The sequence below is a fragment of the Tachysurus vachellii genome, chromosome 22, assembly GCF_030014155.1.
Source record: "Tachysurus vachellii isolate PV-2020 chromosome 22, HZAU_Pvac_v1, whole genome shotgun sequence".
Taxonomy (NCBI): domain Eukaryota; kingdom Metazoa; phylum Chordata; class Actinopteri; order Siluriformes; family Bagridae; genus Tachysurus; species Tachysurus vachellii.
This window is the reverse complement of record NC_083481.1, coordinates 6,254,538-6,326,626: the sequence shown is the minus strand read 5'-3', so window position 1 is coordinate 6,326,626 and position 72,089 is coordinate 6,254,538. Positions and strand designations below refer to the sequence as shown.

Genomic DNA, 72,089 nt, shown 5'->3' with positions numbered 1-72,089 from the left:
TTTCCTCCCCTGGCTATGCATGACTGTGAGATTGTCAGGATTTGAACTTGCTATCTCCCAGACGACTAGGTACAGCATGCTTTTAATTTAGATTTTTTTTTTTCTTTTCCAAGGTCTGAAATTGTGAAAGTTAGCAGGTTTTTGTTTTCGTCTATTTCAACGCTTGTGTGCAAGTGTGTTCTTGCCAAAGGAAATAGCCTAGATAAATTTAAAAATACTCTTTTTGTGTGAGCTTGAATAAATGAATGGCCTTGTCGTTTATGCCCCATGACATATAACCTGACGTTCCATAATGGAATTCTGCGGTTGCTGCTTGTGCCGTCTCCACTCAAAAGCAACATAAAACTCCTAACAGCCCCAAAAGTAAACTGTAGCAGTCCACAAAACTGCATATTGCACCCGATATTTTTGAAACTTCATTAATTTCACTGACAATCCTGGAGGTGAAATTGCATCAGTTTCCCTATAGGCATTAATTTGTATTCTTATTGCAGTGTGCCCAGCTGGCGAACAAACTCCATAGTTCAGCTGAAAGTAGCTCCAAGGACACATGCTTCTAAGGCGACTACAAGGCAATTATTCCCATTTCATATGTAAACATAATAAATAGCTGCATGAAGCACAAAGTGCTAAGTGCCCAGCTTCTTGAGTTGAAAGTTTACTTCACAGCGTGTGGAGAGCTAGTTCTTTCCAGAGACAACCAATTATTGTGCTACGCTAAGCGATTTCTCCCCCGTATCTTCAGAACACACACATAGAATAAATGTAGTCCTGATGAATTAACTCTTGGTCAATAAAAAAAGAAGAGATTAATTGCTGTAATGTTAAATTAGGCCTGTATGGTCTCTTTGAAAGCTCAGTTGAAAGATGATGGGAGGGGGGATTCAAAAAAGGCTTTATAAAAAAAATAATAATAATAATTCTCCATAATTGTCCATTTTTTATTCATAATATACGGCCTGTGCTGGGACTCAGGGATAAAAGAAAACGCAGATAAGGGCATAATAAATTAACTCATGTTTAAAGAAAAATCTCAGATTTAATAGGAGATGAAATGACTCAGTTTATTTTTTAACAGATGATGCACACTTTCTCAGCTGGATAAAATCCATTATTGTCATTCTAATGTTTTCACACTAAGATTGGTCTGTCTTTACACAGCTGGCTTGACCCTCTGTGAAAGTCAATGCACTTTTTGCATTAATATAGTGCCATCTCCATTCCCAACAATTATGTTACTAATGAGAATGTGGAGCCCTTTGAATGATGACATGCATGCCAGATAAGTGAAGGAGATTATATGTTGCCTAGTAACTTGCCCTGCATTTAACCCTTTCTTCTCTGGATGTCTTTTCTCAGTTGAGAGTGCAGCTAATGGTGGGGTCACGCATTTGGCATGGCGAATGATTTCGAGACTTTAGTTTCATTCAATTAAGTCTTTCAGGCACAAACCTCAGTGTGGAGGCTGTATTATTGATTTGTATGAAACATTGAGGGTGCGAGAGGTAATGGACCAGGGAAGCTTAAAGAATCAGTATTGAATTTTGCAGGGAAAAGAGAAAAAACGTGATTATTCTCAGTAATGGCACAAACAAGAGATCAGGTCATATATACCAAACAGAACAGAAAAGCTTTAGCTGTGCATTATTATACATTTTTTAATTCAACTTCCACTTTTGTCATATCTATAAGTACTTGTCAAATGGTATTCCCATTGTGTTAAGCACAAATAAGAGGAAAACAAATGAGTGGTGTGATGTGGCTGAACATCTGACTGTTACCAAGCACTGGACATTGTAGACTTCTTCCAAAAAACAACAAATAAACACCTCTTTATAAAAAACCTTCCCATATTAACAATTACGTACAGTTTTAAAAATATGTGCTAAATTTTCAACCAAACAATTTCCCATATTTGCTGTTACTATAGAAATGCTAAAGAACATATTAGTTTGTTAAAGCTGCTACAATAGAAAATTAATTGACACCATCTCAACAATCATAATCAAGAAATTAACATTCCAATCTGCCTGTATAATGGAGCACAAGTGTCTTATGAGACCCAGGTTTCATCACATAGAATCAAAATATATACTGAAAATTGTAATATGGCAAAGTGTATCAAGGGCCAAACGAATAAAACGATAGATCTAACAATTTTCCGGTGTTGTTACTTGTGATACAAATCTCCATTCCTTATTGCTGGTATTTGCATTAAAACAGTCAGTGCCAGCTGGCTGTGTGCAGGCTTCAGATGTTTTATATAATTATTACTCTGTAATAACGATTTCTGGAGCCTTGTTCATCCGGAGCTTGTTTACCAGACGGTCTTCAGTCTATCTGAGTGTGATGCTCTCACTTTCAAAGCTTTGCGTCATGCTCTGGCCTCAGAGCTTTAATGCATCTCTAGACAGTGCTGATCCATCCTACAGCATTAGCAGACGAGTAATAAGCCCTCTCCCTGGGAGAAGCCCCATGATATGGGAACCGATCGGAAAGGTGATGTGAACAAACAGCACGCTGCATGGAGGAAATGTCATCAGGAGAGATGGTGAGGTCTAAGAGAGAAGAGGGTAGTTTTTCTTTGAATACACCTAGCTGAATGTGGTAGAATGGGTAGAAATGGTGGAATTGGAAGCAATCGAGTAAACCGTCTAACTGGATAAATTTGACTTTATTATTTCATTTTGGATTTGAAGGCATAAAAAAGTTCAAAAAAAGTTTATGTAAATAATGATGAAGCTTTATCTAAGTCTATTGCTGTATTCTCCGCTCAAAGATTATGATCATAATGTCATGTCAACATGTTCTACTTGCATACTTGTGTGGTAGCTAAGCACATTGTTCTTGACATTGCTTTTAGTGCCAGGAACTCCAATAAACGGTTCACTACAGCCAATTTACTTACTGTTTACTTTATGGCTCATTTAACTCACAGCAAACGCCAAAGCCTCCCAGGAGGATTTCTTCTCCACTTTTCAAAAGGCAGAAGTATCGTATAGCATTGCCAAGCTGCAAGGACGCCTCTATTGCACCCTGCTCTGCTGCACAGGAGCTGTAATTTTCTGTGGTCAATAATGAGTCATCCTGATATAAAGCCTGATGCGGATAATTCGCAGCAAGGAGCGATGACACTTTCTCCATCTGAAATTACTTTGGAATGCATCCATGGCCTCTGGCCTTAGGGACAGCACTTTTAAACTTGTTTTGTTTTGTGGTTCTTGACGGTAGAACTTTGCCATTCTGTGTCTTTTGGCAGGCAGTAGCAGTTTGTTTTGGGCTAAACAAGGCTTGTTGTAAAAGAATGCGAGATCAGTAAGTCTTGGAATTCAGATTCCTGAGCCCTCTGTAGTGGAAGACTATCACGGGTGGCCTCGGGTGATTCTAGGATTCCAGCGGGTACAAGGAAAGTAGTGCTTTTAGTACTTGGATATTATAGGAGCCTCTAGGACAAAAGATCAGTGACAGGAATTTGCATGTCACCCATTCGTTGGTTGTAGTAACCCATCCTTTTGCCCAGAGGACACAAAAAGGAGAAAGATTGAGCAATGCTGACAGAGAGGTCAGCAGGATTCTTGGCAACTTTCCCAAAGCCTGAGGGGAAAGAGGTGAGGGAGAACCCTGAATGTTGCCACATGTCTGTTTACATAGCAAATGACACTAATGAATTTGAAAGCAGATTTAGAAAGATCACAGGGGACACGACATAGGTGGAGTCCTAGAATGCCTTGATTTTCTAATGTCCTAGTGCTTTATCAGTGCAACCCTTGGTCAAAGGTCTCTAACCCTTCTATTGTAGTTGGGTCAAAATTATTCACTCACTCAATCATTTACAGTAACCACTTAATCCTGGTCAGGGTTACAATGGATCTGTATCTCTGCTGGAAACAGTGTGTGCGAGGTGGGAATACACTCTGTATGGGATGGCAGTTTTTTATGGGACACGATGCACACACTAATTCACACCTAGTGACACCGGACCTTTAGAGTCAACAATCCACAATCTTGGGAGGTAGAAGGATGGTGAGAACAAGGAAATTCAGCAAAGACAATATCCTGAGCTCAGGATCAAACCGGGGATCCTGAGGCTTTAAGCTGACAACAATTCTGAAATGATCCAACTAGTAGTCAACTTCAGTAAGCGCTTTATCCAGGTCAGAGTTGCAGAGAATCCAATGTGTATCCCAGAATGGTGGGAATATATCGTGGTTGAGATCCCAGTCCATCACAGTCAACCATGCACACACACTTTTTCATTTATACATGGGGCAAATTAGAGTTGCCAATATGTCTTCTGGTAGGTTTTATGTTGTGGAAGAAAACCAGAGAACCTAGAGGAAATCCATGCATACTGACAAGGACGTTAAAATACAATCCAGACAGTAACTCAAACTCAAAGCCTGATCCCTAGAGCTGTATGATTGCAATACTACTGCCCTGTTTAAAAGGTAATACAAAACTAATTTCCATCATGTCCCCAGCTTAATGCTCAGTTCAATTTCATGTAAGACAAGTGTAAAATAAGTGTTGTGACTGAGTGAAATTAAATCCAAACAAAAGGTGATTTTAGTTACATGAGCAGAGCTTATCCTTCACCTGGCCAGTCCAGATGTTCACTAAGAGACTCATTGTGGTGATGGAGGACAAAATAGTCCTGTCTGATCTGCACCTGAGGATGTCTATTCTTTTAGTGTGTGCTCAGAGAGTAATGTGATGATAGATACAGAGTAGATGAGTAGTGTGTGTTTGTGTGTTTGTGTGTGTGAGAGGTAGCATGTGTTACAGAAGTAATCAGGCAGATTAGTGGCCATTGTTTGCCTGCTGTTTACCCACCTGCTTCCTTTGATGCTTTTCAATATCCAACTCAGTTGGTGCTGCCTGAAAGTGTCCACTCTTTTGACTTTTGCAACTTCTCAAAGTACTGATCTAAATTTGCAACTTACAACATAATAGCACTGTCCTAATCTCCGTCACAGGTTCTCGAAATACATCCCATAACCCTTGGCATGTCTGAAACCTTTTTTCACTCCAAAGTTGGCCAAATGGCCAAAGTTTTACAATCTTAAAGGTTGCATTCGCAACTAATTGGCTATATGTGCTTCTGTGCAATCTGACAAACTTTTAGGCAATCTGGAGTAAGACATATAATGGTTTTCTTTTGAAACAGTTAATAGTGGGTTTGCCATTTCCAGTGTCACTTTTTTATAAATAGTATGTGGATGAGGCTGTGACATCTTTCAAAGTCAACTCATCTTTTTATCATTTAAATGTCTGAAAACTTTTGTTTAACCCTTCAAAGGGTTAGAAGTATTAACCCATCTAAAGCAAGGCTCCTTGGATGAAATGCATCTTTTTTTTACATTTATATTAATGTCTTTCTAATCATTTAAAATTGGTTAATATAATAATTTACTTTCAGTCTATATTTTTGTTAACACGGTTGAAGTTGATTAAAAGATTAATGAAAATAAATAAAAAAGGAACAGGAGTACATTTTCTTCTACCCATGAGCCTTGGGTTGTGCAGATGATGTAACTTTCCATTGAACCTAGGAATATGCCACATATTTTATAGAGGTTAATGTGTGCAACAGGGTTGAGTGAATGGTATGGGAAACTAAAACGTACATTTTTTTTCCTAACCTATAATGGATGACTCATGGAGAAGGATGTTTCAAGCATGAAATGTTGAATGGATTCACACAATGATGCAAAAATTATACAATATTAGTATTTTAGTGATTATGTTTCAAGGTAAAATGTAGTTATTGTGGACTGAATTATCCACAAAATGTGGTTTTCTAATCACTGGAGAGCACTTTTACTTATTTTTATGGAACATGTACCTAGGTTGTTGTGTAGGACACTTACTTCAAGGATGGGTTACTACAACCAACGAATGGGTGACACGTAAATTCCTGTCACTGATCTTTTGTCCTAGAGGCTCCTATAATATCAAAGTACTAAAAGCACTACTTTCCTTGTACGCGCTTGAATCCTAGAATCACCCGAGGCCACCCGTGATAGTCTTCCACTACAGAGGGCTCAGGAGTCTGAATTCCGAAATGTTTAAAATGTTTTTTTGACATAACTAATTGTGAATGTAATATCAGTGGAACAGAAATATCTCGTGAAGTATTGAAACTTTTTTCAAATGAAATAAAAATTTTATTTGTCACACGCACAACCATATACATCACAACATGTAGTAAAATGTTTTATTGACTGTCTGCATCATCAAAATAGAATCAATAAGAAATGACTGAATGAAATCCAAACGAATAAAGAAAAGAATAAAAACATACTAAGAACAGAGTTTCAAATATATTGGACAATAGATCACTATTAATGAATGAATTTAGAAAAATATGGAGTTGTTTAAGACAGTAAAAATATGGTGCATGTTTAATGTCATTTATTTAACGTTTAAGAAAGCAGTTTTGTTTTCGTGTATGTGGGTGTGGGGTAATTAGCGCGTCTTGCTTTATCATTACCCCTAGCCACCGTACATATGTTTTAGCATATCAGCAAGGTCTGCCGTGTATTATTCCTCACATATTATATTCTCATTGCTGGCACAATCTTCAGGGGTCCAAGGTTCAATTCTAAACTTCAGTTCTGTTCACTGTTACTGTGAGTTTCCATGGGGGTTTACGCTGGGTTCTCTTGTTTTGCCCTAAATTTAAAAACTATTCCAAAAACGGTAGATTGGTTATGCTAAATTGAACCTAGACATGGCAGTGGGCTACAGTGGACTAGCATCCCGTTCATACTATTCATAGCATCCAGTTCCTGCCTTTTACCAAGTATATCTGGAATAAGGTTTCAGATCCACACTAATGGTGACCAGGATAAAGTCACTAATGACCCTGAAGGTGATAGGATACCATTTAATACTATCTTGATTTGAAAATGTATAAAGTATAACTTTTAATGCTGATTTCTGCTCTTTCTGTTCTTGCATGCTTAACATTACTAATGAATGAATGAATGTTTTACCAGTTTGATTCTTGCCTTAACCTCTAGTGTAATGAATGTAAGCTTGCATATAACTCATTCATTCATTCATTTTCTACCGCTTATCCGAACTACCCCGGGTCACGGGGAGCCTGTTCCTATCTCAGGCGTCATCAGGCATCAAGGCAGGATACACCCTGGATGGAGTGCAAACCCATCGCAGGGCACACACACACTATCATTCACTCAGGCAATCACACACTACGGACAATTTTCCAGAGATACCAATCAACCTACCATGCATGTCTTTGGACCAAACACACAAGGCGGAGGCGGGAATCGAACCCCCAACCCTGGAGGTGTGAGGCGAACGTGCTAAACACTAAGCCACCGTGCCCCCCGCATATAACTCAATTTAGATTTAATAATTGACTTAAATTATAACACTCACATATAATATGTGATAATAAATATCCATAATTAATATGGTCTCCTACTGTTTAATGTCTCTCACTGCCTATAGAATACTTTTAATTTGGCATAATGCTGAGTGCTCTAGGATCTGAATTGCTTCAGAAATGCTGCATGTGATCGGCAACACACAGAGATACAGAGCAGTATGTTAATAACCGTGTTGTGTATGACTTCCTGATGCAACGCCATGAAAGCATGGAAAAGAAAACCACCTACCTCAACATACTGTGATTAATATGTTGTTTACAAATCACACATCAGGTTATAGAATTGAATATTCAGTGGTTCAGTGTGTTAGTGTTTCTTTTATATTCCTAAACAGCTACTATTATAAAACTTTATTTAAGACGTGTATTATGGGATGGTGTGAGTTGAAAATGGATGTACTGATGTGACCACAACATTATTATATATAAGTGCAGCATCTCTGAAATGACCTTTAATATCTTTGACACTACTTTGTACTACTTTTCTACTTTTAAAGAAGAAAATTAAATTAAAACATGTTTTCAAGTATTTTTGTTCTTTAAACTAGCTTATATTCACTTTATTATTATTTCTTTTCTTATATATTTCTTTTCTTATTTGTTTGTTTATTTATTTATTTTTAATGAGAAATACACTATTAATGATACACTATTAATGGTACACTATTAACACTATTAATGTGCAATAAAAAACAATGAAGGTCAGATATAATAGAATATGTTACATAGTTTACATAAAAACATGAAGCAGTTTCATTGCAAATACTAAATTTAAACAACTTTTTAAGTACTAGATTAAAAATTTAAATGTATAATTAGTGCAACGCAATTATATTATGCCAAGGGTTTGATATTTGGTTCAGGAAAGAGGTCAGAAATTGATATTATTTAGGGCTTTGAAAATACATGAAATATAAGGACCACAAAAGGATGTACATAAAACAAATTGTGTTCATGTTCATGTGAGAACTAACTTACTTAAGTCCTTAGTTTTATGTTCTATGTAGCTCTGTCTTTATTCTATGTAGCACCATGGTCCTGGAGAAACGTTGTCTCATTTCGCTATGTACTGCATATATACTGTATAGTTCAAATGACAATAAAAGCTTTTTGGCTTGACTTGATGTGAAACCAATGTATGAATTTGAAATTCTTTGAGATTTTCTTTCAGTGTATCATACCAGTTTTTATGGGCTTGATACTGTATCTGCTGTTATAGAGTCTTACAATCTAAACAGGAAAATAAATAAAAGTAACTGCAATTAGACGCATTAGACTGTGCTGAAGTCATATTTCTTGGAAAAACAAGAGTTTTGCCATTTTGTTGTGCTTGTATATTCATGTGACATTTACACATTCGTGCTTTTCTGTCTGCTGAGATATTTGTGATTGCTGATTCATCACATCTACCACAGCACTACTGAGGCAAAGGATTCAATTCCAAATTCTACAGAAGAGGAATTTCACAAACCGGTTGAACAAGACATGAATCAGAACTGAAACAAGAACTAAATCTACATTCATAAAGCATACCACAAACAACATTTGGTGCAAAAGAGAAGTGTGTAATCCTTGCATACACAATATAAAACGCTTCTCAAACTGTCTCCAAATGTTATTTGGAGTATATAATGTTCATACACTACACACACTGTGGTTACAAAATAACCACAACCACTGAACATTTTTAAGCACATCACAGGATTCATGAAGAAGAAACTGCTACCTAAATGCATTTAAAATCTACCTACTTTTGAAGTTTTTATTTTGCATTTCCTGCTTATTTCAGTTCTTTAGGTTTTAGTTCTTTTAGGTTTATAAACTCTTTATATAAATAAGTTTTGTCTTATAATACGATTTATTTAATGCCATCTACCTGGTGGTCCAGGGTCAGGATCCCATGCTCTCATCTCTGGAGTTTTAATTCCCAGGCAGAGCGCTAACCCAGCCACTGAAGATCTGACTCCCAGTGCTGGTCCCAAGCCCAGATAAAAATGGGAGGGTTGCATCAGGAAGGGCATTCCACGTAAAACCAGTGCCAAATCAAATATGCGGACCAAATAATCCACTGTGGTGACCCTGCAGGTGATAGGATACCATTTAATACTATCTTGATTTGAAAATGTATAAAGTATAACTTTTAATGCTGATTTCTGCTCTTTCTGTTCCTGCATGCTTAACATACGGCCATGAATAAATACATTTTAAATCTTTGGAAGTCTTTGGATTGTGTAATTCATTATATCAGAATGTAGAAAAGTTGAAAATCATTAACAGAAACTTTTATTAATAGTATGGTGCATATGTTTATATATATTATATATATATATATATATATATATATATATATATATATATATATATATATATATATAAATATATATATGAATATATATATATATTCATTCATTCATTCATTTTCTACCGCTTATCCGAACTACCTCGAACTACCGAACTATCTCAGGCGTCATCGGGCATCAAGGCAGGATACACCCTGGACGGAGTGCCAACCCATCGCAGGGCACATACACACACACTCTCATTCACTCACACACTCACACACTACGGACAATTTTCCAGAGATGCCAATCAACCTACCATGCATGTCTTTGGACCGGGGGAGGAAACCGGAGTACCCGGAGGAAACCCCCGAGGCACGGGGAGAACATGCAAACTCCACACACACAAGGCGGAGGCGGGAATCGAACCCCCAACCCTGGAGGTGTGAGGCGAACGTGCTAACCACTAAGCCACCGTGCCCCCTATATATACATATATATACACACACATATACATATATATATATATACATACACACACATATACATATATATATATATATATATATATATATATATATATATATATATATATATATATATATATATATATATATATATATTTTGTATGTTGCACATAGAAAAAAAAATAGGCTTTGACTACAACCTTGATTAGAAATGCAAAAACACAAACATTAAAAATGCATGACCTTCTCAACTCAAGCTGCACACACTGACTTGGAGCTTTCTGTAGCTCAATAAATGAAAGGAAGGAAGTTTGCATCATTTCATTGTAATGCGATTTTAAAAGCAAATAATCACTGAACTTGCAGGGCTTATCCATTAAAAATAAAATCTATAATTTAAAAAGAGAAATGATGAATAAAAAGCTTGACATGGATAAATCCAGCTTTATTTCAGGAAACACACAGAAAGTGTTATGAAATGGAAAGATCCCAATGCAGAGGATCTGGCAGGAAAAAAAAGGTACACAAATCTGTAATATGTGTTGATAAGATCAGTGATTATCAGTGCTAATTCTACAGTGCCTGTGAGATTATTGAACAACTTGAGCAGTCCAGAAGGTCAAACTAAATGCATAGTGTACTGTTATTGATTACTAAACTTCTATCTCATTGATTGCTTTTTGGGAGCTAACGTACAGTGAACAAATAGCAAAAAATAATCCTAAAGTAACATTATTTAAACTCATCGATATACTATTGCAAATAAAAGTCTTGCAAATGAAAAAAATATATCATACTTCTTCCTTATTTTGTTTACAATGATAAGGGTGACCTCTGTGTCCTGAATCTAATAAAAGTTGGACAGCTGGAAGCAAGTTCCTACAGTGCAAGTCTTGTGTTTGTATTCTTACATAACTCTGTGTGTGTGTGTGTGTGTGTGTGTATGTGCATGTGTGAGTCCTCCCACAGTGCAGAAATAATATCTACATTTAATTCCATATGGACTGCTGAAGATAGAAAAGCTGAGCAGATGATCATGGGCTCTTATAGTTATTCTGTCTGTTTGAGTTTTTGAGTCAATAATCCAGCTACAATATTATATGGCTCGCAGTTAAATATATATATTTCTATAATAATGTGCAAGACAAAGGACACATTGACTAAGAGAAAGGCCACTGCCTCCACCAAACGTTACACACACACACACACACACAAACGTCAGATATAGTGTGCTGTAAATAGGATCGATTGTTTTTTCTTTTTTTTAAGTTATTTATCTGATGCATGCATATAGGTTATTTTGAAAGACACTTTGTTTACCTGTGCGTATAAAAAACTTACATTACTTACATACTTGTAAAATATCTTATCGGTGAGAACCAAATAGCGGCTCAAACAGCTTCATTTTCTTTGTGCTTTACCGTCATTCTTCAACTTGACAGCAGATCTTCTTTATTCCCAATCTGGACACTTATAAACTATGCAGTCTCTTGAGCAGAATCCCAAGGAGCTTGCAATGCCATTGCTTTTTCGCCCATTTCCATCATTATTAATACCTTAAGTGCAAAAACAAATAGGATTTGAAGCCCCGTGAACATGAAGGCTCTTGGGGACATTGCTTTGTCCTTTTAAATTAAACACACTTCAGTGGATTTCTTCCAACGTGTAACAGTGCTGAGCTGCATGTCGTATACCTCCCGTCTCATGAATCAATGTTTAGTAATCCAAATCAACCATAGCAGTGTTAGCTCAATGGCTGGCGTTCTGTACTCATTGACTGGAAGCTTCTGTTTTCAAATCCCAGAGATATTTAGATTGTAGACTGCATAAATTATCCGTGTCTGTTAAATATTTCCCAAAAACAGCAAAACCTCACTCACTCTCACTCACTCATTTTCTACCGCTTATCCAAACTACCTCGGGTCACGCGTCATCGGGCATCAAGGCAGGATACACAGAGTGGCAGGATGGACAGAGTGCCAACCCATCCCAGGGCACACACACACTCTCATTCACTCACACAATCACACACTATGGACAATTTTCCAGAGATGCCAATCAACCTACCATGCATGTCTTTGGACCGGGGGAGGAAACCGGAGTACCCGGAGGAAACCCCCGAGGCACGGGGAGAACATGCAAACTCCACACACACAAGGCGGAGGCGGGAATCAAACCCCCAACCCTGGAGGTGTGAGGCGTACGTGCTAACCACTAAGCCGCCGTGCCCCCCAACAGCAAAACCTGAGTTGTTTTTTCCACTTTTTTTTTTTTTTTTTGCAGTTGTTGAAATGTTTTTTATTAAACGGTAGATTTATTAAATCATTTTTTGTCTTTTTATAGTTACATTAAAAAGTCCTGTTATTGTATATTTTATAACAGCTATAAACAGACAGTCCCTTACTATCCTTTCTTTTTTTTTCTCTCACTTTACATTTGAAGATAATACAACAAAATCACAGTTGATAAAAAGGTTGTCTTGTCTATTACAGTTTTGCAGATTTCATCAGGACTTCCAAAAAACTCTTGCAGATTTGCACAACAATGAGCATCTGTCCATTCGTCGTTTGTTCAACCTCTGTTACTCTCAGGACCTTATTTGGAGTAGAAGCACTTACAGTATACCGCCTCATGGCTGTATTCTTGAAATATGATTGGTTAGAAAGTGTGCATTGTTTTTGTATAACAGCACGGCTCACGAAACAGCAGGGTTATATTAATCCACTCGTTTTAATTTGTTATTGTTTTTATAGAATCAGCTTGTACATGGGATTTGTATGTAATGGATTTTTTGTTTAAATGTGTATTAAAATTTATGGAAGGAATCTCAATCTTTGTAACATGTGATGATTTGTAGTTTTCCACCAGCAAGAAGAGTCTTCAGGATTATATGGTTTCTGGTTATCCAATAAAATGATAAGCAGTGAGAGAGAGAGAGAGAGAGAGAGAGAGAGAGAGAGAGAGAGAGAGAGAGAGAGAGAGAGAGAGAGAGAGAGAATGACTGTTAATTGCCGCTAATGCTTAAGGTTTAATAGAAACTAACTAGTCTTGCAGACATTCTACAACCTTAAATCTTAACTATAAATTGTATAAACATGCCATTTATTATAGAATAACACATCTAGTTCATGCTCTTATACAAAAATAACTTACTTTGGAATGTTAAAGGCACTCTGCTGCACCTTGTGCCATATCACACCACCCCATCCCGGAGTATTTTCACAGGATGTTGTAGCCTAGTGTTTAGGGTTTTGGACTATTGATTGATTGAAAGGTTGCAAGTTTGAATTCTCAGGTTCACCAAGCTGCCACTGCTGGGCCCCTTAGCAAGGCCCTTAACCCTCAATTGCTTAGTTGTATAAAATTTTAGTTGCTCTGCATAAGGATGTATGACAAATGCTGTAAACATAACCTAGGATTTGTCAGGTGTTGTTCCTTCTTTAATCCATTAGTCAGGTTTATCTGTCAGTCCTTTTTTGCCCGTACTTATGGTCATTTGTGGGATGCTTACGTCTGCAGCACTTATACTGTATTACTGACAAATATTTACCTGCGTGTAAACTGCATTGGAATTGAATTGGAAGGGCTTGCCATATGAGTATAAAAGTATAAAATTGCTGAGTGGAAGATCACTGAATTATTGATCGCTGCTGCCCATTAGATTACATCAGCTAGGTTACAGAGAGCAAGCATGTTCCAAGTGACAGGTCCAATCAAAGTGAGTCTTGGCATACCATGTTTGATTTTTTCACCCGAGTTCTTTTTCATGACTTTTGCGCTTCAGGAATCAATCAACTGTTTACATTTTGAGATTATATTCTGTAACTAGGATCTTAGGCACAGGTGACGAAGGTTGACCTTATTAAAGCATATCCTTATTGATCTATCATCACCAGGGCTTTCTTTAAGATGGCCAGTTTCATACCCAGTAATATCGATCGCAAAGATAGGAGTCTTGAGAATCGACCTGCATGTTGGAGAGTGAGAGTGAGTGTTTTATCTGTAGAAACAGGGTTTCAGATACTTGAGTTGATTGACGTGTTTGTGTTGTATGGCACTTCTACACTAACCAATTTTACCACTTTTTGGGCTACGCTGATGTACTGCAGTTTCTTCTATTTCAGAGTGTAGATGATCGTGATTGTATCTTTCAGCTACAGATACAAAACTTTTTTTTATTATTTTTAATATATAAATCTATCATAAATAATCACACTAAAACTGGGGATCTCAGATAGTGTCTCTCAAAGCATTTAGGGACACTGGCAGATTCGGGTATTTATTTATTTTATTTATAAAAATTTTTCAGAATTTTATTATTTAAAAAAATAAACTAAAGTTAATAAGGATAGATATTGGACACAATTAACGTCACAATTATAAGTGCTAGAATTTCAAGCCTTATATAACATAAAAGGTTCTCACACATACACAAGGTGCACAAATATTTCTCACGTCATGTGTGATGTACATTTGTTTTGGAAAAATGCATAGTAGCTACTGCATATACCCACTTTATCATTTCTTTATCATTAGTGCTTTGTTTATTTAAGTGTAAAAGTAACTACTATGTTTATTTTTGTAAATTATACAGTATATACAGTTTTCTATAAATATTAAGCCTTTTCATAAAATCTCTATGGGTTAATGGGGTACTAAAAAATGAACACATCAGCAAAATTATTCTGTGGCTGTTGCAGAACATTTATAATTCTATACAAACGTCATATTTTCAAACCTGTACTGTCCCAGAAATATACAGTATATCATACTGAACATAAATCATATAAAACAGATCCGTTTTCTTGATTATTTTCTTTCTTTTATAAGTCCTAGAGCATCAGATTGCATTCTATTGTAAGATTTTACTTTTAAGCTGAGCACTGCATACTAAATACCCTTCCATCCAGCTCCACATTTATACAGCATGTGCACATGTTTTCAAAGGTTTGGTCCTTCAGTCAGTTTTGTTTTCTATGCATATGGTACCTTTTATCAATATCATTAATAATCATAATGTTAGTGTCAGTGCTGAACTTGGATTGGTTTTGGACTTTTGGAATCAGTTGGTTTCGATTTCTTTTCATTATTTGATCGTATTGATTTTACGTCGAGCAGAGGATGGCCACAAACACGTTCCTGATCAAACTTTGGCTTTAATCATAAACCAGTGTTTATGCTTCTAATTGCTCCTGACAGTAACTGACAGACAGACAGACAGACAGACAGACAGAAAGAGAGTCAGACAGTTAAAACTCATATTAATGTGGTTTGAGAGAGCGTTTGTGTGGCTGTATATGTAAAAACTGCAAAAATAAACACCAGACATTATTATAATCGCAATAACCAAAAAGATAGATAGATAGATAGATAGATAGATAGATAGATAGATAGATAGATAGATAGATAGATAGATAGACAAACAGACAGTTAACTCTTTTCAGTATGAAAAACTCAGAAACTATGCACTATATGATAGATAGATAGATAGATAGATAGATAGATAGATAGATAGATAGATAGATAGATAGATAGATAGATAGGAAGGCAGGCAGACAGATAGACAGATAGACAGATAGAAAGACAGATAGACAGACAGACAGACAGACAGATAGATAGATAGATAGATAGATAGATAGATAGATAGATAGATAGATGGGCAGGCAGGCAGACAGATAGACAGATAGAAAGACAGATAGACAGGCAGACAGACAGACAGACAGACAGACAGATAGATAGATAGATAGATAGATAGATAGATAGATAGATAGATGGGCAGGCAGGCAGACAGATAGACAGATAGAAAGACAGATAGACAGACAAACAGACAGACAGACAGACAGACAGATAGATAGATAGATAGATAGATAGATAGATAGATAGATAGATAGATAGATAGATAGATAGATAGATAGATGGGCAGGCAGGCAGACAGATAGACAGATAGACAGATAGAAAGACAGATAGACAGACAGGCAGACAGACAGACAGATAGATAGACAGATAGATAGATAGATCAGTTGTCTGTGTGGTTTGAAAGAACTTGTATGACTGTTTATGTGGAAAACACACAGAAGCCCCAGTGTTTGAAGGGGAGGAGTGAAAGCGAGTTCTCCTCCTCCTCGTCCTCCTCCTCCTCCTCTTCCTCCTCTTCCTCCTCCTCCTCTTTTCTCTCTCAGAGGTGGGGACTTAAAGAGTACTCGTATATCCAAACCTGGCTGCTTTTACTTCCCATTACACAGCTCGTCTGCGGAGGAGCTGTAGAGAAGCTGAGGAATACTAATAGACTTTGGTGGAGGGAGAAGCTGCAGTGCTTGTAGAGAGCCGCTCTGCCCCGCGGACACGTCTCCGTCATGTGATTGTCCTTTTTCTGTCACACTTTAGCTTAGCTTTTTCTTTCTTTCTTTTTTTTTTTTCACTTCTAGTTTTTTTCTGCTTCGTACAGAGACAGGGTGAACGCTGTGCTTTTGAAACGGTGGATTCGGTTTGAGAGATTTTAACGAGGGAGGAAAGGAGTTTGTTACAGAAGAAACACGTCGTGTTGGTGAAAGCTGACACAAACCTGACCAGCACGACGTTACTGGGACATTTTATTTTCTGTGTGTGTGTGTGTGTGTGTGTGTATGTGTGTGTGTTTCTCAGCGAAGACACACCGAAAGCATTTGGCTCAACTCATTACGGTTAGTCTTTCATGTTTTTTTTTTGGTCTATTTTTTTTCCCTATTTATGTCTGAATGATTGCGAGGGAATGTTTAGGCTTTGACGCTCTCTGTCTCTTGGATCGACTAGTCAAGGCTTTGACGACCCGCTTGTGGCAGTGAAAGTGCTCGACTTACGGCTTGGTTTTAGGACGAAAAACCTCTGAGATGACACGAGATTGGTTTCCGCCTTATGTACAAGCGTTATAGACGGTATTTAATACGTGACAGGGCTGGATAACGCTATTAAACGACGCTTCTGTTATGTCGACTCTACGGAAAGAAAAATAATGACTAGAAACGCTGTTCTAGCTCAAACGAGGTAAGAGATTTATTAACCGGTTATTAATTCATGCGTTCCTTTTTTCTCTTCCCTGCACGTTATTTATTTCTTATACGCGAGCTTGTGAATGTTTTTTTTTTTTTTTTTTTTTAATTTGTGAATATTTTTGTGTGGCTTTTACATTATGTATAGAACGTTAGCTCGCTGCTTTGAAGCTAGCTAGCTGTAGCTAGTCTCACTTCATCCTCCTGTTAGTAGGAACAGGTGTTAGCTTGTTAGCATCATCGATGTCCTGTCACATCACAAGCTAAAAATGTTACGTCTCCTCGTCAGTACTTTTAAAAATATCATATTGTCTTTATAATACACGTTCTCTTCGGCTAGGTGTTAATAATGCTACTTAGCCTGCCAGCTAGGTGGTTATTCCTGTGGGGTATTTATTTTTTTTGGCACCGCTTGATGAAATTAGCTTGCTAAAACCTTCTGTTAGAATTGAACTAAGGAAACGTTAAGTTAGTTAATGAGCTAAACTAGACTAGTTTTAGATTCGTATCGAAAATAAATGAGAATAAATGCATTACAGAATGAGTTGAAATAACTGTGTATGTCTAGGACGTTTGTGTTACTGCAAAAAAAAAAAAAACAAAACAAACAAAAAACGTATAATTTTCGGGTTGTTGTTTTTATTTAACGTTGTTCTGACTAGCTGTGGGAGTTAGCAAGGTGAGTTATTCAGGTTAGCAAGGTGGCTAACAGCGTAACGTTTAAAATAAATATGTAAAAGAATTAGAAATGGTAGCTTTCTGAGGCAATTTTTCGCTTTATCAAACACGGTTTTATCTTTTGAGGATCAAGGAAACGAGTCCTTTAGTCGACTTTTCGTTGACGTAGGTGGGTGTAAACAGAGGGTGCAGCAGCAGCAGCGCCCTTTACCGTTTTGGGCTTTGACATTTAGAGACATTGCGGTCAGATCAGTGGCCTTGTGAGAGATCTGTGGGACTGTGTGGTAGAGAGAAACTAATTGAAAATGTTTCGAGATGAAGATCAAGCTTAAATACAGCTCAGGTAATCGCTGATCTTTGTTTTGGGCGAGTGGGTGTGTATAAATGTGTGTATATGTTTTGTGTGTGTGTGTAAAACTACAGGCGAGTTTCTGATACCTCTGTGCATTCGTGGGTTGTTTTATTTTGTAATCAATCGCTCTTTTTTTACGTTTTCTGTGTCTATTAGAGATGTTTGTAACCTTTTTTGTCGGCTCCAGGAGGCGTTATTTGTCCTGCGATCTCCTGCAGTCTGTGTGAACGGCGCCGTTTACTGAGCTGCTCAAAGCACTGGGGCTCAGAGCTGCTTAGTTTGTTAGTTAGGTTAAAGAAAGAAAACAACAAAACAATGCACTTTACATCTCGTGTTCTGGATAAACAATCGATCATTGCGTTGACACGTTTTCAGTGAGCTGTGCTTGTGCTCAAAAAGTGATCACATTGATTGTAGTAATGTGTGTAGTTATGGCGTATTGCTCAGCCCTAGTGTGTGTGAAGTTATACACACGTTTGTGTCTCATGTATGCAAATAGAAAGTTATACATTAACATAGTTAAGTCATTTATGTTTCTGCTGCTAAACAGATTGGAGATGGGAACCGGTTAGTCCGACAAACCGAACACTTCGTTATCCGTATAAACAGGATTAATCATGACCCATATTGACGTATTGATTCATCAGCGTGATCACCAGATAATTTAATACGTTGTCACCTTCTGTTCGCACTTCTCCATTCAAGAATGATCACATCACTGATACCCTGCTGTTGGGAAAATATGTATTCAAACAAACCTAATTTTGAAATTTTTTCAAAACACGATCATCTTTCAATTGTATGTTTGACAGGCTGCTACATTTTGAGTGCAGATACCTGTCTTTTGTCAGATCATCTCTTTCATGTATATTAATATATATATTATTGCAGTATTTAGTTTAATGTAATCAGATAGTAAGCTTGGAACATCAAAAAAAAAAAAAGCCCTCACAACTTCCTAATGTTTGTCTTTGTATCTGAAGTTTGTAGTTATTTTTTGTGTGTGTTTCAGGACTGAAACCAAAATCCTTTCTCAGCTGTCCATGTCTGTCTGTATAATTATGTGTGGTTTTATTTTAGACATCCTAGGATGTCATGCACAAATACATGCAGTTGATAATCTGCCTGCCCTTTTTTTTGTGGTTGTTTTTTTTGGTCCCTTTAGATTTCTCTAGAGCTTCAAGCAACACTGACTGTAGTGTGGGTTGATTTTCTTGCTTGACGTCTCTGCATATAGATGAGTCTGATACATGCAGCTAAATCCACAAACACAAAAACACAGTGTATATACGTGTGTGTATATGTGTATGCAGTGTTAGTTTGGAGCGCTATCTCTGCCTTGGCATGTAGGCTGAGCCATGTTCTGCCAACTCCCTTTTCGTCCTCTGGGGAAGAACTAGAGGAGGTGGGATAAAATTAGAAGACAGGCATACATTTCCGAATAGTTTCCCCCCCCCACAGCTCGTGTCTCGCATACTGTATGTGTTTCTCAGTGACATACAGTGCAGTGCGAAAGTTTGTGCCCGTATTCTTCACCACACGGTGCAGCCAGCTGTTGGGGATAGTAAATGAGTCTAATTTTCCTCTAGAGTCCTGAGTATAATTGCGATAGTAGGTATTGCTGCAGTCCCTGAGGCTCCTCGATCACCTTCGGTGTATTGTAGTGAAGCTGATAGCCAGCCATATTGATTGGGTTTGTCCTGAAAACAACTCTCTTGGCTCTGTAATTGCACTCGTTTGTGGTTTTCGCGTCTGTGATGCATATGGCTATGCATAACGTTTATGATCATATAAAAAGGCAGCCTTATTATGTAAAATAACACCGTACTTGTATTTCAGTAATAGGTTTTGTTTTTTAGTGCGTTTTAATTTTGGAAAAATACAAATCCGATAATTAATATTCAGGTAGAGTTCTGTATTAGGTGAACCATATGGGATCCAAACCAATATTTGTTCTTGTTTCCTGTTTTCTGCCTAATTAGACAGATCATCATATTTGTAAATAATGTTGTTGTGTTAATATTCGATTGCAAATCCAGTGGCTGTAATGACTGTGACCTGTAGACGTTACCAGCTGCTGCACATCGTCACTGGTAATGCTTTGCTTGGCTTGTAAACCAGCCATTTATTTTTGGCTTATTTTTTTGGGGGGGGGCTTTTTGCCTCTGGCTTTTACTTCAGTACGTGATCTGCATCTGAGTGTTCAGGTCAGATGATTGGCGTGACTAAAAAACAACATTAAACATCTTGGATGTGGAGAAAAACATCAACAAAAAATACCCTACTGTGTTCTAGGGAGGCTGCTTGGATCTGAAAAATTAAGATGTGCCAGAATTCATCATGCCGCTGCTGTTGACAGCCTCATCATCAATAAAAACACGAGTTCCACCTATGAGGTGTTGCTTCAGATCAGTATTTTTCCCCTTCTTTTTCTCCAGACTTTCATCATTGTGTCACTCTTATAGACAGATGAGAAAAAGATTCACCTGTACCAGTGTCAGACCTCTACAGGGTTTTTATGTACTTTGTATCCTGGAGAGCCTTCTTGTTTTCAGCCAGTTTTTCTTTGTGACTGAAAGTATTATTTAGTCATCCATCACAGCGATATTGTGCAGTTTACCAGCCTGCTTGTGGTTGGTCAGCTATCGGGTGCGTTCTTGTTTCATAACGGCAATGAAGAACACACCTCAGGTTTTAATTTTGTCTCTTACAAAAAAAACCAAAAATAAAAAAGGTGCTTGTGTTCCGAAGGGGGGAAAAAACATCACAAAAACAGCAAACGGTGTTCTGGGTATATTGGTTATATATTGCAACCCTCTGAAATCAAATGATCATCTTAAGTAGTGATTATATGACATCTGAAACGTACTTCTATTTTGAAGATAGAACTAAATGCCTTACACGTTAAACAGCAGTAACAACTTTTACCCAAAGCAGTCGAGAGTTAACTGTAGAGCGTTTGGTCATCGAAGCAAGGCAAAGTAACTTCCAGTATTAATTGTCCAGCAGCTTCTGGTCTCAACAAATGGCTAGAAAAAAGGTTGAACTACAGTATATGGTACTTCATAAAAAAAACTGTATATTCATTACGGAATAAATTATGGGAAACTAGGTGTTGTGATGCAGTAAATTATTGTATTCTTCTTGTATGATCATTTCCCTTACGGAGTATATGTCTTGCTTTTGTCAAATAACAGCAGTGTGCTTTCGTATTTCATTTATTGGCATAGAGTTTTTTTTTTATTTCATGTATTGGTCTTAGAGTATGACATCAGAGTGATGCAGAAAAGGACTTAACTCCTGGCCAATCAGATTCAAGAATTCAAGAGAGTTTTGTTATTTAAAAACTTGTTTGTTACGCTAACTGTCTGGAATGTGTCTTGTATAGTGTTTGGTATTGCAGCATTTTCCATAGCACTATCTATCACTGTCTGTTATTATTTTAAGTATGTATTTTATTTAAGTGCAATTTTGTATTTGAGACAAGAGTGCAAACTGTGACCCCTTTTTTTTTTTTTTTTTTCTTTTTTTTTTTTTCTTTAGAGTGCTAAAGTTAGCCATGTAACTTTGCCCCACTTGGGTTTAAAAATAGAAAAGTGGTGGGATGGGGAGGGCAGTAGCCACTACCAACTATTTCTTTCATCTGACACACGCATGCTACTGTTTGACAGATCTGGAGTGCATCTCTGATTGTCCTGTCTCTTCTCCATGTACACCTAGTGGCAAAGTCCTGTGAAATCCAACAGCCAGGAAGTTAAAACAGAGTCGTGTTTCATAACGTGACATGCAAGGCAGAGTCATGATTGGATTTGAAACCTAATCAAGAGACGGCATGGCTGGGCGAACCCGCACTCGCAGCATAAGAAGCTCTTTCTTCGAGCACACACAGCTCCTGTTTGTTTTCCCGCGAGCCGCTTCATCCTTTTTGAGGCTCAGTGCGCTGCAGCACAGCAGCGTGCAGTGGCTCACGGTTCAATCTGCAGACTAACCTAGATTTCTGTAGCGCTGCTCGTAAATAACCGGGGGTTCAGTTTCAGAGCGAGGAGGCGTCTCATCCTGTACACAGTTTCATCATGTAACACTGCACCATCTGCAGATTTTTTTTAGCAAGAATCATTTTACTACGAGAGAACGTAGAGCAAAGTACACTAAATACACAAACGCTTCAAGCTGCTGCTTTGTTGAAGGACATAAAGAAGGTAAAGTAAACAAATCTAGGAAAGGCATGCTGCTGTTTAATAATGATTCATTTGTTACTTATTAAACAGTCAGTATCACCTCCCTGATTTGTTTTGATATGTACAACAATTCTAACTGACTACTTTAAATGCTGGTCTCTAATGATAAATTATGCTTCTCAGTTCCTAAACTTTAGCAATTTGTACCCTAATTGGAGAAGCCGCAGTACCAGAAATGGCAAAAACATGTTTAATGCCTATCCCCGATGAGGAAAGCACACATTGAAGTGTAATTCTTTCAGCAAACAGTCCAGAACTCAAGACTTTAATCTACAAAGTCATGTTGACCCAGTTTCAAGTAAGACTTCTTATGATTGTTTTTTTTTTTCAGTATGTATAAGAACTTTTTGAAAGTCACAGGGGAAAAAAATACTTAGACGCACAAAATCACGAACACATCATACAGTCTGGCGAGTTTGCTTGCGTCTAAGCCGATACAGAAAAAAAACTTCCATAACACAAAAGATGATGGTGTTGATGTTGGGAAAAAACGGTCTCTACTAGAAATGGGTCAAAGCCTGCAAAGGCAATTACAGTGTTCTTCCTGTTCATATAACCAGCTTTCAGAGGTTTCCATTATTTTGGCTTAAGCTTTGAAATTTGCAGATTGTTCACCCCGTCAGTGAAAGCCTTGTAGACCAAGTCCTGAAATTATTCACACTCAGGGAGATGTTAGACTTAACTAAAAACAATCTCTTAATTTAGTTTCAAAGCCTAAAAAAATATTAGGACTTTTCACTCATCTGTGGCACTTAAGACTTGTGGGGGAAAATAAATCTTATCCTAATTGTTAGCACTTCTCACAGGCTTGACGTTGTCCACGTAATTGAACTAACAACAAAAACTTCTGAAGACTTTGTAACGATCCGCTTGTCTTTTGTCAAAACCTTGGCTTTGACACGAAAAACAGCTGCAAGTAGATGTACATCTTTTCACTTTGCCTTTCTCACAGCGCTGCGATAAACCCTCCTTTTTAAACACCCAGAATGTTGGGCTCAGCGCAGGAAAGACTCCTATCGTGCAATATTTTTTCCTTCAATTTAATGGCATTTTAGAAATTCTGGCTACTTTAGATACTCCGTCGAATTCATTGACTTCTAGTAGCAGGTGGCCCTCGGGGACTCGAACGCTTTGGTTGGAAACTGAATAAAGAAATGACTGTATGTTCACTGGAAAATTGTTGTGGACCATTTTAAATACGAGTATGAACCAATCCTGATCTGGCAACCTATTAATTTACATGGCCAAGGCTGAGTGATCAGATTATTTATTAGTTAAACTGCTGCAATTTAACTTCACCGCTATGTCAATTAACGTTTCCCACACCCAGGTTGTGTTCAGCAGCGCCATGAATAGAGCAGAAGGAAGTGAGTCGCTGTCTCTCTGTCTCCCTCCCCCATTCCTTTCCTCCTCATCTTTTCTTTAGCTCCCCAGCCCGGTGAGTTTGAGGAGCTCTTTGACCCTTCTGCAAATTACCCGGCTTTTCCTGAAGCGAGAGGGTGTTTGCTGTGATCTAGCTGGAGTGAGTAAGTAAGTAAGAGGGTAATTGTCAAGTCGCCTGTACCGAGCTCGGTGAACCGATAAACCCCGGAGCCAGCGCAGTCACAGCTCTCTAAACTAAGAGTCCCGAAAGAAAAGGACCACCTGCAATTTCTTAACAGATTAGGCTAGTGAACAGCAGGGAAAGTGAACGTGCTCATTCAGGGTGGGGGTATGTGTGTGTCGGGGGGGAGGTTTTCATTCAGATTCGGAGCTGCTTGTTTATCCCCACCTGTTCTCCAACAAAAGACTCAGTCATATGAATGGTGCCTGCTTTCACGCCAGACTCTTTCGAAATCATTTACCTTAGACCAAGGGATTTGCCAAGTGCTTAGGTTAATTGATAACACATTAACCCCAAGATTAGTGGGGGGGCATTTTTACCGCATGCAAATAGCAGAGTTACAAAGCACGGTTTGGGTATCAAACGAAGGATGTTTATTCCAAACATAACGCCACTATCGTTTTTTTTTTTAAACTGCCGACCGCAGGAACAAAAAGAAAGGAAACGCTTGCCGGGTTCTTATCTTCACAGATAAAACTAGGAGGTTAGGCTGTTTGTTCCTCTGCAAACTGCCTGACCTGATTGCTCCGATATCCTTTTCGAGCCCCATGTCCTTGACGCAGATCTGTTTGGAAAATAGACTCATTTAAAACCTAAATGCATTACCTGGAAATAGATTAATGATTACCACTGATATAATGTTGAGATCTGTTGGAAATATGTCTTTGTCATCTGTGCTGGCTTGGTGAGACGCTTTATCAATTAAACAAAGGAATCCAGATCGAGACCCTTGCGTTTAAAATTCACAGCTCCAGGTGAATTTTCTGGTGAATTCCAACACTACCAAGAATGTAGCTTCTCTACAGTGACACTAAGCAAAGATTTAAGAAATGATTCCCTCTCCTAATGGAAGCCATTTAAAACCCAAGCTTCTTTTAATACCGCATTTAATACCGCATGTTACCGTACAAGTCTCTTCCGTTTTGCTTGCGTTTCATTTCTTTCGGTCTGTGCGTTTGAGTCCAACTTGGTCGCTTTCACTAACGTGTATAAACTAAAGTGAGAAGTCAAACATACAAATAACTCTTTCTTTTCATGCCGATACAGCCAGCTGTTGTCTAGGGGAGTGGAAGAGGTGCTCATTAGATAAGCATCATCTACCATGGCAACCCTCAAAATGTTAAGCAACTCTGAGAGCCCACAGGCGTCAGGAAGTCCACCAGTAGAAAGAATCCAAGCTAGATGGAAGTAAACCACGAAATCTTCCACCTGGTTCTCGATTCTGGTAGCGCTTGCTCCTGTAAACATGGCCAGAGATGTGGACAACACCAAGCAGACCCGTGTTACTTCTCACAGTTAAACACCAGCGGCTGCTTTTCACACCGACCAGCGGCTTTGCTTCTGAATGGCCGACTTCGTTCCTGCTTTGTGGAGACGATTCACGCACGCTTGTTCACCAGCGGCTCACACTGACCTGACCCTGTACATGTTTTCTTTTGTAAGAGCCGCTGTTGAAGCATTTTACGAGCATATGCTCCGGATCGACACTCCTAAAGTGCCGACAGTAGGAGCTGCAGTATTTTGTGTGCCTGTATTTTGAGGTAGTGTTACCGTAGAGCACATTTAAACATATCGACATGACCTTTTCATTCTTCACTTGAAAGGGCGGCATGTTTATACTCCGGATCGTCGGAAGGCGGTCGGGGTAGATCGGCTTGAACGGAGCGCCCCGTGAAGGCGCTGTTGCTATAGACACGCCAACATTACCATATCACTTTGGATTCGAGAATTTCACGACGCCATGGTTTAAAATTTTAGCGACGTCGGCATCTTTTTCCACAGTCTAGTTTGTAGCTGTTCCGTAAATGCAACCATGACGCAGTTTCCTAACTAGAGTGTACTTATGCGTGCTGATGTGGATGCACGCCTCTGTGCAAGCTACAATTTGTCAGGTGTTTGCCGTGCTGGCAATATGTATTTTGCCTTCGCTTTTAAGTCTGCTTTGGAGATGTGGAGACCTGTACTTACAGTATATTACTATACATTTGGAGCAATGGCATCACCTGCTTGTTTTCCCACAAAGGAAGCCATCATTTTCCTCCAGGGTAGTCACAGGGTTATTTGTAATACTTTGGTTCTGTAATGTAATATTTTGTATCTGCTGATATTTACTCAAATTTTCATTTTATGTCAAGGACAGTTTAGATAACGGAATAATGGTAGTATCTTTTTTTTTTTTTTTTTTTTTTTTTTTTATTTCCTCCTCTGGTAAACAAAATTGTGGGTTCGCTGCCGCCTCCTCTTCTGCCTCCTCCTCCACCTTCTCCTCTTTCTCAGATCTTTTGATATATTTCTTTTCCCCCCAGAAGCAGAAACCTTAAACCTTTTCAGTTTTATTTCAGAACCACAAAAAAAAAACTCTCTCTCAAGATACTTAAGCACAAATCTATTGTATTTAGTCTCCAAACACTGTAGTAGTTTCTCTATCTCCACATGCTGGATCTTGTATCTTCAGGTCATGTTTTCCTCCGCTTCATGGTTAACAACAGGTTTCCTCTGTCGAAACAGGTGGCGTTATTATTCAAACATCTTAAACGGCATGCTCAGAGTTTACACTAGCATTGGCTTTGTTGACATCCACTGTGCGTGTTTGAACTATTTATTGGTCCAAGTCTTTAATCCAAGATGGGCTCCACAGATGTGTTTCTTTTTAGCAGGTTACGTGCGCAAGTTGTGTGCCTCCGTGGAGCCATCTGCTTCTCCCTGAGGAATGTGTGTGTGTGTGTGTGTGTGTGTGTGTGTGTGGGGTGGGAGGGGTAGTGTCGTGCAGCTCTCGGCACATGGAATCCACCTTCAGATGCGCAGCAGCATTCTCACCCCCCGAGCATGGCGGCTTTGATACGTGCGTGTCAAACACACGTAGGGTGGAAATAGATTTGCTTCCTCAAACAGCACAGCACCACGGTTTGTTCTGAGCAAAGATTGATCGTCTTTTGAAGTGCCGTCTTTCAGCCCACAGTCGTTCAGTGCTGTAGCGTCTTGTCCTCTTATCGCCCTCCCAAATATACACACAGAGAGAGAGAGCACCACTAAGGATAAAATAGTATGAGCCCCCCTGTTTTTCCTCTCGCTACCTATTCAAGTCCAATTCCCAAGAGGTGTGCCTGGTTGTTGAACACGCTCTGAATGCTGTTGTCATCCCCTTGGCTAAGGAAACGTGACGAGCCACTGTCTTTTACCTTATCCCCCACCTCCTCATCATCTGTACCGAAGAGCGAGTCCTCTCTCTCACTCTCTCTCTATCTCTCTCGCTCTCTCCTTTCTCAGGCATCCTGAACGGTGTCATCCCAGATCAGTGAAAGCGAGGAAGCAGTAGCAGTTAACCAATCCTGCTCGAACAGGCCAGCGACGCCTTGGCGCGAGCCGAACTGCTCATTCACAGGATCTGGGATTCGCTCTCGCTGCAGCCACTTGGTGCAGATCCAACAAGCGTGTGAGCGAGCAAGCAAACGAGAGGGAGTCCATCTTGCGATTAAAGCAAGGAAGCCTGCATGTAGCCTGAGAGTTACATGGCTGCTGATTTTGAAAGTATGATTGAGGACATGCTTGTCCTCGGTTATAAGAGCTAGTGATTATCTGTCCTTGAATGCTAAAGCAATTTATTGCTTCTTGTGCTCTTTGATACACGTATACAAACACACTTTGTGTGTATATATAATATTATGAGTTGTGTAGATAAGCTCGTCTGGTGTCTAGACTTTTTTTTTTTTTTTTTTTTGCCTTGACCTTGCTGAGACTATTTTTGTCCCATTACGTGGAACAGAAAAAACTGTGGTTTGAGGGAGGTGTAAGCATGGGGCTGGCCAGATTATTTATGAACTTAACAGTTATGAAGAAGCAAGATAAGGCTATGGCAACAACCTGGGGACTTGATGTCTTAGATAAATATCTGTATGAACCCGTGACCACCCGAGTGACCTACCTATTTTTGAAGATGGACCATTTCCAGAAATACCCCCAGCCCTACTTAATAACCTGCTTCTCATCCACCACTGTTAGTTTGTAAGTTAACAGGTTGTCCTCATAGAGTCGTTTTTACAGCCCGTGAAAGGCCACAAGAGGTGTACCAGGCCGACTCGGAGGTCGTCACGTTACCCAGACTACTGGGTTAGTCCAGAGCTGTGATTTTTGTAAGCAGTCTCGGTATGTCAGCTGTCACTCCCACCACCTGTCTTTCTGCACCACAGAGCTGGTGGTGGTCTTCATACAGCATCTGAGGTCCCTGATAAAACAAGCCAAATGAGCCGCGATGAGCTTTAGTGTTTATGGCATGCCCAGTGTGCTCGTCAGCACGCACTTGAAATGCTTCTAAAAAAGAGGCGTGCAGACAGAGCGGCCATTACCACTTTGATTACAGGCTATTTCTGGATAAACGCACGTTGAATGCAGCTCAGACATAATTTGAAAGGTCACAGTGCGCATCTTGTTCATCGTTTGGCGGAGATGTGCTTGGAGGCAAACATAATTTATTTTGACAAGTTGTCGAGAAGAGGAACTTACAGAGCAGCCAGTGTATTTTCGTCTCCTGACCATCTCATTCCCTTGGAAGGTCAGTAAAGCCCAATCTTCAGAAACTATTAGGAATATTATTTGATCTTCATATTCCCCACGGCGAAAGTTTAGTTATTTCAGGAAGCATTCGGATGATTGGCAAAGCCGTTTAGTGATCACGTTTCCGAAGCCTTAGCTACTGCCTGGAAGTAGCCGTTCCTGTTTGCAGGTTTGAATCTCATTCTCAGGCTCTGCTCGTCGCTCTCAAATGTTTCCCGAAAGCCTAATCTAGGCCAGATGTTAGTCTTGGTAGCAGCTCATCTTTAATAAGATCCCCAGTGAGACATGTCAGGATTGAAACGTAAAGGATTCTCATTTTGCTCAAATGTAATTATACACGATGCCTCCAGATTTCTGAAGGGTTTATAATAATAATAATTTTTGACTTCATCTCCGGTTTTAATTCGCATGCCGCCCCACAACACAGCTTTGCCGTGATGTAATTCCAGAGATGTAAGGAGCCTTGACAGAGGAATATGGTAAAGCCCAAATAAACCGTAACTCTCCTCGAACAGAGCTAACTAATCAAAAGCGTACCCTTTTTTTCTGCAGCGCTTAAACATTTATTTCCCATGTCTCATTTAGCTTTACATTGAATTAAAAATGCAGGTGTAATGTCTGATATGCTTCTATAACCTTTTTTAAAAAAAGTGTTAGACAGGAGCAGGTGATTTCCCAAATGCTACTTAATTCCTGATTACAGGTTGTTTAGTTTCTGACAGCGTGCAATGAAGGATTTTGAGAAAGTACAACATAATCTGGTTGTAGGTGAGTTTTATTATTGTTTTATTTTAATCAAGCTTTCCTTCAGCCCACAGGTGGCCCACGTAACACAAGCATGTAGGAGTCTTAGTAATGAACCATGGGGGAGTAAAAGCTTCCCATTGTTGTAAGAATGTGTGCCGAGTCAAGATGGCCGCCGCACCCCTTACTCAAGTATCACCATTACTGGCAGGTCACGCGGTTCATGTTTGCTCTGCAGGCATGTGGGGACCTGCGTGTTTGCAAGGGCACTTTCAATTTAAAAACAGACTGCTTGTGACTTTTTTTATTTATTTATTTTAATCCCCACCCAACTCTGCCTTTCTGTAGATCCTTTCATATTTGTTTCTTTTTATTTGTTTCATCGTAGGTTTGGGGAATTCATGCACACTTCAGTTTCCTTCATATCTCTTACCTTCCAAGATACGGTCACATTCAGGATTCGCTTCACCGTGACATGCACTCCCTTTAATTCAGCTTGTTTGATATTCTGCATTGAAATACAACACGAAGCCCAGAATGTTTACGAATTTGGTGCTGGATGTAATCAGACTTTAGTGCTTATTGGCATTGTGTTTTTTCCTTGTTTTATCTCATCAGTAATTAATGTGTGTTGTTTGCCAAATAAAGAGGGTTGTGATGACCTCTAACCCCATTGAGGGTATAGACCACACACTTGGTTCGAGAAGGTCAGTTAGGAAAAGTCTCTCTCTCTCTCTCTGTGTCTCTCTTTCTCTGTCTGACTCTCTCTCACTCACTCTCTCTCTCTTTCTGTCTCTCTCTCTCTGTCTCTCTCTCTCTCTCTCTCTCTCTCTCTCTCTGTGTCTCTCTTTCTCTGTCTGACTCTCACTCTCTCTCTCTCTCTCTCTGTCTCTCTCTCTCTCTCTCTCTCTCTGTGTCTCTCTTTCTCTGTCTGACTCTCTCTCTCTCTCTCTCTCTCTCTCTCTCTCTCTCTCTCTCTCTCTCTCTCTCTCTCTCTCTCTGTGTCTCTCTTTCTCTGTCTGACTCTCTCTCTCTCTGTCTATCTTTCTCTCTCTCTCTCTCTCTCTCTTTGTCTGTTTCTCTCTCTCTCTCTCTCTCTCTCTCTCTCTCTCTCTCTCTGTCTTTCTCTCTCTCTCTCTCTTTGTTTCTCTCTCTGTCTCTCTTTCTCTCACTTAATTATATATATGAATGAATAAGTTGCATGTCAAATTTCATTAATGTACTAGAGATTTTTTGTTAGGGTGTCTACAATGTGGCTGTCTGGCAAAATCCTTGTACACATAAGATACATTCTATTGTACAAGCAGCAGCTAAAATGTCTTCTAGTCGAGTTAATATGGTCTTGCAATAGAACCTTTTATACTATTTGAAAAGGAGGAAAATGTTGCTGACAGCTCGGCACTTGCTTAAGTCGGCTTTGTAAGTTGTCGACTGATGAGTTTTGATATCACTTGATCGCTCTTGAATGCCTCTCTCGAAAGAATCAGGCAGCATTTGTCTCCAAACTGCACCATTTCGAAAAGGAAGAAAAACCTCATTAAGCTGCCTGCCCCACCCCACCCCACCCCACCCGGTTTATCAGGCAAGACATTATGGGTTCAGAACCACACAGGCACGTAGTGTACCTCTAAATTAACCTGCAGTGTCTGTCATTCACTTTGGATTGTACTGTAGCCTTGAAATCCATGGTTGGGGACAAACACGCATATTCATATTCATCTGACTACACACACACACACACACACACACACACACACACGTCTCCACCAACCTAAATGTCAAATAGTCATCTATTCCCTCCAAATAACAGCTATTTTGTATCTTTAACTGAATTTCTTCCAAGTAATTCCACTGTGTTGTTTTATGAAATATTGAGCAGAATAGCCATTTGTGAATTCTAGTTTTTGTTAGAAGTGAACCGCTAATTCATTAATTATTATTATTTTTTTTTTGTTCATATTGCATACCTGAGCTACATTCAGTGCTATTTTATTCCATTTAAAGGTCAGTCTCCTGTGCGTTTTATTTAGCACACTTTTCATACTTGCATAAACAAGTGATCAAAGTAGTTCTGTCTTCTTGCAGTAACAGATTCTGCATTGTTCCTCAGTAATTACACCAGTTGTAGCGCTTTTGGGCGGAAATAATGACAAAAGAGGTGGAGCTTTTCTTTTTCTTTCCTTTTACACTCACCACAAGAGGGGTAAAGTTCGTACAGATTTGTTCAACAAGGCATTCGTTGTTTTGCCCTCGTTTTCCAGAAACGAAGGCTCTGAGCTTCACTGGTTCAGTGACTCTGGCTGAGTGGAATGCGTTTGCAGACAGAGAGTGACTCACCGCCTTTATAATCCTATCCAATACGGAGAGCCCCCATAAGCGTTGTGCACAAAGGGTGTTGCCACGGTGCCAGGGGGAAAGCACTCTGCTGGCTTCCAGAGCTTCTGTTTCTAGCACTCTTTATAGACCTTGCTCCTTTTTGACCACCAGAGATCTGCCTTCTGTGGTAATGTGAACTTATTTAGGCCTTAATCTTAATGTTGCACTTGAGGCAAAGATGGTTCGAGAGAGGAAGGTATCAGGTTTAGTTTCACTGCTGAAATGTGCTCAGCCTCGTCATGTTTGATCTGTTGACCGTTCTATAGAGGAATTTAGCGACGGGTTCGAATTTTTAGGCCCACACGTTGTGAGTGCTGAAAGGAGGTCTTTATCTGCAACCGGAGATGGGTTTGAACCCATCCTTTCATGTGTCCTAATTTTATCAGCCTATTCTTGTTTTCTTCGGAGGTGATGATCAATGAACCATAACCCGAGCTTGTCCATTACAGTGATGCTTCATGTGAATAAAGGATTTGAATTTGGCAGATTCCTGAATGGAGGATTAAAAGAGTTGAGTCTCTTTCTCTCTCTTTCTCTCTCTCTCTTTCTCTCTCTCTCTTTCTCTCTCTCTCTTTCTCTCTCTCTCTCTCTCTCTCTCTCTCTTTCTCTCTCTCTCTCTCTCTCTCTCTCTCTCTCTCCCTCTCTCCCTCTCCCTCCCTCCCTCTCTCTCTCTCCTCGTCCCTCCCATGTCACTATCACCACCATCCCTGTAGCCTGAATTAGGGGTGTTATTTGTTAATCAATAGTTGTAGCAGCCGATTTTTTTTTTTTTTTAGTCAAGCACCCTCACTCATTTAGAGTGACTGGAAAAAAGTGTTTACAGCTTTTACAGCTCTCTGGAAGGTCTTGTTTTCTTTGGTGTGGGTCGTTTTGGACTCTCACATTCTATTTTCCATTGCCAGGCCTCTTCATAGGAAGCATTAAGAGGCTTAATGGCTTTGTCCATGCATTGAGGCTGACATCATGTTGTACTGCATCTTTTACTGCTCGTGTTGGAAAGAAATTAAACTCAGCTGTCCTTCCTAGTACTGCTTTAAGCTGAAAAGGAGTTTGAGAATTGGTGTTGGTTAGACAGATCGTCAGGTTTCCTCTTTACTTGTGGGAGATTAGATTTATTTGCATGTTTTTGGGTCCCTCTGAAAAACAAAAATAGCTGGTACTGTATATGGCGTACAAGCCTGTCTGTCGACGTGGTTTATCATTGTGATACTAGACAATGTATCTAGACAATGGTGGTGTTGGTTATTCACCAGCAATGATTGACTCGATGTTGGCTGATATGGAAACAAATGGGCTGGCAAGCAGTGAGTGTATTAAAAATCCTAACAGGGAAACACTGCAGGAGCAGTGGATGATGGCTGGCCACTGATGGATCTTGGCTCCAATGGCTGTTACACTGCTCCGATCATGTTCCATCAGCTCTTAATCTGGATTCACAAAGGGGTTCCTATCCTGAAAAACACTTATGTTGTTCAGCACAGATTCCCAGTAGTGAATCTTTTTTTCCTCCTCATTCTCTCTACTGTTTATATCTCTTTGATTCCACAGTGCACGTGTCTGGTGGCTGGCTAACATGAACCAGACTTCAAAAACAGACACACTTTTTTTTTTTTTTGTCTTGGTTCGAACGGTCAGGCATTGAGGAAAGGCACTACAGGCTATCAAGAGGAAAGTTTACTGTACAAAGGCCGTTGTTGTTTTTACGAGTTTACTAAAGAAACCGGTCTGTTCTCACTGGGGCCCAGATAACTCAGGGCATGAGAGCCAGCTCTTCTACCGCCTCTCTACTCATAGTCTGAATCCTGGCCAGAGTGGCACTGAGAGGAGGGCCTCTGGGGAAATCATCTGTATTGTTTGGAACAGCATCCCACTCTTCAAACGCATAAACCCTGCTGCCCACTGCCTTCCTTCCGAGCACTCCTCTCTGTGAGCTTTACTTGAAAGGACCAGTATGAATAATAAACCCCCAGAGGTCACTGTTCTGTCTGTGCCTCCCTATGAAACAATGAGGGAAAAACAATGCATTTATTCCTGCCTCCTCGACAGAAACGCTTCAGTCAGTTGGTCAGTGGACTGACCCCCCTGTCTTAACGCATTTCTCTTCACAGACTGCTTGGTGCAGAGTGCTTTTCAGGAACATGTTTGGTAATGGCTGAGCGAGTTTGCCGAGCCAGGACAGAGAAAGCTGTGAATGTTAATAAGATTAGACTTTTCCACCTGTGTGAACACTGTGTGCATGTGTGGAAAGTAAGGAAAGTAAAGTGAAGGGAATCAAGAATCGGTCATACGTGTGTGTGTGTGTGTGTGGGCGTGTGTTGTGGGGCATTATTTTGTCCTTGCTTTAAATTCCTTAACTAGACATCACCGTGTCTCCTTTGGTATTGAAATGCACGCTAATGAATTCTCTTCTCTTTCACCAGGTCTCAGAGGCAACCTCTAACAATGGGATTTCTGGAGTACTGAAGAGATTCTGACAAAAGGCAAGGGAAGAGAGAAAGCAGTGAGAACAAAAGAAGAGGCTTGCCTGGGAGCTGGGGGCGCTTCTGAAAAAACAAGAAAAGGATCCGTTCTTTGGGCCTCACTAGGGGGTGTGCATGCTGCCCCCTCAACTGGACATTCTTCTTTGTGCCAGAGCGAGACAACAAAAGCAAGTATGCGCAATAAACTGAGCAGGTTCTGGGATGCAGACTGCTGGCGCATGCTGAGGCTGGGGAGCAGGACTATAGCGCTGCTCTTGCTGACAGTCATGCTGCTGGCAGAAGCTCAGGCTTCATCACCCCAGGGAACCTTGGAGGTGTTGGGGGACATGGCACAGCTGGAGGCCTCCATGCACTCAGCAGTGCTCTCTGACCTCCAGGAGGCGAGAGCAGTAGTGTCGGCAGCGGAGCAACCAAGTGGCTTTCACGATTCCTCTGCGGTAGTAGGAAGGATGTTCCAGATGAAGATCCCCACAAAAGCCAGAGATTCTGGGAGCACAGTTACGGTGAGCCAGATAATTTATCTGCTGCCTTTCATCAGCCATTCCACATTTTTTTGCATAAATGATTCATTTGTATTCGTTGTTTAGCCAGTAAACTTAGTCAGCGGGAGAAGTGACATTGCCTCTAGCGTCGCTTCTCGAAACGTATTCCATGCTTCCCTTCTGAGTAGCGACCCATAAAAGGCAGCAGTAGCTCTAATAACAGAACACAACTTATAAACCCCATGAGTGCATCACACATTAAGGCCCTGTGCTCTCACAGAAGTCAGAGGATGCACGCAACCTGCATGCTGATCAGTGTTGGTAATACCAACTTTATATAGCTCATGTACCATGTGCAAGTGCTGTTTAGGCTGGAGAGAGGACATGCTGTTCTTTTTCATTTAAAATAAATCCTATAATCAGAACTAGATATGGCTGTCTATAGTCTCGCTAGATATGGCTGTGTATTAATGTTGTGCCCTCAGCAGTCAGAGGTCATTACACCCTGACATTAAATATGCATATCCTGCTTAGCAGCCACCCAACAGGGGATGGGCTTTTTTTTTCTTTCTTCTTTTCCCTCCTCTCTCTCCTGTGTCCATGTCCGTTGCTATAAAAGTGTGACCCCCCCCACCACATAGCTTGTCACCGTGTTTCCCTATGCCACATAAATGTTCAGAGACTTTCCCATGGATGCCGTGTAATCCTATATTCATAGGATAATTTGTGCCTGTCGAGCATTTTTAAAGTTTGAAACCTCAAGCCCCTTTGTGCACATTTGGAGAAATCTCCTCTGACAGCTGCACCCAAGAAAGCTACGACGCAACATTTTGTATGGTGTACAGCTGTTGCTTTCAGTATTCCACCTTAACCGATTTGTCTCTACGATCTTACCTCACCGAAATGGACACGGTGCTAAACAGAACTCCTGGGTAACCATATTGTTCACATTTTAAAGACGAAAGCTAGAAAAAGCCATTTGGATATTTATCAGGGTTGGGTAACCTACCAGTCTGTGTCCAGGCTATTTATTTGTTTTATTATATTTTTAGTGCCTAGCCGTTATACGACTCTCTCTCTCTGCTTCTTCCAGTTACCATAAAGCCGATTTATTGTTGCTGTTAACTATACTTATGCAAGATTGCCATAGTAGCTCCTGTGGTTATTTGGTGTGTTGCTTGTGGCTTCAGAAGTGTCATGATCCAATACAAGTTTAAATATTGGAATCAGTTTAGCAAAGTGTCCCCATCTGCTGTTATTCCTCATGTACGTTATCGTATAGTTTAACGTCGCTAAACATCGCACACCGACATTGCAAACGAACAGAGATGTTTAGACTCTGAAGCGCCATCTAGTGAACACCCAGTGATTTTAAATCTTAAAAATGTACATAAGATACGCAAGTCTGTGTGAACCATGGTGCTCCTGTCGGGGCTGCAAGCACAATCATATCCATGGTGAAAGTGAAGAAGTCTTTATTTTTAAAGGTATCAAGAGAAGATTGACACCTTATCGGTTTGAAGTGTAATCAGTTTCTTCCAGTTGGGACCGGGCAGCACACTTTACTTTTACCTTTTACTTGCCTAGTAGGCTAGCTAATGGATTTATAAGTTGCCCCCCCCCCCTTTTATAGTATATAAAGTGTATAGCTGTTAATGCCAAGACTTGCTTGTTCCTGAGCATAAAATGTTCAAAACTTGGAAGATTCACAAATGGCGTAGTGAGCTGTTCCAGTCTCTAATGCACCTGATTGATTTCCTGTCTCAAGTGTGTTGAGCTGCAGAGGACTGGATCGGAATAAATACCTCGACTGAGCGGAACAGAGCCTAGAAACACTAGGAATAATAGCGAAGTAACCTGTTTTGTGTTTTTTTGTAGTTATCATGAATAAAAACCAGCAGAATACCAGCGCATTGACAAGTGCCTCAGTCTCATGGGTTATGATGAATAGTGACAGATGCTTTTGTTGTTTTTTTTTTTTTTTGCTGGCCTCAACATGGTTCGAAATGTTCTGTGAATCTCTTGCATTTCTTTCCTCTCCCAACCTCTTTCAATCGCTTTCGTATTCGCCTGCGACACCAGGATCCTTCTACGTTCCCCAGCCCCTCCTTTTTTCCACACAAAGACTGGCACTGAAATCTAATTAGCCTTGGCTGTGCAGTAGCAGAAAGCTTTGTATTCCAGCAGCCTGCATTAAGAAAAATAAATAAATAATAATAAATAAAATAAAAATAGCCTTGGAAATGCGACTCATTTCATGTTTATGGTTAAATACAAATCTTGCCAAGTCAGACCAGTTGTATTAAGGGGTTCTGCCTTGTGTTTTTGTTGCGATTCCCTTTGCATAGCAACCAGCGTTTTTGCGGTGTCCTGTTGAATGGAAGAGTAACATTTAGTCATTTACCAGTGGCCTTTGCGAAACATTTCAGTAACCCTGAATAGTCATTTTTAGAACAGAGTTAATTCACACACAGCCTTTTAGTCTTGCACAGAAATGGCAAGGGGAGAGGAAAATACGTCACAGTTTGTATGCGAGGCTGCCAGTTCATTTGCTCCAGTATTTTTCATGTCCACAAGAGTGCACTGCTGAGAGTTTACAGATTAAAAAGTTCGGTTCACTTGCTGCATTTTCTTCTAAATAGTTTTCGGGAAATGATCTACAAAATCTTTACGTTTCACCTCTCGTAGGCCGTGTTAAAGCTGCACTAGGTGATCGTAGGAGTTCACTTCCACCCCCTAACCTGCGTTTTATGTGACCGCATGCCTTCTTTTCTCTTACACTGCTTGCTTTAAACTGGCTGTTTTGCAACTTGAAAGAACAAGCTGACATCTTTGCCCTGAGGATCTTAATTTATAATTTAATATTAATATCAATTTTAAATCCTAAATTTAGCAAGGAGAGAATTACTAATTTAATATTTTATCTGTGAATATAAATGTCATTTCTCTCTGCGCTTTATTGCTTTCTCAGTGACTGTTGCGACATAGAATTTGGGGACGTTTTAATTGACCAATAAAGTAGATTTTTGACCTTTGGGTTATTTATTTTATTTGTACCAGAAATAAATCTCCTACTCCGAATGATGTGTAGCTGTGTTGCCTACTCTGAGAATCTGAGAATCTATTTTTATACATAGGCAAATTTTTACATGACAGTGAGCAAATGTTTAACAATAAAATGTAGACTCGAGATCTGGTTCCTTTAAAACATCCATTCAGCCGAACGAAAGGGTTCCGCCTCCTAAAATTTTCCACTGAAAAGAATCCTCTCTGCCAATTCCCTGTGTCTTCACAGGCTCCATTTCAACCTCATATCTCAAAGACATGCCATAGCCTACTCCTTCAAAACTATGAATCTTATCTTTTCAGCTGTCTTCCCACCATAACAATGAAGCCCTGTATATTTTTTTTTTTCCTGTGGGCTCCCCCACACGTGCATGCTGACAATAGACCCTTTTATTCATCTTTGATGGCTGAGTTTTCATTTCATTCCTTTTTAATTCCTTCATGTCAGGGCAACATGAGTATTCTCTTCCACAGTTTTCACTTGATTAAGATATAGAGGCATCTCAGGAGATCACAGACTTGTCTTCTAATTTTAGTTTTTTTTTTTTTTAGTGTGCATGCTCCCTTCCTCTCAAGTGTCCCCAGTTCCTCAAATCTTTGCCACTATAATACGAAAGCGAGAACCTGTAAGCAATGAACCCAGATGTTATTTACTTTTGCTGTGCTTCTATTCTAGCTTCTATTCTCTCTCTTTGTGTGTCTCTCTGTCTCTCTTTCTCTCATGACTTTCATGAGTCATCAGCTTGGAAACTAGTGGTAGACTAAATGTTGGTGGTTGTTGCAGCGGTTTTGTTGCAGATATTTTGGATTTACGAGAGGGCAATTCCCAAACTTTGAAAAACATGTATGCAACTTGTGTGTTTTTGTATTATTGATACAGATGCTTAGTACTGTAATGTGAATCTTGTCCAGTCCAAATACTGTTAAAATAGACAACAACATTATCAATACTTCAACACTTCAATACATCCAGTGTTTAATAATTAATGGTTGGGGCATGCTGTTGTAGGAAATAACCTGTGATGAGGTGATTAATTGCTGGGTGTCGGGCCACATCCGCTGTTAACACCATGACCTTTTATTAGTTCCTATTTTTCACAAACCCACATTCCCTAAAATGTTTTATTCCTCTTATGCCCCTTTTCCACCGAGGCAGTTTGAGTGCTGGTTCGGAGCCAGAGCCTAATTTAGAACCAGTTCTTTCTTTTTCGACAGCCAAAGCACCGGCTCTGAACCAGGAAAAGTGGTTCTTGAGTAGCACCAAAACGTTGCTGGTCTAGACTTAAGAACCGCTTCCGTCAGGGGCTGTGGGGGGGGCTACTGTTAGCGTATTTGATAATGTACCTTAAGTATACTAATGTTTAATACACTTTTACTTTACCGCAATGTGATACATTATCAGCACACGATAGTAGGTAGCTACATGCTAAGGCTAACTTTTTTTTCTGTGTTAATGATAAAATAACGTTATGTACTTTCTCAATTACAACCTCAGTTTATACAAATTACATGGAGCTGCATGTACACGTTGGATTCGCCGCGTTTGGATGTCAATGTAGGTTTGCAAAGCCATGAGCATTAACAGTAAAGCAACATCCGCCATTGTTGATGTGTTTGTGTTTGCCGCTGCTGCGCTAACGTTGCCGGGATACGTGAAGTATACGTGACACGTATACAGTGACGTCAGACTCTGCTCTGTGTGATGGCTCTCTAGCCGGTGGAAAGGCAAACCGGTTCTTAGACGGTTCACCAGTGGAACCAACTTTGAACCAGCACCAGTGCTAACTCTGAACCAGCACTCGGTTCTTTTTGGTGGAAAAGGGGCTTTAGACCTCAGCAAATTGCGACCAGTGCTTTGTGAAGGAAAAACGGAGGGATGGAGAGAGGGATGGATTTTATATATATATATATATATATATATATATATATATATATATATATATATATATATATATATATATATATATATATATATATCATTTCATTTGATGAAAATCATAACATATTTGTTTAATTGTTTATTAAAATTTTTTATGTAAAGTATTAGTATTACTATTAGTATTAAGCTATGGTTTGTGAGTCTGATACTGCACACAACACTGTTATTTTAGAAAATAAATGTGCACTTTCCAAATTCTCACATTTAAGAATGCAATAGCTAAGTTGTGTAAAATGGAATAATTAATAGCTATTCATATTCTTATACATGTTTAGACTGGAACAGTTCTGTCCTCATTGACCTTTTTGTCTGCTGCAGTGTTAACGTTTTGAGCCCACAAGTCATCAGCCATGTTATAGATTAGTTGTAATTGGAATTCCTCCTGAATTATTGATCTCTTTCTATGTAAACAAATAGGTGGTCGCTGGATGACATCGGAAATAAAAAGCCCAGCTGTTAAAACCATAGGTCCTACAGTCTAGAGCACTAATAATCTGTCTCGGGAGCTTCATCTTTAGAATATTTTCTAAATATTGCAGGAGATATATTTGTTTGTTTAATTTTGTCACTTTTCACCGTACATTTCTGACTCAATTTATAGTTAGTTGTGTAAAGTCCAGTACACCAGGCTATGATTCGAACAATAGGTCATTGCAGATGTTAAAATTAACCAGTGCATTGCTTATACTTTACCACAGCCTATTCATCGCATTATCGAAAGCAACAATTATTGTATGTTTTCAAGCCAGAGTCTGTTATTGTTACAACAGTTTTAACTGTTGTTTTTGCATACTTTAGTTGAAATGTGAACTGGAAGGTTTTGTTTTAATATCCCAACAGCACACTTACGACATCTGTGTCCTAGCTTTTTCAGGTGTTTAGGTATTTAAGTATGATGGAAATTTTGGTGTACTACAATAAATAATGACTTGGTTTTGTAATAGGTTTTTTTTTTCCCCTTTCAGATTGCAGAGGCAGGCAAAGATGCACTACCATCATGGTTGCATTGGGAACCAGTGAATAGCACCCTTCAAGGACTTCCTTTGGAGGTAGACAAGGGTGTCCACTATATATCTGTGTCTATTGCTAATGCAAACCATGTGTCCCAGAGTCCAGATGTATTTTCCATTGAGGTTCATCCAGAGGAACATGCTGACACAGAGTTAGCAATTCAGTTAACTAACAGCGATTCTCAGCATTTTGTCTGTGGCAATGAAGAGCCTGTTACTGTTCTTACAGTAATTTTGGATGCAGACCTCACTAAGATGAGCTCCAAACAGAGAGTTGAACTTTTGTCCAGCATGAAAAAATTCTCGGGAGTAGGGCTTCAACATATGAAGGTTTTGCCCGTTGTTAACAATCGCTTATTTGATATGTCTGCGTTTATGGCTGGGCCAGGAAATGCCAAAAAAGTTGTAGAAAATGGTGCTTTATTGTCCTGGAAACTTGGCTGTGCCCTGGATCAAAGCAACATTCCCAACATCAGCAGTGTTCAAGTTCCAGCAAAGGAAGGGACAATGTCAGGACATTTGGGATATCCAGTGGTGGGATGGTACATTGCTAACAAAAAGCCACATGTACCTAAACGGGTACGGCGACAGCTTAATACCCCCACCCCTGTGCCATCTTTGCTTCCTCCGACAACATACACTGCACCACCGAGCCGCATTGTGCCCACACCTACATCCCGGGTAATTGAACCAACTTCCGGCAGCTCATCACCACCTGTGTGGGCCCCTGTACCACTGCCTATGAAACCTACTACTACTATTCGCACCAGAGATCCAATTGCTCATACTCCCACAATAGGACCCCCTCAGCCCACAAAAATTATGGATACTACCAGCACTATTCCAATCCAGCCTACCATGACTAGGCCAGTGTATGTTGGACCTTCTGTAACACCACCAACACCAACCACCAAGAAACCAACAAGAAGGCCCAAGAAGCCCAAGACCACCCCAGTCCCGAAGGAACCGAAGACAACCACAGCCAAGCCACCACGCAGTACCACCTCCTCGGCTTTACACGATGGCAATACGAGACCAGAGCTGCGCAACCCAATTGATCAAGTTAAGTCATACATTGGTACATACTTTGAGGTGAAAATCCCATCTGACACATTCTTTGACCGAGAGGATGGAACAACAGACAAGTTAAGATTAACTCTGAGGAAGAATGCTGATGTTGTTGGAGAAGACTCCTGGATTCAGTTCAACAGCACTAGCCAGTTGCTTTATGGATTACCAGACTGGCAGCATGAGGGCAAACACGAATACTTTATGCAGGCAGCTGACAAAGGTGGTCTTTACACAACAGATGCCTTTGAGGTCCGTGTCAGTCGTTTTGGAAATAATGTTAAGCCCCCAGTCCTGTTTGCTGCTCGATTCCAAGGGGATCCTCGTTCGGTTACCAACGATATCCATAAGAAGATCCTTCTTGTCAAGAAAGTGGCCTATTCATTTGGTGATCGCAATTCTAGTTCAATTACACTGAAAAATATTACTAAGGGATCCATTGTAATCGAATGGACCAACAGCAGCCTCCAACAAAGCCCATGCCCCAAGGAGCAAATTCAGGCCATGAGTCGAAGGATCTCCGATGCAGAAGGCAAACCTTCGTCGATATTCCACAATGCCATGGAGCCAGACTTCAGACCCATTAACATCACTATCAAAGGAACAGGTAGCTGCCGCAACTACATGTTTGTTCCACCAGCTGAGATCCCAGAACCCATTCCACCTGCTGTTACACCAGCTGTTGGAGCAGGTCGACAGAGCAACGACGATGTATATCTCCACACAGTCATACCGGCTGTGGTGGTTGCAGCGATCCTGTTGATTGCAGGCATCATTGCTATGATTTGCTATCGCAAGAAGCGCAAGGGGAAACTCACCATTGAAGACCAAGCAACCTTCATTAAAAAAGGAGTTCCCATCATTTTTGCAGATGAACTTGATGACTCTAAGCCACCTCCATCTTCTAGCATGCCTCTAATTCTTCAAGAGGAAAAACCTCCTCTCCCACCTCCTGAGTATCCCAATATGGCGAGTCCAGAGACCACACCTCTGAACCAAGACATTTTGGGAGAGTATTCAGGCCTACAAGATGACGACCCCAATGCACCTCCTTACCAGCCTCCACCCCCTTTCTCTGTTCCCATGGAAGGTAAAGGGTCCCGCCCTAAGAATATGACCCCATACAGATCACCACCTCCATATGTGCCACCCTAATGTTTATAGATCCCTCCGGTGTGGAGGACAGGGAACATGTGCAGTTCCAAACCAGTGTTGTCTCTGCATTTTTGGAAATCGGAGGGGCATTACAAATATGAGACATTGGATCGGGCAGGTTGGGATGATTTTGATAAAACTGGACTTTTTTTTTTTTTTTTCTTTTCTCTCTCTCTCTCTCACCCCATTGGAGTGGTGATGGTGGGGGTATAATTATATAATCCTCAAAGACGGTGCCAACAACCTCAGCCTCTGGCTGTATGGCTACTGCTGACCAGTTGGAAAATGTACCCTCCGATCCTAGCGCTTTTGTGTCTAGATGGGCTTTTTTTTGTTTGTTTGTTTTATCATTTGTATTTCTTTTTGACTTATTTTAAAATCAAACTACTTGCCTAACAGCACTCTTTTTATCTTCTGAACTCTTTGAATAATGCATAAAGACAAGAAAAAGTGACTGCTGGTGCAAGTGTTTCATAGTGACATTCTACAATTAAGGAAAAAAACTTGACCTAGAGGTACAGTTGTGCAGACAATTATGGGCTTGTTTGATTCAATAAGGTTTGCCTTTTAACATTAATTGTACTGTTTTTACCCTTATTCACATGTCTAGTAAAGATGAGCATAATAAGAGGTAGCCAAAAACCTTCAGAGGGATAGAAACCTTTTGTTTAATCCACTGTAAATTTGAGGGTTGATAGATTTATTATTATTATAATTTTATTTTATTTTTTTTAATTCTTTTTCTATGTTTTTCTTTTTGTTTGTGCGTGTCAAACAACACTAAAAAAAAAACTTTTCGTATCCCTACGTAATGGAAACGAGTTATGCTGTGGATGTTCTGGATAAATGTTTGAGGATGTGTTTCTGTCCCTATAGAGATTCATGCCAGACCTAGACATGGAAATATTGTGCCATTCTAATTTTGATCTTTTTCTTTTCTGTCTTTCTTTCTTTCCTTTTTTTTTTTTTTTTTTTTTTTTTTTTTAATTGCTCGCAATTCTGGCATTACTGGGTTTTATGTCCGTTTCAGTTTATAGTAAGGAGACATGGCATGATGTAGCTGCTGTCCTTTCAAGGAACCCTAAATGGGTAGAGTTGGAATACCTACATGTCACAGCAGGCATTCGCTACTCCTTTCCCCATTTAGTGCTGACATGGTTTTGATTAAATGATTTGGAAGACTTGCAGTCTAGCTTCATTTTTCAAATGATTTGATCCTGTTTCATGGTTTCTTTTTTTTTTAATCTTTTTTTTTTTTTTTTTTTTTTTAAATTTTAAATAATGATTATCGAGTGTATGCCTTGACTCAAAATAACTGAAAATAAAGACTGAATATTTTAATAAAGAATCATTCTCTAAACAATGGCATCATTTATTAAATGTAACCACGATTACACAATGATTGCAGTAGAATGTCGGTTGTTTTTGCCTTGGCAGCAATGCAGCAAGTGTCTTCTGTAAATAGTCCTGTGGATATAACTGTATTTATAGACCAGAAGTGTGTATGTTTTAATATGGCAGGGAAAAATAAGTATCTTGAGGTTTGTTCTGTACAAGGGGTAAGTATATCATCAAATTACTAAAATATCTGTAGAGATTCACACAACCCAGGAAAAAATACTTTTTTCTTTATTAACTTCATCATCAGAATATATACATCTAATTTTTTAATGTTTTTGATACAGGCAGTTTTATTAAGAACAATATGTATTAGATTTTGTAACCATCTTTTTAGATGTCGCAGGACGGTATAGATTTACATATAAAAACCTCTTGATTGTATAGATATGTAGCCTGATTTTATTTTTATTGCTGTTATTCTTTTCATGTTAACATCATGTGCTTCCATATGCTTTCAGTTTGTTTCTGCATTTTGTGACTGAGCATTTAAGCACATCAGCTGATCAATGTGTTCTTTATGCTTAAGATTTACCAGCATGACCTACTGAACTATGGGATTTTTTTTTTTTCTCATTTCCACGTTTGCTTTTATAACCGATTTGATTAATTAGAACTGATTGCAATTTATTTATAATCCGTTCATATTTAAGAGATTTGAACACATTTATGAGTTTAGTACACTTTCGACACCTACAGGAAAATGCTATTTAATCCAATAACCTTTTAAACGTTTGATCAGAAACGTGTGTATTGTGGTGGGCTTTTTTGCATGGTTTAATTCTTAACATAAAACTGGTTTAAAGCTTTTAGATGATTGATGGAAAAAAAAAAACCAAAGATACAAATGTGAAGTGACCATCACTGAGAATTGTCTTTTATATTTCAGAGTGATTTCCATAATACTCATTCATTACTTTATTCTATGCATCATTTAAAGGATGCTACAAACGGTGTAATTCCATCAGTCTGAACAGCGTTATAACCATATTGTCAATCATAATTTCTGACCTTCATATTGTCCTTATGTCAGCAATTGTTTTTGTTTTTTTTTTCTTTCTGTATAAAATCAGAGCTCCTGAATGTATATGAAATTCTCTTCTTTTTAGCTTAAAATGGCAAAAGGAAAAATACAAACCTACATCAGATGAGATTACAGTACAATTACTGATGGACATTCTAAAAGTACATCTTTTACAGCTTTTAATTTAAACGCATAGTGTGGTGTATCCAAGATAAGTAGCTGTGTATTTATTTACTTTAAATGTTCCCCAGGTGTGTTGCGTAAGCCAGAGTTCTCTGCTGTAATACTTATTTTTGGCCTGATTTTAATTTTGTGTGTGTGTGTGCGCCGACAATAATTGATAGAGTTAAAAACAAAAATCAGGGACATCGCTCACACTTTGTCAAGCCTTCTGCGTCATTACTACATCTTCTAATTAAAGACAAGTGGGTTTAATAAATGCCTGAGTACAGAGATGACTTATTTTCTTTCTGTGTTTAATAGCATTGATTTCACTTGTCACCGGACACTGTATGTTGGATTCTGGTATTAAAATTGTTCTTACCAAATACTGTGTCCTCATTGCTGTTTGTAACCTTTACTCATCAGGAAGACATCAACCTTTACTCATCATCAAAATGTAATCCGTCATGGACGTGAAAACCCTGTAGTGCTTTTTAGATGGTTTTAAAACTTCTGATCACTTTCAGGGAATCTTTCATAACAACTAGATCCCCATATTGGTGCTATTATATACTTTTACACAGTAGTGTAAAGTCATACATGTGTGTGTGGTTCCAGGCTACAGTCTTTGTGGAGTTTCTCATATTCACACCTCCCAAAACATGTTTGTGGACAAAATATCATCAAACCCATATGTACATTTTGAACATCTCATTCTCCCAGTCTACCTGCTTTTATAATAACCTCCATTATTCCAGCTAGGATTCCCACTTGGCTGTTGTGATTTGTGTTCATTCAGCGAGATCAGATACTGGTGATGTGGTTGGAGGTCTGGAGTGCAGTCAGTGCGAGAGTTCATCCCAAAGGTGTAGAGTGTAGTTGAGTTCAGACTCTGTGCAGGACCCTTCTGTTCTTTTTCCTCTCTAACTTGGGCAATCTGTCTTCATGGCATGTGCTTTGTGCACAGGGGCCTTGTCATGCTGGAACATGTTTGTGCCTTTCAGTTCCAGTGAAGGAAAATTGTAATTCTTCATCATATGAACATTCTGCATAATTGCGTGCTTCTGAGTTTGTGGCAAAAACAAGAGGAAGGAATACTTATGGGTGTGAATGTTAGGTGGCATTAAACCTTTAGCCATATAGTTTAGGTGAAATGGCTGTCCTAAATTGCCTATTATTGTGAATGTGTGTGTGCATTGTGATAGACTTGGATCTGAGTCCAGGTTGTGTACCATCTTCAGTGTTTCCAGTGATAAGACTCCAGGTCCATTGTAACCATTATAAAAATAAATATCTGTAGTTCTTTTAAATGTTTTCACCAGGTATGATTTTATAATCATTTACTTTTGGGCATCACAGATACACCTAGTAATAGTAACCATCTATTTTAAGCCATTTTAGGTTGTACAGCAGTTTGAAAATGAGCAGATCGAAATATATAAAATCTTTCCCCTTGTTTTTGCCTAGACTTAAACCTTGACTGAATCGATATTGGTGTATATACAGAAACAGTTCTTGACCATATCAGTTATGATGAGGTCTGTTGTAACAATAAGAACCTGTCTGATTTTTAATATTATTGCTTTATGGGGCAATGCCACTGTAATGCACCTGTATCTGTCTTTTTTGTATTTAACCTGTAGTGGGTGTGGCCTAAACAAAGTGCTTATTTATTTATTTGTTTGTTTGTTTGTTTGTTTTTTATTTATTCATGCTGTGTAAATTCTGACTCTCCTCAACCTCAGCTACTTAATTCAAGTTTAAGTTTAATTTGTTTCAACTAGATCTGACTGTTTTAATCCCTCTCAAAGCTCTTATTTTTATGTCATCTCCCTATAATATGTTCTATATTACTACTAAAACTAGTAGCTTAATTTTATAAAACACTGGCCCCTGACCAGGTAGTTAGAAATAATAAATGAATGTTGTAAATGCATCACATTTTTATTTGTCCCATGAGCTTCGTTATCTGACCGTTTGCTTGTGCCTACACGAAAGTAAAACCCTCCTGCTTGTTCAGCTTTTGTTTTGCGTCCCGCCGGATTTCCATCCCTGTGCACGTGTGCAAGTTTTATTTATTTTTTTTATTATTATTGCAAGAAAATATGTCTCCTATGCTTCATAACTGTATTTTCAATCATTTCTGTTTCAAACACATGACCTGAATAATGTATTCCGTTCAGGTAAATATACGAAGCAGTACCGCTATCACCAGCAAACAATTATTTCTATTCCACTCCAAGTTCCTCTGAAGCTCAATGCTAAATAAACATCAGGTTTGAATGAGTGCTGCACGGAGCTGTTGAGTTCCCAGCTGTCGACATCATAATCGTCAACATTAGAGCATCTTTGGATCTACACAACGCAGGAAACAGGACTTCATCGCCATTTCTCAGGGTCACGTTCCGGGCTCATTTATAAGCTTTTACTTACTTCTGCTGACGTGGTGAATGTGATACTAGATGCGACACGTTTCCACTTCTTCTACAGTAGAGCAGGCATCTCAATCTGTAGGCCATCTGTGCTGACTTCCGTTCTGTTGGATTTATGATGAATACGTGGCTGAAAATAAGCAGGAATTAGACCTTCCAGCCGTGTTCGTTCGGGTACAAGCGTCTTACAGTACACGTGAGTGTTATACGCTATATAGCAAAAGGTTTTTGGACACCTGTCCATCATGCACATATACAAAATTGTCCCTGTTATAATAAGCTGCACTCTTCTATAAATGTTTTCCACTAGACTTTGGATTGTGGAAGTGTGGATTTGTGATCATTCAGCTACAAGAGCTTTAGTGAGACCAGGCACTGATTTTGATTGACGTTGACCGACGTTGTCCCAAAGGTGGTCAGCGGGGTTGACGTCAGGGTTCTATGCAGGTCGTTGAGGTTCTTCCGCTTTAACCTTGGGAACCATGTCTCCCTGGTTTGTGCACAGGGGTATTGTCTGGATTGAACAGGTTTAATTCCAGTAAAGCAAATTTCCTAAAAGGGATTCAAGACAATTCTGTGCTCCAACTTTGTGGCAACTGTTTGAGGAAGACCCACATATGACTGTCATGGTCAGGTGTCAGTGTACAAAAACCTAAATTATGGATTATAATGAACATGAACTTATTTTTTTTTTTGCTTTGTAATTAAATGTACTGAAAGTTTTTTTTTTTTTTTTTTTTTTTTTTTATTATTGCTGTATGTATACAATGTGTTTTAATTAAGGTTTATAAAGAAAATTGCTATGTACAGTTTGATAGCTCACATTCAGATAATACGGTTGGACAAAAACAAACCAATAAAATGAACATTTTTCTGTTGTTTAGATATTTTTTTATATTATATGTCCTAGATATAATATATCTATGAAAATGTTTGACAAAAAGGAAAAAAAAAACAACAAGATTTTAAGAGGAATCTTAAAAAAATAAAGTAATGCAAATCCAATCTAGCAAGTACTAGAACTTTATAGCCAATGCTGTTTGATTTAAGAGCATGCTCTCTAAAAGGCCCTTAACACATAAAGAGGAAAGTAATGCACTGATTTAAAAACAAATTAAGTCTTGCTCTCCTGTTGTCAGCTTTTCCTCGTTTCCTTTTGATAATGCGGATTCATACCGCGTATGGCTTTTTTAAATGGCCGTGAATTGCTTTCAGCTCTCACTTCAAATTGCACTTGCTTATGGAAGAGTACTTGGCCTTGATTTTTCTCTGAGGATGAAAAAAAGATGACTCCAGTTTTCCCGCCCTGGGGTTTGACATTTTGAAGAAAGCCAAGCCTGTCCGTCTTATGTCTGTGATAACGACGTTCTGAGACAACAAGTCTGTTTTTAGGCCTATCGTTCTGAGTTGGCAGACATAAGAACAGAGAATATGTTCTTCTCTTCTTGCTGGTTTTGATGTCAGTAACAACCCTGAGACATACCAGTGTCATGCAGGACCAGAAGAGGCTGCCAAGTTTTTGCACTAACTCTACAGAGGGCAGGATAAAGACCTCAATGTGCTTCTTTCTAAGGGATTTGGGGAATATGTAAGGCATAAAACACTTTTGCAGGCTGAACAGGGGTGTCGTCTGAGTCGTTAGATTAAAGGAATAGAATATACAGTAGAATAGAAGACTTTATTTTGTATAAAGAAGACTTTAACATTTTCGTTTATGGCATTTGGCAGATGCTCTTATCCAGAGCGACGTACAAAAGTGCTTTTAAGAAAACATTATCACTGGTGCAGAAGGTTATAGACTTAGGATACCATCAACCTAAAACTTCAGGGTGAAATTCTTTCTTTGTATATCCCAACTTAGGAAGTTGGGGTCAGAGCACAGCGTAAGCCATGATACAGCACCCCTGGAGCAGAGAGGGTTAATGGCCTTGCTCCAGTGCCCAACAGTGGCAGCTTGGTCCCTGATCCTTCGGTCAACAACCTTGTCTTAACTGTTGAGCCACCACAGCCTTGGGTTTTGACATATCACCGCTTGTTAGGAAGCTGGGGTCAGACATGGGTCATCCACTGCGTGGCACCCCCGGACAGTTAGGATTAGGGGCCCAGCAACGATACCTTGACAGTTCAGAGGCTTGAACCCTAACCTTCCGATGAGTGACCCAGCACCTTAACCACGGAGCCACCACTTCCCCACTTCGCAGGTCTAACATTTACAAAACCCGTTTCCAAAAAAGTTGGGACACTGTACAAATTGTGAATAAACAAGGAATGTAATAATTTACAAATCTCATAAACTTATATTTTATTCACAATAGAATAGATAACATATCAAATGTTGAAAATGAGACATTTTGAAATATCATGCCAAATATTGGCTCATTTTGGATTTCATGAGAGCTACACATTCCTAAAAAAAGGTTGGGACAGGCAGCAATAAGAGCCCGGAAAAGTTAAATGTACATATAAGGAACAGCTGGAGGACCAATCTGCATATTATTAGGTCAGTTGTCAACATGATTGGGTATAAAAAGAGCCTCTCAGGGTGGCAGTGTCTCTCAGAGGTCAAGATGGGCAGAGGAGCAAGCTAAATCAGATATGTGTATCAGAGGTGTACCTAGAACAGTATGAAAGGTGCTGATTCTGTAAATATACGGTCTAGAGATAAATTGACTCTTGCTATCAGGTTTGCTATCTTGGTTTGATTCCAGTTACTGCTGGGAGTCCAAGACCTCTGGTCCTTTTTTACCTGTATCTGCCTCTAATGCACACACAGAGATAGAAGCCAGCTGAAGGTGTCTGTGAGCTCAGTTATGTAGAAGGGTGTCGAAAGCACTTTCCTCCATGTGTTACACTGCCCTGTGATGCAGGAGAGCAGGAGTTGTAGGTGACTTGGTGGAAAATGAACATGATCAAATTAGGGACATCAAATCGTATCAAAAAACAAAAGTGAACATTTACACAAGTTTTATTCTGACAGGGTTTGCAACCTAATATATATACCTACGTATATATACACTCACCGGCCACTTTATTAGGTACACCTTACTAGTACCGGTGTGGTCTTCTGCTGCTGTAGCCCATCTGCCTCAAGGTTCGACTTGTTGTGCGTTCAGAGATGCTCTTCTGCATACCTCGGTTGTAACGAGTGGTTATTTGAGTTACTGTTGCCTTTCTATCAGCTCCAACCAGTCTGACCATTCTCCTCTGACCTCTGGCATCAACAAGGCATTTGCGCCCACAGAACTGCCCTCACTGGATATTTTCTCTTTTTCGGACCATTCTCTGTAAACCCTAGAGATGGTTCTGCCTGAAAATCCCAGTAGATCAGCAGTTTCTGAAATACTCAGACCAGCCCATCTGGCACCAACAACTATGCCATGTTCAAAGTCACTTAAATCACCTTTCTTCCCCATTCTGACGCTCGGTTTGAACTGCAGCAGATCGTCTTGACCATGTCTACATACCTAAATGCATTGAGTTGCTGCCATGTGATTGGCTGATTAGAAATTTGCGCTAACAAGCAGTTGGACAGGTGTACCTAATAAAGTGACCGGTGAGTGTGTTTAGTATAGTTAGTAACTGTGTACTTGCACAGTGTTACAGGAAAATAATGTAACTCCTGAGTTAAATGACAATTTCTTTTCTCCAGAACAATTTATGGTGGTTTCTTTTGCTGTTTCTATTTGTTTCTGTCTTGTTAGCCTTTTTTTCTCTCCTCTTGTATGTCTACTGCTTTTTCTTGTGTTTCACCTGCTTTTCTCTTCTTTGCTTTGTGTGTATCTGTTACTTGTTCTCTCTCTCTCTCTCTCTGCTGCTTTATTTGTTTCTTTCTCTCTCCGTCTTCATTTCTACCTTAATCTCCTCTTGCTTTGTGTGAGTGTTTTTTTCTCTCTATTTTGTGTTTGTCTGTCTTAACTTCTTTTCTGTGTCACTGTCTCTGTCTCTCTTGTTGCTTTGTCTGTCTCTTTCTCTCTGTCTTGGTTTCCTGCTCTGTCTGCCTTGTCTTTTTGCTGCTTGTTGTCTGCTTCTGTTGCTTGATTTCTCTCTCTTGCTTCCTCTCTCGCTCTTTCTCGCTCTCCCGCTCTCTTATCAGTCTCGCTCTCTGTTTCAGTTCATGGCATTCTGTTCCTTTCTGTTTACGTCTCTTTCTGTCTGTCTCTTCCTTTGTCTTCATCTACCACTATTTTTCCATATCACTGCATCTTTCATTGCCTTTTTTTTTTGTCTCTGCCTCCATCTTCCATTCTCTCTATCTCTTGTTCAGTCTGTGACTGTCTCTATTTCATGTCACCAGCTTGCTCGATCTCATTATGATTTGACTTGTTGAGTGCATGCTGTTATTTCCAGCCCATTAGTTAAGCATAAGGGATTGTTCTGTGACCATCGATGTGCCTTTTCACTGCAGGAGTACAGTCGCTTTTTACAGTCCGTCTCTTGCAAATGAGAAGATGAGAAAAAGAAAAGCCTACCATGGACATCTTAGAAATCTGCAGGGCAGAAAAAAACAAAACAGCGACAAAACATTGCGTCCTCTTCAGACTGATCCAAAGCGTGAAGAGCCAGCTAATTCTGCTTCATCCAAATGTTTCAACTCACGAAAAGAAGCAGAAGCTCCTCTTGTAGAGAAGTGTAAATCTCATCGGCCATGTGGGGAATTAATGCAGTGTCGATAACCCCATAATGGCCCTTCAGTGCGATCACAGCTATTAGAAGCAGCTTTTCGCCGGGCTGCTTAACTCATACTGCGTTATTGGCTCATCGCGGACTGGATGACACTCTGCTATCTTTTTCATTACCCCGGCCTCATAAATCCTCACACGCTCTTGACAGACACTCACAAAAGCCCTCCAAATGTTATTTTCTTCTAATGAAGCCTTTTATGTAAATACTTGGACAGTTTGTTTGGTTTAGGCCCAACTGCAGTGCGGTGATTGAAGGGAAAATTCAAACTCGGGGAAAAGCCTCCTAAATCATAAGCGGGTTCGCCTGAGTGGAAAGTGTATCATTTATGGTAACGGATTTGCCATGTCACAGGGCCTAATGTTTCTAATTATCTAAACAAATTGTTGAATGCAGACTGTCATCCGATTCATTAAACAATTCATTATTAATGCTAACTAACCAGCCCTCTTCTGAGTACCTGTTTATTCATCTTTCAAAATGTCAGAGGGTTATGCTGCCATCTTTTTTAGACCTTGTATGATCTGCAATGTTCAAGCAGGTTTTCAAAAGGTTTTATAAAAGGTGTGTGGTATACACTCAGGATAATTGAGGTTGAAGCTTTCCCGTGTTAAAACCATGATTGCACTAGTCTCACATAGTCAAACACAGACTACATCACCAAAAATTCTCTCACTCACTCACTCACTCACTCATTCATTTTCTACCGCTTATCCGAACTACCTCGGGTCACGGGGAGCCTCAGGCGTCTCAGGCGTCATCGGGCATCAAGGCAGGATACACCCTGGACGGAGTGCCAACCCATCGCAGGGCACACACACACACTCATTCACTTACGCAATCACACACTACGGACAATTTTCCAGAGATGCCAATCAACCTACCATGCATGTCTTTGGACCGGGGGAGGAAACCGGAGTACCCGGAGGAAACCCCCGAGGCACGGGGAGAACATGCAAACTCCACACACACAAGGCGGAGGCGGGAATCGAACCCCCGACCCTGGAGGTGTGAGGCGAACGTGCTAACCACTAAGCCACCGTGCCCCCCATCACCAAAAATTGTGGATGCTTATTTAAGCTCATCTGCTTATCTATATGTGCCTGATTTGCAGTTATTATAAGCTCCACACTTCTGGGAACGTTTTCCAGTAGATTGTGAAGCAAGGCCTTGGTGAACAGTGCTGATTCAACCACAAGAGCAGTAGTAAGATCAGGCATTGGTCTCAGATGAGGATGTCTGGGGTTCAGTTGCGGTTCCAGTTCATCCAAAAGGTGTTCAGTGGGGTTGAGTCAAAGCCAGGGCTCTATGCAGGACACTTCAGTACTTCCTCCCAATTCTTGTCTTCATGGAGCGTTCTTTTATTCACAGGACCATTGTCACGCTGGGACAGGTTTACGCTTCTTAGTTCCGGTGAAGAGATACAAGGATTCTTTAGCATACAAAGACATTCTGTATAATTGTGTGATTCAAGAGTCTCATTTGGATGTGAGGTTTGGGGCCTCTGCCATGTGTGTGTGTGTGTGTGTGTGTGTGTGTGTGTGTGTGTGTGTGTGTGTGTGTGTGTGTGTGTGTGTGTGTGAATATTCTAGAAATTCCTCAATGTTTCCTCTGAGTACTCAGGTTTCCTCTACAAGCCCAAAGACATGCATTGTAGGTGTGTGAGTGTGTGTTTGCAATTTTGCCCTGTAATGACTGCCATGCTGTCCAGAGTGTCTCCAGCCTTGTGCCTCAGGTGTCCTGGAAGAGGCTCCAGGTTCCCTCGAACCCAGTAGGATAAGCAGCATTATCCTTTTATTAGGGGTCAAGCCCCGAAGGGGCGTAGACACCTATTGTTATCGTTAGTTTTCTTCTTCTTATTATTATTATTCTTCCTCCTCCGCCATTGAAGTCAATGGCAGCCCATAGAACCGTATGTAGGAAAGTTATGGAATTTTGCACACAAAAACCCAATTTTGTGCTGACTCGTGAGGCCTAGAGGCAAAATTCTTGCAACATCAAAATCAGAATCAGAAAGGTCTTTATTGCCAAGTATGTTTTCACATACGAGGAACACACACACACTTACACACACATTTACACACACATTTACACACACACACTCACTCACACTCGCACACTTACTCACACTCGCACACTCACATACTCACTCGCACACTCACATACTCACACACACACTCACACACACACACTCACACTCACACACACACACTCACACAGACACACTCACACACACACTGACACACACACACTTTATTGCCAAGTATGTTTTCACATACGAGGAACACACACACATACACACACATTTACACACACACACACAATCTCACACACACACAGACACACACACAGACACACAGACACACACACAGACACTCACACACACACACTCACACTCACACACACACTCACACACACACACACACACACAGACACACACACACACTCACACACACACACAGATGAACTTGAGTCTAAAATTATGAAGGAGGTGTTGTTAGACTCCTTGAGGCATGCTGAGTCAAATGATACCAAACGGTTTTCGGACGGCCATTTTGAATTTTCAAGTTTAGTTAAGTATTTTACTAATGCAATGCCATATCACTACGAAACTTGGTGTGGTTCATCAGCGACATGTTCTGAGCGCATCTGATCGGCTTGACCCCGGTATGGCTGCTTGCAGCTATATTTATTATTATTATTATTATTATTATTATTATTATTATTATTATTATTATTATTATTATTATTATAGCAATTGGCATTAAAGAAATGCAGCATTTCCTCTTATCATGACCTATGAAAACATTTCCAACTAAGAAAACAGAACAGCACTAGCAAAAGTTTTAATATATAACATTAGCACATGTAATCACCTTGTATTTTGAAATTTGTTGACAATGAAGTTGCAGGCAAAAACATCCACAGTTCTTTAAGCTAAAGACTTTTTGCCAAGGGCACAATCATGATGTTTTATCACCAGAACTATTAGCAAGACACAATAAAGACTACATCTATCCTCTCAGGGATAGATGGGATAAATACTAATTTATTCTGTGTAGGATGTCTTAATGCACCTAATTACTGTGGCTTGTCATACTTTCGAGTTAAAAAAGGGATGCTTTTAAGCTTTTGAGGCTTTCCCTTTACTCTTGCTCTGATTTGTGCACCAATACAAATACAAAACTAGTGTTTTCACACATCACACTTACTGTGTATAAAGACTGTACTGAAAGCAATGAGCCTGCAATGTGTTCTACCGCTACCTCTAACTGCTAAGGAGTGTCCTGCTTCATTCTCATGACTGATTTCATCCTCATCCTAATGGCTCTTTTTACCAGAGTCCAAAAACTGAATGTGTGCTGTTTTTGGTTGTGTCCATGTTCAGCTTCCCAAAAATACTCAGGCTTTTAAGAATTTTTTTCCTCAGCATTTAAAACTTAAAGGCGTTATCTTCAACCACCAAACCACTAAATAACCACTAAAGGTTATCTGAAAAGAGGTAAAAATGTCTCACACTGAAATCCAACAGTCCAAATGACTTGCGGCGATCAAATAATTCATTTGTTTATACCGATTGAAAATGTCTGATAAGTCGATTTCTATTACCTTGGAGAAATGGAACACGATTGTAGTGGTACAAAGGGTTAATAAGGAGGGCAGAGATGTGACGTGGTACATGCAACACTTCACAAAGCCCAGTCATATATGCCTTCCACTTTCCATCTCACTGTCTGTCACCTCTTTTCCTGTCTGTGTTTCACCTTGAAATTTATGAAGTTCACTCACGTGGCTCCGGAGTCAGTCATCATTCTGTCTCTTTGTCTCTCGTGCAGGTCATTTGGACAGAAGATTTCACCACAGGAACTTACTCATCTGTGATAATACAAGATCCACGATTCTCTCTTTTCTTTTGAATTTGTTCTGGGGAAAATTATAAAGCGTGTCGTTTTTCTTCACGTTAGTTAGTCACTGTTGTTGTATCTTGTTGTGGGCATGTGACTGCCATCTGCACCAACACTCAGCTCCCAAAGCTGTTCTATTTTGACATATTCCCTTGCATTACACACCAGATGACTGATTCGACAGCCCTGCCAGCACGACTGCTCCGTTTATATATGAGTAATAAAAGAACATTTGCGATTTTAATCGTTTGATGCTTCACCACTCGGCTGCCTCTTATAGATTTGTCTCGTTCGACTGTTATGATTCTAATGTGACTCGTATTCGGACTGCGCTTTATTTCTCTGCTTGTGAACCTTTAAATGTGATTTGCAGTTTGAAACAGTGGTACTTTGGATAATATTTACTATTAGTAAGATTACTACTTGTCACACTGTGTGAGATGGTTCCAATAAACTCTTGGCTGAAATCTATAGCAGACTGTGTGATGATCTGTTCTCCATTTCAGATTATACACTAAAGAGCCTTGAACAATAGACCTGTGATTAAAGGAAATTTCGATGTCATCAATCAGCACGATCTGGCCTCGTACAGGAAATGGACCGTGCCATGTTAGTCCAGGCTTTCTATAAGCTTGTCTTGGCTGACAGGAGCAGAATCCGGTGTGGTCTCCTGCTGTTCATTCAAATCCACATCAAGATTTGACATGTTGTATTTTCTAAGATGCTTTTCTGCTCACCACAGTTGTAAAGAGTGATTATTTGAGTTGCTATTGACTTCCTGTCAGCTTGAACTCTGAATCTGGTTCTCCTCTGAGATTTGTGAAGCTCTTTACTTTTATCTACTTCACTGTATGCGTTGTGCTTCTGCCATATGATTGACTGTTTGGAAAAATAGATGAATACACGAGTATGTGTACACAGTTGTTCCTATTTTTATCCTATTTACAGTATCATCATGAGATACTGTACAGGATGAAAAGAAGGAGCTTTGAGACTTGAGCTTTAAGTTCTGAAGATATTTTCTTATCCATTAAACCTAAGAAATAAAACATTGTAATCTCTGGCTTGCTAGCCATGTCGACAAAATTACTATTAAAACATTAATATGTAACTTTTTTATTACTAAATTGTCATCTAAATTTCCACAAAGTACTACATATTAGAATCATGGATATAAAATTTAAAATTTATTACTCACTCCTTTAACTAACCTATTTAGATATTCGTACTATCAACGAAGGTATACACAGTAAGTTGCGTAGTGTGCACCTCGAAAGGCTGTTTTTCCACTGCGGTATACGTGTGTCGATGTAATTCCCCACCACCTGCAAGTCTCTGCAGCTCACAGCTGGCTGGTTTATGTGTAATAAACACTTCTCCTCACACTCTTGTGAGCACTTTTTATTTTTATGCTAGCGTGCACAGAGGAAGGCACAATTAGGCATTTTACTTTGTTTATGAGGCACATCTGGGGTGGTAATCAGGAGACACGGCAGTGTAATATTGCTCCTGGGCATTCCACTCGCAGAGATGATACGTTTAAAGGGACAATTTCAGTTTACACATACACACAAAACTCTAGGTAAGGCAGGGTGGGCTGTGGACCTTTCCACCAGGCCACTAAATGAGATGGCAAATATAAAACTTTAAAAAGGGTAATAATCCACCAAGACAGCATGACAATATTCACCATGCTCAGTGCAATTATTTCTACCTTATGGTAAGTACTGATAAAGTAGTGATCACCGAGCCTGTTCCAGCAGAGCTCAGTTCCAGTCCGAATCATGTAGAGCTGAACCGGATAATCGAGCAGACTGGATGTGGAGTGAGTTCGATTGGGCTTGAGGCTGAATTTGTCACAAAAGGTCTATCTTTAGGACGAGTGCTGGTGATCAGTGTGATAAAAGACAGAACACGTGTTGCAAGATTATCAGAACGTTAGCGAATTGGATGGGATTTTATTTCGCCTCGGGAGGAGGGGTGTTTTTCTCTTGCTGTGGCTGTATAATAAGACTATTTAATGACTACCAGGGTTCTCATATTTTTTACCTTATATTATCAGCAGTTACAAAAGTCATAAATTTTGTATGAATATTCTTACTACTCTATAATATAGTATGCAACAAAAGAATATGTCCAAATTCTCACTATTCGTTAATGTAAAACAGTAGATGAGAAAAATCTGACTGACCTTCAGCCTCTACTGATTGACTGCTTCTAACTTTGTTTCTTGATGCTAAAATGTACTTGTGTAACAACACCTGAGTAAATTCTTCAATTGTTAATGGTTTAAAGGAGAAAAAAATGTAGTTCACATGACAGTGCCAACAAGGCGGATGTAGTTTGTATTTATACTACTTTGATCAGTATGTACTGAGTCAGCGGTAAGTACTGAATCGAATGCAATAAGTACTTTCACAATACACAATATACAATTTCGGTTGCATAATTTTGTTTAAAAAAAAAAAAAAACTAAAGGTAGTCACATGACATTTTCATTCATTCATCTTCTACCACTTATCCGAACTACCTCGGGTCACGGGGAGCCTGTGCCTATCTCAGGCGTCATCGGGCATCAAGGCAGGATACACCCTGGACCGAGTGCCAACCCATCGCAGGGCACACACACACACACACACACTCTCATTCACTCATGCAATCACACACTACGGACAATTTTCCAGAGATGCCAATCAACCTACCATGCATGTCTTTTCACCGGGGGAGGAAACCGGAGTACCCGGAGGAAACCCCCGAGGCACGGGGAGAACATGCAAACTCCACACACACAAGGCGGAGGCAGGAATCGAACCTCCAACCCTGGAGGTGTGAGGCAAATGTGCTAACCACTAAGCCACCGTGCCCCCCACATGACATTTTACCTTTTATTATTCAGTTGCTAATTGTTCAGTGGCAGAACGCTGTGCTCTTGTTGCCATGGCCTAGGATCGATTCCTGGGTTGGGAAGTAACCCAGACACTGAGGGGTTAACTCTATCATCTATAATTCTATCTATAACTTTATCACTGAGGAGATAAAATGAAAGGGTTGTGTCAGGAAGGGTATCTGCAGAAAACCTTTGCTAAATCAAAATGTGCAGGTTGGAAAATCTGCTGTGGCATTATTACTGTATAATCTTTACAGTGCAATAGAATATACTGAATACTACAACAGTATCTCCTGATGCAGATACATCAGAATTACATTTGACTGCCTTATTTTTGTACACACGAGTATTTTCACAGTTACTGTGACAAAACATTTATTCATCTTTGATGGCTAAAGTCAAATTCTACAGTATGCAAGGATCACAGCTCGTATTAGGAATGTACTGCTTCAGTACAGTCTTGCTTACATATGTTCATCTAATATTAAATCAGCAAAAGCTGATGATGAACTAATTTTCCTCTTGGAAGAGACAGAATTTATAATATGCCAAAATTTTACAAGAGGCAGCCATGTGAAACACACAGCATCTGATTTCAATCTGGAACATTCTTAACAAAACTAAATTGTTCGGAATGAAAGCAGAGTCTATTCTTGATTGAGACAGCGGTGTACTTACAGATTACATTTGACTCGGCTGCTCTTTCTCTTTGATCCTTGTTTTTCTTTCTGATTCGTTCTTTCTCTCTCGCTATCCGTGGCCTTGCCACCGCATCAAAGCTTGATTGAGTGAAAAGTCCTCTGCACATGTCTGCCTTGATTAGTATTCTGAGTTGATATTGCACGATGTGTTGGAAATATCACATGCTGTTCATTTGCGTGTTGATAAAATGTTGTCTCGTGGTACCTGACCGTATTTGTAAATTCTGTCCTTTTGACATTTGCGAATTGCAGGGAACTATTTATCTGCATTGAACTTGTAGGTGCTGGGCTGGGGCTGGCCTCTGGGGATTTGCTTGTTTATTCACACCCTAGCATATGATTTAAATACGGGAGCCTGATTTGAGACTTCAGTTTGCATTTTATCTGCGACAGTATTACGATACACAGTTCAGCCATAACATTAAACCCAGTGACATACAGTAGCATTGATTATCTCGTTACAGTGGCACCTGTCAAGGGATGGGATATATTAAGAAGAAAGTGAATACTGTGTTCTCAAAGTTGGAGTGTTGAAAACAGTAACAATATGTGAGTATCTGAGTACTCTGATTACTCTGAGTAACTTTGACAAGGGCCAAATTACGATAGCTAGAGGACTGGGTTAGAATATCTCCAAAACAGCAAGTAAAGTGTTTCTGTTATTCAGTGATTAGTACCTAAGAAACAATGGTCCAAAGTTAATCAACAAGTGAACCGGAGACAGGGTGCCCAAGGCTCATTAATGCACATGGGGAGCGAAATCCAATAAAATTGTAGAATAGAATAGAACAGAATAGAATAGAATAGAATAGAATAGAATAGAATAGAATAGAAATGTAAATATTTCATTCTGTCTATGAAAGAAAGGTGACAGAACACAGTACATCTTGCTGGTCAGAGTGCCCATGCTGGCCCCATCACCACTAATGAAAGCGCCTGCAATGGACATGTGAGTATCATGAAGCAATGGAAGAAGGAGGTCTTGTCTGATCAGTTATGTTTTCTTATACATCATGTAGCTGGACAGGTGCATTGCATAACTAGGGAAGAGATGGCATCAGGGTCACTATGGGAAGAAGACAAGCTGACAGAGGCAGTATGATGTCTGGGCAATGTTCTGTTGGGAATCTTTGGGTCCTGGAACCTGTGGGTGATACTTTGACATGTAGCACATACCTAACTATTGTTGCAGTCCAATTTCTCCCCTTCATGGCAGTGATCTATTTCAGCAGGATAATGTGACCTGTCAAACAGCAAAAAATGTTTATAAATGGTTTGAGAAACCAACAAAGAGTTCAAGGTGTTGACTTGGTCTTCAAATCGAGCCCCAGACTGAGCATCTGCAGGATCTGCTGGACAAAAAAGTCAAACTTACAGGACTGGGAATGGGTTGTTTTATAACATTTCTGAAATTATACTTCATTCGTACACTTTAAACTTTTCTGATGCATAGATCAACACACATAACACTGGATGTTTGATCAAGGTGGTTATTAAGTATGTTTTATTTATTTTTACATAAAAAACTAAAAATCACCTGAGAACCATTTAAAACCATACACATTTGTCAGTAATTATATCAAGCAATCATGATACAAAAGTTCAGAGATGCATTAACAAACTTCCAAGTTCATTTTACAATGTGGAGAAACTCAATTCTTCAAGTCATTTCATCTTGATTGTCAGTCTAGATAAAGAACTTCAGGATAATTGCTATCTATCAATACTGTCAGTGCTGAACTAATTAGTGTTGATGAGTTTCTCAGGCTAGCATTAAGACACCATGAGCTGGGCTGTGAAATAGGAACTAAGAATAAGTATAAATGGGGAAAAAATCATCATGGCTTCTGTGTAAAATTGCATCCCGTTCAGACTGCAAGGTTAAAATGATGTGGATTTAATAACTATATGCGATTGATACACCATTCTACAGGGATTATGACAGCTACAATGAAAATATAAACAATAATAGAGTTACACAGTAGTTCAATAGCAGAGAGATTAGCTTATGAGCTTTGAAAGGAGAGGAGAAGATGTTTTGCATTGAGAATCTGATGTGAGGTTGCTGCCAGCTTGTTCTGGCTTTTTATCCGCAAGGGAAATGGGAAAAAAAATCAAGAAAATATATCATAAAAAAGTAGTGTTATCGCTTCAGAGCAGAACAGGCTATTGCTGCTCAATATACAATGCCATACCCAAACCCAATTTATCCATCACAAAAATCTCTGAGCCACATCCAACAAATGAATCTGTCAGTAGTCAATAGGTGGGGTGAAAATTATGGATTATTGAATATGACTTGTGAGGTTCGAGTATGATATTTATTTGCTAACAGTTAGTTAGCAGTGAGGATTATGAACTGTTATATATGTTACTAAAATCCTTTCAGAAGTCCTGTCTGGTCAAGTATGATTGTTATTTGCTAACACTTAGCAGTGAAGATTATAAACGGTTATGAATGTTATCAAAATCCTCTCAGAAATCCAATCAGTTTTGTGTATGATAGTCAGTTGGCTACTTTAAGCAGTGAGGATTATCAACTGTTATGAATATTACTAAAATCCTGTCAGAAATCCTGTCAGGTTAGCTCATGATAGATAGATTGTTGGCTACAGTTAGCAGTGAGGATTATTACAAATATTATTAAATACCCTGACAGGGCAATCCATATTAGCTACTAGCCACTGCACTAGTGAAAATAAGGAAAATGTTTAAAAATGGTTCAATCCTCTCATAAATCATGGCAGGTTAGCAGATGATAGTGGGCTGTAGTTAGCAGTGTGGGCTATAAACTGTTAAATCGTGAATATGAATAATATCAGAAATCCTGTCATGTTAATTAATGTTAATTGTACATGAAAAAATGTAAAATGACTTAAAATCCTCACAGAAATCATTTCAGGTTAGTTTATGATAGTTGGTTAGAGTTAGCAGTGATGATTATGATCTATTATACATAGTACTGAAGATCCCCTTATAAATACAGATGAGATTAGTTCATATGTGTGCATGTTAGCCAGCTGTCTAGTTTTAGCATAGAAGATTATAAACTTTTCTGAATAAATAGCTTCAGATTCATAAATGTCCTGGCTGTTTAGCTCAATTTTCAGTGTCTCACCTAGATAGCAACCAAAATTAGTGGAGAAAACATTCATCTGGAAGTGTATTGCACTTTAGTAATAATAGAGGATGCAGTAACAAATTCACAAGTTCACAAAGTTTCCAGAGAAACACAATGTTATGTACAAAAACCTTACATCAACATTGCAAGCAAATTAATGCTGAGCCTTCTACATGCTTTACTGAAAAAAAAAAATCAGGAACACATGGTCACTGTTTTAGAAGAAACTAGATTTGATATACAGCATTACATGAATCTCTGCACTACATAGACATACCTTTGCAAGCATTACACTAATTAAGACATCAAACATTGTTGTGTTTGTATTGTACTTGGGTAAGTTAAATTGATCATCTTCTCGCAAAGAGGGGCCCAGTGCAATTTAAAGAGTACAAATTCACAGTTAAGGACTACATGATGCTAGCTTGTAAAAGATGTCCACAGACAGTTGAGGAAAGTCTATCAATAGCTGAAAGATCCAATATGATCCATATGCTTAAGGACGATCAGGGGTTTTAACATTCACTTGGTCACTGTCACCGATTGGAGAAAAGTGGTGGCAGGCCATAACATGAAGCAGAAAAGCATTGATTTATCTGAATCCTATTTGTTTCTGTCTGTCAGAGGAATGATGTTTGCGACACACAAGCAGAGGGAACCCTATTGATGAGTGCCTTCAGTGCACTGAGAAACCTTTATAAAAGAGCAGGCAATACTTTGCTTGACTTTACTTAGGAATACATTTCATATGACATGATCATAGGCGGGGGCACGTTGGCTTAGTGGTTAGCACGTTTGCCTCACACCTCCAGGGTTGGTGGTTCGATTCCCGCCTCCGCATTGTGTGTGTGGAGTTTGCATGTTTTCCCTGTGCCTCGGGGGTTTCCTCCGGGTACTCCGGTTTCCTCCCCCGGTCCAAAGACATGCATGGTAGGTTGATTGGCATCCCTGGAAAATTGTCCATAGTGTTTGATTGCGTGAGTGAATGAGAGTGTGTGTGTGTGTGTGTGTGTGTGCCCTGCGATGGGTTGGCACTCCGTCCAGGGTGTATCCTGCCTTGATGCCCGATGACGCCTGAGATAGGCACAGGCTCCCCGTGACCCGAGGTAGTTCAGATAAGCGGTAGAAAATGAGTGAATGAATGAATGATCATAGGCCCTTCTTGTTAAATGATATAAACCTATATAAATTAGTATAATATCATAGAGTTATACTATTTGAAAACTGTACTAGAGTTAGTTAATTAAAATTTTAAATATGTATGTTTCTGATGATGTGATGTTATAAGAAATAAAGCCCAATGCCAGATTTATTTGATACAGATTAATGTTGGATTTTGTTGGTGCAGCCCAGCCCACCATTGGATTAGTTTAATACAGCCCAATGCTGGATTTCATTCATACAAACCAAAGCTGGATTTCATTTATACAGCCCAATGCTGGATTTTATTCATGCGGCCCATTGCTGGATTATACTCATACAACCCAATGCTGGATTTTGTTAATACAGCATCTGAGTGTATAAACAAAATCCAGTATTGGGCTGTATGATTTTGTATTGGATTTTGTTCATACAGCCGAAACACCCAAATCCAGTGAAATATTGTTTTTTCCAGCCCGATGTGGACCCGAACTTATCAATACCATATAAATGATAATAAATTTCTATGCGCCGTACATCTTTTAGTATGACTTGTTACCATAGAAGTGATAACATATTACAAGTACTTGTAGGGTGTGTGGTAGCTTAGTGCTTAAGGTGTTGGGCTACCAATCAGAAGGTTGTGAGTTTGATCCGAGGTCCAGGAAGGAACATCAAAATTATAAAAACAGCTGAATAAGCCTTTGTTACAAGTGCTGTTATTTATATATATATATATATATATATATATATATATATATATATATATATATATATATATATATATATATATATATAGTGTTACTCTGGCTTATGATATCTGTCTGTATGTAAAGCCCCATTGATTAGCACAGCAAGCTTATATATATTAGCAAGTAATCTTGGGAATGTTCCAAAGTGATAAGCTGTGAGCTACACCAATGAGAGAACTCTAAAGATAACAGAGACAGCGGCAGTATGGCTGTGGTATACACAAGCTTGGCCACATGATTTGATCTAATCTCTAAATGTTTCTACAGTTCATTTTCTTTACCAGATGGGTTTCTCTCAGATCAGGCAGTTACAGTTACAGCTAAATGGTGTTCACTGCTTCTACTTTAGAGGCGACATGTCTGAGAGGGAGTTTGTAGAATAATGACTTCCTAACCTCAAGTAAACCAGTCTCAAGGGCACAGAGAGCTGTTCTATTGAAACAGAAACAAATAAAACAAACACAAATATAAATTAAAGCATGAAAGGGAACTTTATAGAGTGCATAATCTTTGTCAGACTGTTTCTGGGGCAGCAAGAATGCCGTAGATATCTTAAGTGATGAATGATGATTTAGATTATAGAGTGAAAGTCATGATAGTAGAGAATTTAACTTTAGAGAGCTCTAAGTTTTAGTTTATTTTAGCTACCACATCCCAAACCTATTCCTTTCAGCTGCACATAAACACTTTTGCCAAGCTCGTAGCACTACTGTATGAAACTACTGGTCTTCTGCCATTTTCATTCAAAGTAGTTTTTGTTGAGTTTACAAAGAATTGTGTGGGGAAAAAAAACCAAGTGCCTTGTTGATGAGAGAGGTCATACTGTTTGGCCAGACTGGATTAAGCTGACAGGAATTAATCACTCTTTACAAATGTGCTATGCTGAAAAGCATCTCAGAACATACAACTGTGAGGCCGATGGGCTGCAACAGTAATCAGGTTCGCATCAGTACATAATATGAACAATGCACTCCTGTCAGCCTTGTACGTGTATCTGGGGCTGAAGATGGTACACCACTATATGAGCTGTAAAGAACAATAAACATAAGTTACACAAACCATTGAGATAATGACAAAATAACAACAAAACAAACATGCATTACAGAGATATTTTTTCACAGAAAAATGGCTCTTTAAACTTTGGGAAAGCAGAAAAAACAAGCCAAAGATGTAGGGGAGATGTAGAGGAAATCTAATCAGACTGCATATAAAAGATAATGAAAAATTAATAATCAGCTTTGTAATATTAACATAGACTCTGCATCATTTAAAAGGCTCCCTGTTAGTAAACAAACATCCCATATCATCGAGTACAGGCTTTGCATACAAATATGATTTCTATAGAAAGCCTGGATCAAAACAAGTAAAAGAAATAATACACAAATGTATAAAGGCATTCCTTTAGTTTCTGCACAGAATTTAGAAAGACCGCCATAGCCATGTCATGTTTATGTCAAAACTATGTGCTGAACTACATTTCCCATCAATCCCAGCGCATCACATGACCATTTTACATGTCCCACAGATCACTCACACCTGTTCCATGTCATTAGTACCTATTTAAGTTCTGCATGCTATGCATTTCTTTTTTTCAAGCTTATGTTGTTGTTGTGTTTGCGTGTCATGGTCTTGTTCTGTTTAGATTTATGGTTCTTACGTTCATGGCTTTAGCGGTTGTGTTACAATAAAACCTCTGTTGCATCCACCTTCTCTTCCAAACCCTCACACCACCATTTCAGATTACTGTTGTATTTTGTACAAATCCCATTCTAGCAATTTCTCTTTGCTAAAAACATAATGACATGCACTAGTAAGCTAAAAAACCCCTCTCCGTCTACCAAACACGTCAGTTTATTTGTAAACCTAATTATTTTAGCACTACTCATCTCAACATTTCCCTCTGGGCTCATTTCTGAACAGGTAATTGCCATGGTTTCTGCCCTAACATCTTCTTGCTAGTAATCACTCGTGGGGCTAATCAAGAAAGCACACATGTATGCAGCGTAAAAAATGTGGCCTCGTGTGTCTCTGACTATTCGGGTTTCGACAACAGCTATGCCTGAAGTAATTTGACTGTCAGGAGGATATGTCCTTCATCTTGTTTAATAAGTGGAGGCAGTAGGAGAGACTAATTAGCCATAATTTGTTCAGTACCGGCTTGCTGAATGTTCCGGGGCTTGCCTCGGTCTTCCTTCTACCTTTGCCCTGAGAAATGTCAGTGGTCACTGTGTTAAGGGATGGTGGCATCTAATCAACGCTAGCTGGCATGTGTCTGTACAAATTCTCATCATTAGCAGCCTGGTTCTATAATTTGTCCCACTTTTTCGCTGAGACATGGCATTATGACTTTTTGGATTTTTACCCCACCAGATAAATCCAGATCATTTATATTAATGTATGTATATATTGGAGTATCATATTAGCTTGTAACAAATACCTTAAATTAATAGGAATTTTTAAGAAGCTATACTGTGAAGTGGTTAATCCGAGTCTAATACTTCTAAATACTAATAAGGAAACCTGTCAATCAAAACTATTTAATCTATTTAGATACTGACTATGAAGATAAGCCTTGAGTTGAGTAGTGAATGTCTGCAATGCATCTCTCTGTCACATTTTCAAGCAGATTTCCACATATCGCTATGCCTGAAGCTATTTACAGTCACTCCACCGAGCACACAAATTGGTTTGATTGAAACAGATGGAATATAGAATTCTGTCCAATCCAGATTCATTCCTTTTCACTTGTCAGCTTTGCTCTTTATAGTCCTCAAGTGGGCAATATGTGCTCCACAAACTGGATGGAATTTCTCTGGGTTTTTTTTTTTTGCTTGTTTCTGGATGTGCTCAGGACACAACACTAGGATTTTATGTGTAAAGCTGAATTCAGAATGGATTAGTTTTGCACCAAGATATGCTGTAATGTAATTATTATAAGAGTATCTCTAGGATTTTAGACCGAACATGTCAGTAGGTTTTTTATGGACTGTGCATGCCATACTGTATTTTAGCATCTAGACAATAGACAGTAGAGTTAACACTGGGTTAAATATATCTTGAATATGAAAGAGTATATAATAAAGTTGATTTTGTGGGAAAAGAGGGTACATTTTGTGCCTTTTCTTCAGTGTAACACTCAAGCTTACATGCAAGTATATCCCATGTAAAATTGATAAATAATACAGACTTCTATAATGGCAACATTACTGATGTAAGTTCTATTTAGAAACTTGGGGTTCTGTTTTTGACTAATAGAGCATTTTCTAAAAAATTCAGAACTCTTGGAGAGCAATGGACCTTTTATATTAACACAGAAACAGTGCCATTACTTCTTGGGATTTTATCTCTATAAAGATAGTGTAGAATATTTGTAAAATAATAAAATCTGACATGATGGAAACACTTAAATAAGAGGAAGGAGTTTTGCTGTTTTCAATAGTTTATGCAATTTTTTTTGCAGTAAATGTAATTTGAATTTGTCTAAATTTATATATAATTGTATGTATTACAAAGTTTGCTTCATGTGTTGGCTTGAGATCATTCAAGTCATTCAGGAATCAGAATAAACTAGAAAAATCTGAATCTTTCAAGGGCATGATCTTAGCCTATTCTCCAAATACCTGAGAATAATAACCTGACCAAAAGTTTATAAAAAGATGTCCTCTTCATTGAATAAATCTGCTTTATTCATGAATCTATAACCCAGCAGTGGGCAGATTTCCTTTTAGATGCCTATGTATATTCATATGAATGTTAATAGGAGGTCAGATCAGGTGATAAACAGGAACAAATTACAAATGGATCGAGGGGTGTTTTTCATTTCTTAGTGTGGCTCGATGCTCTATCTCCGCTGACACATCAAATGAAGATGTGTCAATTAAAAAATGTTCACGTCAAGATGCGATATGAGCGTAATCTTTTTGCTGTATTATATGAGCCAGGGTTGAGTGGAAACTTGTTTTATTTGACTAATGATTTGCCGGCACCACAGTCTCCTCCTCCTCTCCTGCTTGCTCTTTCCATCTCATTGACTTTTCTGCCCCCGCTTCTTTCCTTATCTCTTTGGGCATGTTGCCCATCCACCCGCCTCTCCCGATCATTTTCCCTCTTGCAACTTGCCAGACTTTTGTCATGAAAATCTTTAATTAAGTTTCACGGCTCAGGGAGATTTCTCAACGACTCGCATTCCCCTGCTGATCAGTCTTCGCGTTCCCCTGCATGTCGATCCTTCCCTCCTTGTGCCATCCTCTCCACGGTCCCTGATTGGCATATGGCATGTGTATCCCAGCTGTCTGTGAAAATTGGGCACCTTCTCGTCAGAAAATGACCCCTTTTTTCATGAACCAGCATTTTCACTTGATCAGCTTCTGGCAGATTCACACTTTCCGTCCCTTTCAGCTGTCTAAGTGCTGATCTCTTCCCATGGAAGCCTTTGACCCAGCATCTCAGTCCCTGGAGCCAGTGCAGTATTAAACCCAGCAAACTCAGTTTTGTCTCAGCTGTTGATTTACAGGCTTCTTCTCATGGTTTCCTTTAGGGATGATGCTGGTGATGCTATGATGGGATTACACAGACATTTGCTGCTGACTTGGACATGGTAGATGATGTGGATTTTGACCTGTACAGCAGTAGTGCAAAAACGATGTTCGCCTTACATCTTAAACTTGTAGTATCCACTTATGAGCTTTAGAGTCATACTATACTAGACATATTTTTAGAATAATACTAATACGTATAAAATAATAACAATAATCAATAGTCAAATGTTTTTATGTGGGCATTCATAGAATCTGGATTTCTATTGGATAATAATAATAATAATAATAATAATAATAATAATAATAATAATAATAATAATTCTGTTTTTTTTATTCCAAATTGCAATAAAAAAATATTTATAAAAATTCTTTTGATTTTGCATTTACATTCAGGAAATCATTTGTATTCTACATTTCACAGAAACCCCTTATCCAGAGTAACATTTTTATACAACTTAGCATTCGAGGGCCTTGCTTTTAGGCTCAGCAGTGGCAGTTTTGTGGATCTGGGATTCAAGCTCACGGCCTTCCAGTCAGTAGGCCAACACCTTAACCACTAATCCACCACATCCCCAAATTACAGTAAGTTATTCGAGAGCTCACATTTCTGGCAGTTACAATTTTCTATAATTCAGTAAAGACAGAATTTCAGCATGGTGGCACCTGTAGTGCAAACTGTAACATTTGAAGCTTTAATACAGATGGACAGCTGTATACTTAAAAGGTTCATATGTTTAGTCTTTTTATTACTATTAATGGTAAAAGGGCAGTCTTTGTATCCACACAGTAGCTAAATCAGCAGCAGACTAGCATGCGTCCATACGACAGTTGAAGTTGTGTCAACATTCAGAGTGGGAAAATACTGAGTTTCCAGTTGTCTTGTCATGAATAGAGCAAAACAGTGTTAAAATAGCCAAATCACAAGTGTTTGTCTGTTCATGTAAGCAGGATAAAGTAGTTAGTGCTCTCCTACAAGCATGTTCAGCTGCTTTATGAGGATTTGTGTGTGAGTGTTTGAGTGTGTGTATAACGGTTTGAAAAAGACAGTGACAGTAGCTTCACCTGTCTTGGAAGAAGCATGTGTTAGCTCTCTCCTACTTGGTGGTCAGCATGGATGGGGTGACCTCTTGAGTGTGGTCCATGAAGCATAGCTTGCTTATCTTTCTTTATTTTCTTGTGTTACTGTAATGTAACAATTACAACACACCACTTGAACTGAATGACTTTATCCCAAGAACAAATAGGCTTATAAATAATGTCAGCATATTCTGTCAGTGGATAGGAATTGAGGAATAAAAGGAATAAAATCTCCATAGACCCTTGCATGGATGACATATTTTTGTAGGCCAATCTAGAAGTGATCATCATACTAGTTCCCTACACAAAAATCCAACAGAATTTCTGCAATTGGCTTTTGTTTTACTGCAAAAAATCAGCTCTGTGACCAAAAAAGTTACACGTTTTATTCAAGATAATCTTAACCTTTTTGGATTTTGAAGCCATAATACATTCTCCAGATATACCAGTGCACTAGTACTCATGTGTTTTATATGCTGTATAATAAATCGAAATAAAAAAAATATTGAGCTTGTGTTAACCTCACACAGGCGTTTAACCAAAACCCATTCATAAAAATTCACTGTTTTTTGTCTCATTCCTGTAGAAATCTGTATTGTTGTACAGATTTAAAGGAATCCATGGCATTTATTTTATAAGGGTCTCTGCCTGTAAATGGTTTGAGAACCTCAGACTTCGATAATAGGGTTGGAATTAGTAATGGCTGAATGGAAAGAAAATTCGGTTAGAAAAAAAATACGTATTTTAAGCACCACCGGTGAGGTGAACCTGGAACGGCGGTATGAAATCCGTTCTTGCGATTTATTTAAGCAACGCTATTCCACTGTGAGAAGTTTTGTTGCTGAAAAAGGTTGGCCTACTCGCTTAACACATTTCAGATCGATTAGGTCTACATCAAAAGATTACACGAAGAGAACACAGTCCTCGACACTGGTCCATAGCGGCTGTTTAATTCGATTTTACACGGACATGGCTGCCTGTGTATTGCACATTTTCACCATTAACTGACCTGGACTGTGGGTGTCATAGAATTACAGCTGGGAATCCGTTTGGAGGCTGCGGAGTCAGAAGTATATTTTTAGCGTTTGATATCCATGAGTGAATAAATGATACATTTTATGTCAGGTTTCTATTCTGTTTATGCATTGGTAAGCTACAGTGCATTGCCGTGGCAGTGGAAGGTGTTCGACAATAAAGCATTCTATTTCCTTGTCAATTTGAGAAAGGATGATGTGACACATTTTCCATCCAAAAGGCGGTGGACTGTATAAGAAAAGCCAGACATGAATCAACACGCAGGCATGCACACAGGCCGACAACAAACCATTACACTGGCACACTT

General features: G+C 39.3%; 1 protein-coding gene across 3 annotated transcripts; it reads left to right on the top strand.

The window, feature by feature from the left end:
- Positions 1–16,368: 16,368 nt before the first annotated feature.
- Positions 16,369–45,900, top strand: dag1 (dystroglycan 1). Of its 3 annotated transcripts, none has more exons than XM_060858200.1 (3): positions 16,369–16,843; positions 34,151–34,713; positions 40,663–45,900. In XM_060858200.1, the coding sequence occupies exons 2-3, from the start codon at positions 34,384–34,386 to the stop codon at positions 42,928–42,930; spliced, it is 2,598 nt and encodes an 865-aa protein (XP_060714183.1). In that variant the 5' UTR covers positions 16,369–16,843; positions 34,151–34,383; the 3' UTR covers positions 42,931–45,900. The 3 variants fall into 3 exon arrangements, with proteins under 3 accessions (XP_060714183.1, XP_060714184.1, XP_060714185.1); XM_060858201.1 differs by lacking the exon at positions 16,369–16,843 and adding an exon at positions 16,911–17,183; XM_060858202.1 differs by lacking the exon at positions 16,369–16,843 and adding an exon at positions 17,810–18,209.
- Positions 45,901–72,089: the final 26,189 nt, after the last annotated feature.

What these genes read in the sequence shown, in the direction of transcription:
- dag1 (XM_060858200.1), top strand. Translation starts at nt 34,384, where the DNA reads ATGCGCAATAAACTGAGCAGGTTCTGGGATGCAGACTGCTGGCGCATG. An exon ending in ATTCTGGGAGCACAGTTACG is followed by an intron (nt 34,714 to 40,662) that starts GTGAGCCAGATA and finishes TTCCCCTTTCAG; the next exon opens with ATTGCAGAGGCAGGCAAAGA.